The sequence below is a fragment of the Eutrigla gurnardus genome (genome assembly GCF_963514095.1).
Source record: "Eutrigla gurnardus genome assembly, chromosome: 11".
Lineage (NCBI taxonomy): Eukaryota > Metazoa > Chordata > Actinopteri > Perciformes > Triglidae > Eutrigla > Eutrigla gurnardus.
In genome coordinates, this window is record NC_139925.1 from 19,053,968 (window position 1) to 19,126,056 (window position 72,089).

At 41.5% G+C, this 72,089-nt stretch overlaps 2 protein-coding genes across 2 annotated transcripts; both read right to left on the reverse strand.

Moving 5' to 3' along the window:
* Window positions 1-2,417: 2,417 nt before the first annotated feature.
* Window positions 2,418-8,402, reverse strand: crls1 (cardiolipin synthase 1). The gene is made up of 7 exons (XM_084020945.1): window positions 7,820-8,402; window positions 5,496-5,633; window positions 5,027-5,156; window positions 4,810-4,895; window positions 4,592-4,660; window positions 3,738-3,829; window positions 2,418-2,932 (listed from the first exon to the last, which is right to left on the reverse strand). The coding sequence occupies exons 1-7, from the start codon at window positions 8,273-8,275 to the stop codon at window positions 2,839-2,841; spliced, it is 1,065 nt and encodes a 354-aa protein (XP_083877071.1). The 5' UTR covers window positions 8,276-8,402; the 3' UTR covers window positions 2,418-2,838.
* A 234-nt stretch (window positions 8,403-8,636) lies between these two features.
* Window positions 8,637-20,697, reverse strand: mcm8 (minichromosome maintenance 8 homologous recombination repair factor; the record flags this gene model as incomplete). The annotated part of the gene is made up of 20 exons (XM_084020931.1): window positions 8,637-10,267; window positions 11,014-11,203; window positions 13,941-14,017; window positions 14,194-14,403; window positions 14,500-14,713; window positions 14,795-14,990; window positions 15,262-15,342; window positions 15,466-15,526; window positions 15,696-15,833; window positions 16,018-16,048; window positions 16,357-16,492; window positions 16,592-16,666; window positions 17,105-17,250; window positions 17,416-17,501; window positions 17,663-17,861; window positions 17,966-18,063; window positions 19,301-19,450; window positions 19,610-19,692; window positions 19,812-19,877; window positions 20,124-20,697. 20 exons carry the CDS (start codon window positions 20,695-20,697, stop codon window positions 10,175-10,177), a joined length of 2,904 nt encoding a protein of 967 aa, XP_083877057.1. The 3' UTR covers window positions 8,637-10,174.
* Window positions 20,698-72,089: the final 51,392 nt, after the last annotated feature.

The window sequence follows — 72,089 nt, forward strand, 5'->3', positions numbered from 1 at the left end:
TAATACCATGGAAACAGCCATGGTAACAGATATGAGAGTTCTATGGGGTTCTTCCACCTAGTGGTTGAGAATGGCATTACAATGGCTATCTGCAGCTGACCCAAGCAGTGTGAACGGGCACTCTGAAGCAACAAAACTAAATTCAAATTCAGTGTGGAATTCTGATTATTTATCTGCACCAAATTAAAAAGCCCACCACAAACGACATTTTTACATTTAGTGTTTTTTCTGGTCATCTGATAAGTTGTAACATTATTACACTAGACAAAGTGTGGCTTTATTTAATTGATATTAAGTGCTTTTATAGAAAATCTAGGTTTTTATGTTCTGCTCTACAGAGTTAAGCTGCAAATGGTTGTACTGTAAATGCAGCATATGCGTAATGCTGAAATGTAGCGCTGTAATCTTGGACTATTGATTTGTCAGTACAGTTTTAGACCTGCAGATAAAAATCCTTCCATTTCACATTGAAACTACTCAAATATCAAAAGGCGAGTGTGAGTCATTTCCTGAGGCGAGGGCATAAATTCTTGTTGAATAAGGCCAGAAAAGAACACTTACATCTACAGAGCAGTGTTAGGTTATTGGGCAACTAATTATAATAGCTTAATACGGTTTCAGAATGTGCAAGAATGCCTGAGGAATGACTGATGATGACTTTCCAAAGTGACCAGAAGAGCAGAGAAATTAAGTCACAGGTCAAAACTGCACACTTTAAGTTGGTGGCTGCCAAGTCTCCTCTAATGTCCTATAAAAATGAGTGAATCTTACGCAAACTCTGGAATAAATTAGATATGTTCCAGTTTCAATTCATCAACTTTGTTATAGTTTACTTCCCAATAAAATCAATTTACAGGCACTGAAACAAAATGAATCAAAGCTGTCACTATCTGTCAATCATGCATCCACATGCAGCCTGAGAGCTGGAAAAAGTGTGGTGATTTATTTCAAGCTTTCATCTCAGAGGCACTACTAATTAAACAGCTATCCCTAAACACTGCATGAGAAGCCTGTGGGGCATCATCCAGTGCATCCAAATTACACACTTCCAATCTGTTTTCAAATATGGACTTAAGTAACGAACTAATACAATCTAATAAAATAAAAAAAAAGCACCAGAACTCATTTAATGAGCATAGATATCAATTTGTTCCCAGTGATGGATATCTCATTTTCAAATGAGACTCTTTAAATTATTCAGCGAGGAGATAATGAGCAGGCATCCCACACAGGCCACAACAACAACTCGCATGAGCCTGGCAGTCATCGGCACACCGTCAGTAATGAAACCGCATTATCCGAGCGGTGCAGAACGATGCTGGGAAATGAGTGGAAGGGTTGAAAAGGTTAGGCAGCGACGTCTCCCTCATCGCACTGGTTTTCTTGAAGGGGAAATAAACAGCGGAGTAAAAATACAATCACCAAAGGAGTTCAGGGGGGGGGGGGGGGGGAGCTCCAGTAGTAGGTATCACCAAATAACCTCTGGCTTATTGATCTGGAGACTGAAAGATCTGGAGCATTGCTGCATTTGTAGTTCTCTAATTAACCATAACACTGAGCTGAGATAGAGGCATACCGGTATACGGAATTGTACATACTTTAGACTGCAATTTTTAGATGTAACCTTTTACTTAATTTCAGACATAATTATTTATCATCACTAAGTTTATGCAAACAACAGATTAAGTCAAAAAGCCTTTTTTTTATTCCCAGGCAGGTTGATGGGCATGTTTCACTACTTTCTGACAATTAGCCAAAAATAAAATAACGGTTGTAGGCCTTCCCTCCTGGTGTTCCCTGAGATGTAGCGTTTACTGGAATAGGACAGACATGCATAAAGATGGACAACCTGAAAACATAATGCCTCTGGCCACGGCTGTCGCTGATCCATTGGCATAAAGTCAAAATACCAGCTTAATCAATAAAAGGGTTGCAACTAATGATTATTTTTACTATTGATTAATCTGTCATTTATTTTCTTGTTTAGTCTAAAATAATGATCCTGTTTCCCAGAGCCTCTGATGAGGTCTTTAAATGCCAACAGTCCAGAACACAAATGTATTGGATATTTACAGCGAATGCTCACACTGAAGGAGCCGGAACGAGTCAATTCTAGGTATTTCTTGCTCAGATCATTCTAAAAATGAATTCATTGATTGAAATGCATTAACAGCATAATTGTTTCTGCTCTACTAAATGAGGATAATTTGCAGTCCTAGTATTAACATGAGGACTCAGAACCATCACATGGATCCGGACCAAGGGGGCGTGCTGATTGTGTAGCATGTCATTGCATTTTTAGACCCAGTGTTTAATCCTCTGATTGCTGGATGGATAGATTGTCAGATTTGTGTCTCATGAGATTAAACATGCTTCGTCCTCAAAGAAAAAAAAAAAAGAAGCCCTGAAGTCACAGGCATGAAGCAGATTTTCTGTTTTAATCATAAATCATTGGTTTACAAAACTGACAATCGTGTTGACATGATTGAAAAACTAAGAAAAAATAGAAGCTCTTGCCTGATCACTTAACATATACTCGACATGTAGGTTAAAGTGTGTGGATGCTCTATCTCTGTGCATATGTCTCTGGTCCACAATCATTCTAGTGGCAGAGCTGCTGTTAGGCGTTTCCGTAGTGTCGCAGCAAACCATCTGTGGCCTTGGTTGGTTTCCGTGTGTCATTGCCATGGCGACTCATAAATGGTTGTCATAACTACTTGGTTTCAGAGCTCCTGGAGATCATCCATCTGTCCGTCTCACTTTTACCACAGCTAATAAGAGATTCTGCTGCTGTTCGCCGCTTCTGCTCTGCTTTCTGGGCATTTCCTGGTGAGGTTGTCATGGTGATCTGGTGTTTAGCACCTGGACAGTCTTGCGGCCGTAGTGCCAGTAGCTATAGCCTGATGCTGCAGTAGTCACCGCTGTAACATACCTGTAACAAAATACAACACATGAGATATACTCTAACTCAAACACCAGTTTCATTCATCAGACTGCTCAATATATTTTATTTTAAATGCCAACAACATAATGTTACATTGTAACAAATTATTGTCTTATGTGAGGAATTATTAAACATCCTCTCATGGCTAGTCATTCATTATTTTTGTTGTTGTTTATGTATTTAAATGCATTAAAATTATTTGTTTTTTTGTGCAGTGGTAGTATGAACAAAGAAGTGTCAGAAGCAATGCATGTTATTAAATGAAAAAAAAACTATTAACTGTTTTTGAAACATAATTTAACCTTATTATTTATATTTAATTTATTCATCATTTGACTGTTAAGAGTTAGAAGAAAATAGGAAAACAATTTTGACTGGTACATTCAATGATGAATGCATTTGTCTTTTAATACTTCATTATACACTACATCATTTAAAAACAAATGTGTAAATGTATTTTATATAATAATCAATCACTGAAAAGGGCTGTAGTGATTACAATAGCAAACTACTAACATTCGTCTGCTGAACTTGTATTAAAATGTAGGTTACTGTGACACAATCAAATGTTGGGTATGAATCGGCCTTTTACTCCAACACTGATTGAAATGAGTCAGCGCTCTCAACCTGAACGCTCTGCTGGAACAAACAGTATTTATGTGCTTGAAAGAGATGAAACCATTATTTGCACAATTAACTTTTGAGTTGTTGTAACCACTACACTGAAAAGTAAAGGACATTATGATTAAAGTCCATTGGCATGTGTATTTGCAATACAGTGTCTGTGGTTTACCATAAGCAGTGCAGCAGCACGCTGTCCGTATACTGGAAGACTGGAGCAGCCAGAGAGGATGCAACCAGAAGAAGCTGGATGGCTGTGTTCACCTTCCAAAAAGAAAAAAGAAAAAGAAAAAGAAAAACAGACACACACAAACTCAGAATAAAAACATGAAGGTTGCATAATTATTTGTGGGAAAACCTGTTGCAAATGTGACAAGAGTTGTGGCTGGTTGCAAGAACAAAACAATACTGTTGGCAGCTAAAAACATTCCTCCTGCCAGCCACCATTTTTTCCCCAGGTATCAAAATAAATTATACAGAATTCAGAACAAAGAAAGATTTTGACAGTGAATTTAAATGTGTCAGTTTTTGCATAAGTTTAGCATTCCAAGTATTGTGGACTCAAATTTAAAAATGATGGATGAACGGAATTACTTTTCCGTCAACCAGATATAATTTACACCAGCGTTGATCTGTTGGTTTAGTTTCTTTCTTGACTTAAGTGTTGATAAGGCAGCATGCAGTGATTAAATGGGAACATTTGAATTACACTTTTAACAAAAATGTTAAAAAAACAAACAAGCTTTCTACTTATATTACCATCAAATTTTCTGCAAATGAATAAATAATTATTATAATAATTTGGGTAAAATGTGTGCAGGTTCTGTGTGTTTTCAGTCTTTGCATCTGGTCGTGCACAAGTTGTAAAGAGGAAGGAAATCGAATAATAACAGAACAAACACACATGCTCATTATATGCTGCATTTTAAGGTTGCCAAATCTCCACTTCAGAACAGAACAGAAATGTATAAACTGTTCAAAATCCAGTGGACGATGAGAGTGGGTGGTTGTGTGTGTGTGTGTCACCTTGCTGAAGAGTGTGGGCTTGAGCTGTGCTGTAGTGTAGCAGGGGTTAAAAAACCTGCTAAGGGTCACCTGAGGGGGAAAAGAGGGAGAGATTGTAAGTACACTTAAATAGTGGAGGCATTTTAGTGGCCATTGTTATCCAGTGTACATTAATTTTACTTTCTATTTCGACATTTTTGTCAGTGTGTTTGATTAGAGTGAAATGTAACGTGTCTCACCGGCGGAGGAACAGTCTTGTATCTGACCCAGAAGACAGCAGCTATCAAACCAATGTCCCTAGAAATCACTAGAGCCGTCAGTAGAGCTATAACAGAATAAAGGACACAATAAATAACTTTATAATACACTTTGCTGGAACATCAAAAACAACAAAAGCAGAGAAAACAAATCTTAACGCCCAATGTTGTGTGTCTCACACACTGACATTAACAATACCTGGTATGAGTTCAGCATAGGTGAGACTGACGTATAAAAAACTGATGAGAATTTTGTCAGCCAGCGGGTCGAGAGCGCTGCCCAATGCCGACTTTTGAGTGGGCCATGTTCTGGCAATGTAACCATCCAACTGAGGGAGACAGAAAAGTAGATTGAGATGAAGACATTTTCATATAAGTTTTTTCAAGAAATTTGTACAACATAATTGTGACGGCCGTTTCTAGAATGTAGCCGATTAAATGAGCCGGTTTGTCACTTTGAAAGCTTGATAACGTTAAGGTCATTTTCGGACTAAATGTTGTCCAAGAGAACTAAATGTCAGTTTCATGAATATGTTTTTCCATGAATATGTGTCTATTTAGAAATTTCTAATTCTCAAAAGATGAAAATGAACTGCACTAGAGCGTGTCTGTTGTTGTCTAGGTCTGAAGCTCCACGTGACTGTTTTCATGAAAGTGTCAGTCAGTACCATGTCAGTAGCTCCAGCCAGTGTGAACAGAGCCAGACTGAGGTGAAAGTGCTGTTGGATGATTAGATGACCCAAGAACGGAGCCAGCAAAATCCGGCACACACACAAGAAGTTGGGGATTGTCCACGGGTTCTCATACTGCGGAAAAACAGATGAAATGCGGTTACTCTGTAGATCGACACTGGGTTAAGAAGTCAAAGACATAAGAGCATCAACATGGCAGCAAGTCAAACAGTATAAACCTATTTCAGTCATATTTGTAAGCTTGGTATGAAGTTTCTAAATTCCTATATCTTTCACATTTCTGTAGAGCAATGTCTCCTTACTTGAAGTTGGCTAAAATCAGCTGATATATCACCCCACTTAATCAGTCTAGCTGTTTTTACTACTTTACTTGAGCAGATCCATTTGATGCTACTATATACATCTACATCATTATACTTCAGAATCCAATATTGTACTTTTTTTTTTTTTTTTTTTACTTCATCTTTTTGACAGCTACTAGTTACTTATTTAAAATCATATTTTACACACAATTCCACTGGTATTGATAAATATTTTGAGCTGTACCTCTGGCAGCAACAACATTAACATGCTGTTTATTATGCCTCAGTAACAATCCTGTGATATGCTAAAATATACACTGCTCAAAAAATAAAGGGAACACTCAAACAACATAATGTAACTGCAAGTCAATCATATTTCTGAGATATCAGCATGTCCAATTATGAAGCAGCACTGATTAGGAATCAATGTCTCCTGCTGTTGTGTAAATGGAACAGAGGAATAAAGGAATGGTTCTGCAGGTGGTGACCACAGACCATTTCTCTGTTCTCTGCCTTTCTGGCAGATTTTTTTTCTTTTTTTAATTTTAGCAGTGTTTGCACCACTAGAGGTAGCATGAGGCGGTTTGTCCAACCCACAGAAGTTGCCCAGTTAGTGCAACTCATCCAGGATGGCACATCAATGCGCACTGTGGCAAGAAGGTCTGCTGTGTCCCCCAGCACAGTGTAAAGAGCATGGAGGAGATTCCAGGAGACAGGCCAGTACACCAGGAGACGTGGAGGGGGCCGAAGAAGGATAACCACCCAACAGCAGGACCGATATCTGCTCCTTTGTGCACGGAGGAACAGAAGGAGCACTGCCAGAGCCGTAAAATGACCTCCAGCAGGCCACAAGTTTAAACTCAAACGGTCCGAAATCGACTCCATGAGGGTGGTTTGAGGGCCCGACGTCCACGCTTATAACCCAACGCCGTGCAATGCGATTGGCATTTCCTAGAGATCACAGAGATTGGCTGATTCGCCATTGGCGCCCTGTGCTCTTCACGGATGAGAGCAGGTCCACCCTGAGCACATGTGACCGACGTGACAGGGTCTGGCGACGCCACGGAGAACGTTCTGCTGCTGCAAAATCCTCCAGCATGACCGGTTTGGTGGTGGGTCAGTGATGGTCTGGGGAGGCATTTCTTTGGAAGGGCGCACAGCCCTCCATGTGCTTGCCGGAGGTGCCCTGACTGCCATTAGGTACCGGGATGAGGTCCTCAGACCCATTGTGAGACCATCTGCTGGTGCAGTGCTGGTGCTAGGCCTCATGTGGCTGGAGTGTGTCAGCAGTTCCTGCATGATGAAGGCATTGATGTTATAGACTGGCCTGCCCGTTCCCCAGACCTGAATCCTATTGAGCACATCTGGGATCATGTCTCGTTCCATCCACCAACGCCATGTCGCACCACAGACTGTCCAGGAGTTGACTGCTGCTCTGGTCCAGGTCTGGGAGGAGATCCCTCAGGAGACCATCCCTCGTCTCATCAGGAGCATGCCCAGGCGTTGTAGGGAGTGCATACAGGCACGTGGAGGCCACACGCACTACTAAGGATAATTTGGACATGTCTTGAAAAATCTCCACAAAAGTTGGATCAGCCTGCGATCTGATTTTACACTTTGATTTTCGGTATGATTCTGAATCGAGACCTCCATAAGATGAGGATTTTGATTTCATTAATCACCCTGATGCTGTTTTGTTGTCAACGCATTGCACTTTGTAATGAATAAAGTTTTACTGGAATATGTTATTCATTAAGAACTAGCATGTGGTGTTTAGGTGTTCCCTTTATTTTTTTGAGCAGTTTAGTTATATTCCCATGGTAGAACATGCTATAAAATGAGCATATCTGTACATTGTGTAACACTGGTGTTATTACGTTTCTAATTTTCTGATGACTTCTATCTTAACACACTTCAAACAGGTACTTTCCCGACATCTTTTAAAATATTACACACATGACATTCCTACAGTTAACTCACAGGCTGTTCCGTACTCACCAGCTCTTTGAACTTGAAGAGGCCCTCTCCCGGAACCGCATCCCGGGCTTCATTCTGGTCCGCCGCCGGGGAGCTGTCCGGTGTCTCCTTGTTTTTTCCGCTGCAAAGCCCACGAACTTTGGGGTACAACAGAGACCGGAAGCTAGCCACCGACCTCTCGTGACCTCCCCAGTTCCTAAGCACGGTTCCTTGCGCGTGCCAGGGTTTCGCTTTTACCTGCTGGAGGATCCCGCTCCAGCACGCGACACGGCCGTCCGTCCCTTCGACCCTGAAGAGCCACGAGCCGCTAAACGAGGACTGTTTCAACCTTGCGCTGTCGGTGACAGGTGTGTGTCTGTGCCGCCATGACGCAGGCTCGAGCCGACACACACCCGCACTCCGCGCAGACGCAAGCCAGCGAACATTGGCTGCGTTGCGGCACAACGGCGCGGAAATCCTCCGAAAGCACATCATCATAATCCTCACGAGCCCTCCGTTACAGACCTGCTGGCCTCGTAAGGTTCGCCCGCGTTTTCATGATGAAGTTTCAGACTCTGGCTGTCAGAGCCGACGGGATTCCAGCTCCAGCCAGAAGGCTGCCATATTGCCGTAAACTGACACTGCACGCGACGATGACGACGTCGTAAAAAGGTGAATGACGCTTTCGGGGCTTTTATTTTGAAAATAAATGATCTTGTGATCAGACAAATCAAATTTTATATCAGCAAAAGAACGGCAGCAATGAACAATGAAACTACAATTAAACCGTTTGTTTGTAATATTTGTTAATAAAACAAATATTTAACACTGGTATTTTAATGGAAAACTAAAAGCATCTAAGTCCTGTCAATAGCATAAAAACAACAAAAATGCTGAGACTTACAGGAAAATAAAATTATTTATTAACCGATTGTTTAATATGAAGTGCATACCACATGAAAATAAACCATAAATAGGGACAATATAGAACATTTCAGATAAAGATATGAAATATCTAAATATATATATATATATAATAATATAGCATAAAGATAAAAATAAGAAGCAATGTACTCTTGCAGGTTTTAAAATAAAAAATAGCATAGCCCGACCAATACTGGATTCATGAGGCGAACTTCGATGTCAATATTTGAGAACATTTAATAATGTGAATATATTGGCATACCGCAAAAACAGGTCTGCACTATGGGTAGGAAGGTAATATCAGTGTTGTTTCAAAAGTTTAATCTTTGACGAGCTTGTTGTTTCAGCAATTGTTAATTTAAAATGTTCCAATGGGCTGTGATTTTAGATAGTTATATCGTGACATGAAATGTGTTCTCATATCATTCAGTGTTTGAGAGACAGCTACAGTTGATGGACGTTCATTGATTCATCCTTTATCTAGCAGTGTGGTGCTGCTGCTGCTGTTGCAGAGAGGAGTGGAAACAAACAGAGTGATGAAAACCTGCCTCACTGTAAACAACTCTACCACCGTTACCAAGCTCCTAAACACCATGAATTTATACATATATATATATAGATGTCATTTTATGTACATAAAAACAATGACTTCTAAAATATACAAAAGTTGAACTGTAGTAAAGTATTTGTACAACAAAGTCATGTGGAAAACAAAACTTATAAAACAGCTCTCAAGATTGAGAGTATTGTCAACTATTACGTATTTATCAAATGCAAGCACATCTCTGAGATATTCAGCACATTGTCAAAAACCTCCCTGAGTTTGAAATATTGGAAAAACTAAATTTCGCTCCAGCCATACCAGTCACCAAATACTGTAATAACACATGTACACTGAAATTAAAGTATACCTGGCTGGGTAAACTGGACTAAATCCAGACAGTTTTAAAATGTAATGTTTATGAAGATAATGGTATCTTTGACACATGAACATTGAAGAGGTGGGGCACTCAATTACATTTGCTTGAAGTCTCTTGAGTAATGTTTGAATTTCCACTTCACTGTTGCAAGTTCAGTCAAATCACAAGTGGGAAAAGTAATACCATGCTTAGTTTGAAGCTTTGCGTGTGTAAATAACGTGAGTGTACTGGAGTCAGTTGATCTTAATTCCTCCTTTTAGCAGGAAGTTTGTGCTCATTCAGGAAACGATGGTTACTGTAAGGTCCAGCAGAGAGATGCCATTTGTGAGGTTTCAGTAGTGAGAAGATCCATCCTGGTTTGTCAGTTGTTTTTGTTGTTAGAGTTTATTACAAAAAGGCTACACAGTAGTCAGCTGTTGGTGGTTTGGTGAAAGTGGATACGTTTTTCCTGTCTTCTATAAAAAACACTTCAGTTATGCTCAACACTGACCTTGCAGTGAGGTCTGCAGGAAGAAGCAGGTGTGTATTCTGAGTCTGTTGCAGCTGTCAGTGGTCAGATGGTCTGCAGCTGGTAGAGGTTGGCTCCTTTCTTCAGCAGGAATCCCTGTTCATTCAGGGAACTCACAAGACCTTCAAAATCCATCACCTGGAAGGAATCAACCAATGACTGAATAAATCATCCAGCATTTTGAGTGGGAATCACCAGAGGACCCACAATACAATATCATCACGATCCTCAAACAACAAAATGATCTTATTGAAATTTAAAACATTTGAGATATGCCGAGTATTGCTATAACACATGTTGTGACAAATTGGGATGTATTATCTTTTTTTTCAACTGCATATTACACAGTTTTAAACATCTGTTTTATCTAAAGTAATGTTTTCATTCTGTTGATCTCACTTCAATCATTTTTATTGCAGTAAAATGGGTTTGTCAGTGAAGGACACGTGTCGAAAAAATTGCACCATGACCTGGACCAAGTGAATTCTTTCTACTACAGCTTACATAATCCAATCCTGCTGACTTCTGATTTCTCCCCACATCCTTATGCAGTATACATTTAATGATACAACTTTAGTGCAACACAGGTTTTACTGCATGTGTTTAACAGAGTCTTGGCTTGAATTAATGAGAACATTTGTGCTGGGATATATATGTTGTGATCTTGAGTAACTCCTACTGCATTGAGTTTATGTGAAGGCAACTAAATCATTTTTCTCAGTTGGAGTTGACATGTAATCTCGCTATAATGTGGTATATCAACTATTGTTAACCCTCTTCTGGGAAATAACATGGAGAAGTTGCATTTATGTAAATCTGGTCCACCATGTATAATTTGACTGTTGCAAGTGCATGAACATTTCTGTGCGTCTGAGAGCTTTCACCTTGATGTTCATTCTGTTGGCCACCGATCGAAGCGTCTGGAGGTCAAACTGCTTCTGATTGTTCCTCTGAGCATGTAAGTGCAGTGCGTTGACCAGTCGCTTGGCAGCGCTGCGCTGACTCATACCCGTTCCAAGCTGAGAACGCTCAAAGTCCAGATTGCCCAGACCATCTGAATATGTATCAGCCAGACTGAAAACACGAAATCACAAACACAGGGAGAGAGAAACTGAATTCCAAAACAGAACATTTAATGGCCGGATATAATCTTGTTTGTTTTAGTAGATCCTCACAGTTATCAGTATTACTGTTAAGTGGTTTTGTAGGACTTACTATGTGAATAAAATCAAGACTTTTTAAATGATCTTTTGCAGGACAAATTTAATCTAACAGGCAGATTGTACGGATGAACAGCTGTTGCAAAGTAGGGATTCCTCTCCCTACACCTATTAAATGTGCTATTTGAGGTAAGTGACAGAAACATACCAGAGCTGAAACAACAGCCAGTTGTTTGTCTAATATTTTGATTATCAATTAATAATTTGAACATTTTAAAGTAAAATCCTCAAATATTACTAGGTTCAAGCTTCTGAAATGAAAGGATTTCCTTTCCTTTTTTCACTTATATGATAGTAATTGGAGTATATTTAAGTTTTTTATGAGTGGTCTTACAAAACAAGCTATTTGTTACATAATGCATATGTCTGGGGCTGTTATTGTGATAGGTAAGAACCGAAGAAGTGGATCTGGTATGTGCTGCCTTGCTCTAGGTTGAAAAGAGTCATACAATTTGCCATCTTGGTTTGGACCTTTGAGCCTCTGTGTTGTTGTACAGTATTAGTGCACGTTCTGAATATCTGTTCAACACACCTTGAATGGTTGATGCATTTATTTGCTGTGCAAAAGCTCTGATAAATTTACCTTGTTCCAGAGATAAATTACGTCACTTTTTCAAAATGTTACATTTGCTTTCTGTTTGTCAAACTACTGGTGACAAAAACAACAATTCGAAAAAATATATCAACGTGCGACTTTGTTTTAATTACACTCAACAAAAATATAAACGCAACACTTTTGTTTTTGCTCCCATTTTTCATGAGATGGACTTAAAGATCTAAAATTCATTCCAGATACACAATTTTACCATTTCTCTCAAACATTGTTCACAAATCAGTCTAAATGTGTGATAGTGAGCACTTCTGCTTTGCTGAGATAATCCATCCCACCTCACAGGTGTGCCACATCAAGATGCTGATCTGACATCATGATTAGGGCACAGGTGTGCCTTAGACTGTCCACAATAAAAGGCCACCCTGAAATGTGCATTTTTTTGCTTTATTGGGGGTCTGGGGACTCCACCATTTGCCTCATGCAGTGCAACACATCTTCTTCGCATAGAGTTTATCAGATTGTCAATTGTGGCCTGTGGAATGTTGGTCCACTCCTCTTCAATGGCTGTGCGAAGTTACTGGATATTAGTGGGAACTGGTACACGCTGTCGTATACGCCGGTCAAGCACATCCCAAACATGCTCAATGGGTGACATGTCCGGTGAGTATGCTGGCCATGCAAGAACTGGGACATTTTCAGCTTCCAAGAATTGTGTACAGATCCTTGCAACATGGGGCCGTGCATTATCTTGCTGAAACATGAGGTGATGTTCATGGATGTATGGCACAACAATGGGCCTCAGGATCTCATCACGGTATCTCTGTGCATTCAAAATGCCATCAATAAAATGCACCTGTGTTCTTCGTCCATAACAGATGCCTGCCCATACCATAACCCCACCACCACCATGGGCCACTCGATCCATGAACATTGACATCAGCAAAGCGCTCACCCACACGACGCCACACACGCTGTCTGCCATCTGCCCTGAACAATGTAAACCGAGATTCATCCGTGAAGAGAACACCTCTCCAACGTGCCAGACGCCATCGAATGTGAGCATTTGCCCACTCAAGTCTGTTACGGCGACGAGCTGGAGTCAGGTCAAGACCCCGATGAGGACGATGAGCATGCAGTTGAGCTTCCCTGAGACGGTTTCTGACAGTTTGTGCAGAAATTGTTTGGTTATGCAAACGAATTGTTTCAGCAGCTGTCTGAGTGGCTGGTCTCAGACGATCTTGGAGGTGAACCTGCTGGATGTGGAGGTCCTGGGCTGGTGTGGTTACACGTGGTCTGCGGTTGTGAGGCCGGTTGGATGTACTGCCATATTCTCTGAAACGCCTTTGGAGACGGCTTATGGTGGAGAAATGAACATTCAATGCACGAGCAACAGATCTGGTTGACATTCCTGCTGTCAGCATGCCAATTGCACGCTCCCTCAATGCTTGTGGCATCTGTGGCATTTTGCTGTGAGACAAAACTGCACATTTCAGAGTGGCCTTTTATTGTGGGCAGTATAAGGTACACCTGTGCACTAATCATGATGTCAGATCAGCATCTTGATGTGGCACACCTGTGAGGTGGGATGGATTATCTCAGCAAAGCAGAAGTGCTCACTATCACACATTTAGACAGATTTGTGAACAATGTTTGAGAGAAATGGTAATATTGTGTATCTGGAATGAATTTTAGATCTTTAAGTCCATCTCATGAAAAATGGGAGCAAAAACAAAAGTGTTGCGTTTATATTTTTGTTGAGTGTATGTATTATATGCTGCTTAGAGACAGTGTTAGGAAGTGAAATGGGCTGTAAGCGCATTATAATGTTAACGTGGTGATGGATGCATGGAAATTAATTACAATATCATTTAAAGACATCACCTTGGGCTTTTTGTCACAGGACTTTTTCTTTATTTTCTGATATTTTATAAACTAACCAAGTAGTAGATTTGAAATCCTGAAAATAATCAGCATATTAATCTACACAAGGAAAGGTGTTAGTTGCAGCGCTAATACACAGAGACTCTTGTAGTGTCACCTGTGTTTCATGATCTCCACCACATCTTCAGCATCACTGTTGGTAGCCATCTCTCTGAGCTCCAATCTGGCTCTTGCCTGCACAAAAACACAGTCGACCACTTAAGTACTGGGACACAACAAGGGAAATAATTCCTTTTGTTAGACACATAAACGCTGAAACTACAGCAGAAAATACATATCTGAGTTTCTTAATCCATTTCATGTTGTTGCTGGAAGATCACACTAATTACACCAGACATGAAGAAACCTACCTCAGTTAGTCTAATTAAAGACTCTAGTTGTCGTGTGGTGATGGGTGTGGAATCAGCAGAGTGTGCCTGAGATCGCAGTGACAGGTAGAAGTTCTGAAGTGTCTTTGCTGCCTCAGGAGAAAGCGAGGGATGGACATACTGACGAGCGTAGCTGATATACTTCCTTAACAAAGATGCTGGGATGGGGTCTATGGTTTCACCTGCAGGGACCTTGACCCAGATACACACATATTACATAAATGAATTTTAATACATTTTTTTGACAGATATTACTGTAGTCCAAGAGTACAGTTGATTTGATTTTACCTGCAAACGTTCAGACAGCGGCATGTCTGAGTGTTCTAGCAGGATGGAGGTCTCTAATTGACTGTTAGCCCTGGTAACTGTGGCACTGCTGGTTCTGCCTCTTCCTGCCCTGTTTGCCATAATGTATTCAGACAGGTGGCGATCATGTGACTCATCTGGGATGTCCAGGAGGAGGAAGACGACGTCGAATCGAGAGAGAAGTGCTGAGCCCATTCTAAAGACAAGAAACATACAGTAATATCCTCTAGCAGTCACTAAACGCCACAATACATTTTTGCATGTCTTGTGAACTTACTTCAGATTTTCGGAAACGGTCTTGCCTCTGTTGTAATGTCCTCCAATGGGGTTCGCAGCAGCTACGACTGACGTCCTGGCAGGTAGAGAGGAGACTATTCCGGCCTTAGCCAGACTCACAGACTGCTGCTCCATGGCTTCCAGCAGAGCCTGCTGTTGGTTGCCCAACTTATCAAACTCATCAATACAGCACAGGCCTAAACAGAACAGACAGAGAAAGAGAATGAGCTGATGACTACTGATCATATACCAATGTTCAATTCATAAGCTGTATGCCTCACTGTGAGGAAGTGACTGGGATCAGTGTGTAAGGCAACATCAGGTTTTACTTAAACATTTCTTTCCTAACATAAAAAAAAAAAAATCATAAAAATCATACATTTACTGAAATGTTATTTATTATGAAAACAACAAATCTTGCACCAGCAACTTGGTAAAAAAGGAGAACGTTACCACTTTCTTTCTTACCTTGGTCAGCCAGCACCAAGGCTCCGGCCTCTAGAGCAAAATCCCCTGTTCCTGCGTCTCGGGATAAACTCACTGTTAGTCCTAAAAAAAACCCACAATATTTAAATTGAAATTACTAACTTGATCATTTTCAACTGATTTGAAAATGTGAGAGGAATCATCAACTGCATCCTTTGGGGAGAGTAGTACTGAAGGACAATTTACCTGCGGTGCTTGTGCTGTTGCCACAGACGTAGATTCCTCTTGGAGCCACGTTACACACTGCCTATACACAGCACACATGAATATATACAAGTATCACACTCAATCTCTTTCACATAGCAGAGTTTCAGAAAATAACCTCACCTAAAGAGTACCAAAAGTATATTATTGACCGTCTTTATCATTGTCTGCCACATATCACTGCTCTATTCAAAGTGAGTTTTCAGCGTTACCTGCAACATTTGACTCTTGCCCAGTCCAGGGTCTCCCACAATCAGGATATGTGGGTCTCCTCTAACTGGGACGCTGTTCTTGTCTGTGTGTTTCTGTTTGCCTCCAAACAATGTCAAAGCTAGAGCAGCTTTCACCAGCTTGGGACAAACAAGAACACAGGCTGTTAGCCTGAACTTGACAAATTAAGATGACAGAAACTGCCCCTTGTGAATGACAATGGCTGTATTCTACCAAAAACACAAATATCCCTTTGTAATCTCAGATGCTAATGCTGTTGGGGTTCTTAATCTTGTTACAAGTGCAAAGCATCCAACAACTCACCAGGTGGCCGTAGATGACAGGACACAAAGACCTAAGAGAGGTGACAAAATTGGATTATTATATTTGTCCTGAGTAAAATGCAACCATGCATTTTCTGAATTTAAGTTTCTCCTTTACACTGAAAAAACACTGGCTTAATTGCTTTGAACGCATGATAAAAAACACACATCAAAAACCAAACACGTATAGGTTAGACTTCCCACTGTCTACCTCTGTGAATGGAGTATTTATTTTGAGGACAGCAGAGTTGGTGATTGTTGGAACTGGAGAATGAGTTTTATTTTGTTGGGTGTTGTTCGACCTCTCAACATGTCATGCTGTTGGAAATTAATATCTTACTGTACTATGAGTCTCAGAAGGTCCGGCTGTGACTGGATCTCCTGGACGGCATACAACTCCTTTAGACTGAACTCCTCCCGTCCAGAACAATCTTCAAGTGACCCTCCTGACCCCTGACCCGACTTTGACCGTCGACCTACATATAAATAAGAAATAACATATTACTTACTTATTGTTCTGTTAAATAAAAAAACATGCAACTGCTCCGCATAATTCAAATCCAAAGCTTCAGTACCTTTAGTATTGCTGACTGAAGTGGCTTCAATGTAGAGGAGGAACAGACACTGATCCTTATTCCCACGGGAACTACCTGCATACAAATAATAAGAGTGTTATGTGTGTGACTTGTTTGTAACCACTGTGACTGTGGTTAAAAATTCACCAGAGTACTTCTTATTCATTTCATCCATCTCAAGTTATGATACTGAAGTGTGGGCACAGATTTTTACATTAACTACCTACCAGTAAAATGCAAACGCTTTCTCCAGACCAAGGGGCCGTTTACACATTAACGTTTTCAACATAATAATAATAAGTATTTTTACTTTCTTGCTGTTCTTTACACAACAACAACGTTTTTGGGGGGCGGCAAATTAAAAGTTTTGAAACCGGGTTCCAGAGTGAAATCTTTTGAATACGCTTAAAGAGCAAAACCGATCCCCGTGGAAACGGTGACGTCACTGCTCCACTTCCAAAAGTAGCCTTAACCTCCTGGCATGAGTATGTGTGTGTTTCAGTGTGTTTGTACCATCATTGGTAACTCTAACTATCCCAGTCACAGTGACTGTGTCTCCAGGGACGCAGCTGTCACAGAGGTCGGCGGTCAGGTGACACTCCACAGTGCGCGGGATTCGTCCGGTCTCCCTCTGCTCTCCGCCCAGAAACTCCTGCACCCTTAAGTAGCACACATACACACACACAAAAATATAAAAGATGCATTATAGAATATGTTCTGGAAATAGCTGCGACTGTCACAATATTCCACCTTTAAGTGCCACAAGAGCAATTTGTGACACTGGTGATAGAGTATGTTGTGCAAGTCAGACATGATGTTCTTACTTGATGATCTGCCAGTCTACAGTGTGAGTGAGGGGGGAACTCCGGCTGGGGGCGAAGGAACGACTGCGGCAGTCAGGCTGGATACACTAGGAGATAAAATACACATATACACGCATTAAAAGTGCAAAATGGGTAACATAAAAAAATATTTTAAAGACGCTTATGTGTATGCATGTATTCATTATTACTTACTAAACAGAGCACAGAAAACATATTGAAAGAAAAAAGGGTGTGCGTGTGTGCATACCTTAGTAGGTGTAGCGTATTTCCCATGCTGCAGTGGCAGAGACTGTGTGTTCGAGCAGCCCAGACACCTGAAGGCCATCCTGGTACACAGAGGTCTGATATTGCTGACTCTGACCACTGTTCCCCTCACACACACAAGGCGTCCAAACACACTGGCTCGCAACGTCCGCAACGCAGACACCGGCTCATAATTATACAGCCTGTGGGCGATTTACACAAACAAAGTCACGCTCATTCGTGGTCCGCAGTTGTACAGGTGATAAGTCAAGGCAAACAACTCATTGCAATTATCGGTGTGGATAACCTTGCGCTAATGTGAGGGATGTTACTGATTGGTGTAGTGACAGGAAGCTCTTCCCCTTGCAGCTCAGCAGCCTGTTTTTCCAAATCTATAGTCAACACCTGGAAAACACACACACGCTATCAGACGAGTATTTGATCTCTCAGTGGAGCACCTCTATGCTTTGCCTCTTTACAGTCCTCATGGATTCAAGTTTCAGTGGCCAGTTGCACAAATCGCCTAATGTTTTCTCATAATGTATGACGCTTTAGGCTTAGTTTCTCCTTAGCTGAGGGATTTACTTAAGGTGGTTGTACAGAATCCCTTAACATGTTTCCTTAGTTAAGGAGAAACATTAATGTTTTTACTGCATTGAAAGAGATTTTCCAGCCGTAAAATGGAGTTTAGAAACCGTATGCTTGCTTGCACTGTGATAGCTGTTATCCTCTCACAGTCCAAAGACATGCAGGAGAGGTTAATTGATGACTCTAAATGGCCCGTAGGTATGAATGTGGTGCTTGTCTGTCTCTATGTGTCGGGCCTGCGATAGTCTGTCGGCCTGTCCAGCGTGTATCCTGCCTTCGCCCAAGATGGATTGTACTGACATGTCAGTCGCATTTATCACTCCTCACCCAACATTAAATAAGTGAAGGCTATCTCATCAGCCTCTTGTTCCTTTTGTCTTGTTTTATATCAATCATTAATTGTTAACGGGCTGAAAGAGCACAGCTGCAAAGTAATCCGACCCGAGGCGGTTGAAACAATCTCTAATTGACTGCCAGTCAAATCATTGCTCATTGTAAAACATATCCATTTTGTCCTCCAAGTCGTGGATCACTCATCTCCTGAGGATGCATTCATTTTCTTCATTTATCACTAGAAACTCAGCCATGTTGTGGAAAAGCTACAGTCAGAGGCACCCCAAGTTTTTTTTCTCCTTACTTTTCTGAAAAAACAATGCATCAAATGATACAAAATTAATCAATCTGTATCTGCATTTCAAGAAAATGTTGAATGCCGTGATTACAAACAGCAACCGACAATGTGACTACATACTGCACCTTTAAAGACACCGAAACTTTTTCCATAGTTACGGTAGTAACCATAACTAATTTTTTATGGAAAATTTGAACTTGATCTTTTGTGCAACCGGCCACAGTTCTATAGTTATTAGATTTAAAGAGAATTGTTAATAATGATAGATAATGTGAAAAATACATGCCAATAATTCATTTTTAGCTTGCGTTTTCACATTAAATCTTCACTAATTAAGAGGCTTAGAGTAATTAATAAACTATGCACACTGCATATCTGCAACCTGCAGATGACAACATGAGTAACATCTGTGTGTCTGTGTACCTGGTGAATGGCTACTCCCAAACAGTTGAGTATCACCTCTGGCTGTTCCTTCAGCTCTGTGGTCAGATGGGGGAGTGCTTCAAGAACACTTTTGTCTCCGGTCAAGTCTGCATAATCCACTAGAACACTGCCCTGCCGCTCAATTTCATCCTGTGCACAAACACACAACAGGTAGCATTTATAAAGCAGGGCAAAACGCAGAAATATTTCCATCAAAGTAAGTTTCTTCCTGCAAAAGAAATGCATACGTCATAGAGTCAAAAAGCTTATCATTATTTTAACAGAAAGTTACAAAGCAGACAGACTGACCTTGTCATACAGCTGAATCTTGGAAGTGAAATATTTCTCAAACACTTTGATCTTCTCCAAACTAGGTGAGCTCTCTATGAAGCCTGCACATGAAGACATACATATCACACACACAGAAAACGCCACATCATCACGACCAATGTATGTGTCTACAAATGTATGCATTTCATCATGTGAAACAAAGTTGTAAAGACATAAGTACCTTCTGTGAAGTAGAGTGCCCATCCTTTGTATGGACACAATACATCTAGAGTAGCCTGACAAAGTACTGAAGAGGAACACTTTGGATTAAAGATTATGACACATTTCATTGTTTTTCAGTTTCATTAGATAAAATGGTGTAAGAACATCAGCTGCTAATGTTTCATTTAAGAAACTGCCAGTAAACATATGTAATATAGATCCTTTTAAAAATGTTTTATTTTTTATTTTTTAGATTTATTCATACAAAAATGCACTATTATTTAAAAGTTGATTACTGGATATGTACACTGGAAAAGCAAATCAAACTCACCTCTCTGGTTGCTGATGGTATGGTATCCTGATCCTCCTCCCCCAGCACCACCTCTACCTCTCCACCCTCCTCCTCCACCTGCTGAGTTTCCTCTCCATGGTCTACTCCTCCACCCTCCCCCTCCTCCTCCTCCTCTCCATCCACCACTACTGCTGCCGCCTCCTCTTCCTCCTCTCCAACCACCACCACTACCGCCTCCCCCTCCTTCTCCACTACCGCTGCCTCCTCCTCTCCCTCCACTACTACCACTACTACCACCACTACCGCCTCCTCCTCCTCTCCATCCACTACCACCACCACTACCGCTGCCTCCTCCTCTCCCTCCACTACTACCACTACTGCCACCACTACCGCCTCCTCCTCCTCTCCATCCACTACCACCACCACTACCGCTGCCTCCTCCTCTCCCTCCACTACTACCACTACTACCACCTCCTCCTCGTCTCCATCCACTACCACCACCACTACCGCCTCCTCCTCTCCATCCGCTACTACCACCACTACCGCCTCCTCCTCCTCTCCATCCACCACTCCCACCCCTCCATGAGTCTCTCCTGGATTCCTCTCCACTCATTAGGTTACTAAAACAAAGCAAAGAGGAACAGAGTGAGAGAGAGAGACTGTAAAGTACAAAGCAATGTAGTTTATTTGACAAGCATGCAGGTGTACTGAATGAATACCAAACTAGAAATGTCGTATTCATTGTCCACATCATTTTAGCGTTCAATGAAATAAAACCCGTTAGCACGCATTTGTAACGGGCAGAAAGTGGCCAAATCAAACCCAGAGCATTTGTAATATGCGTTTACTCTACACATAGGATATTTACTTTTTTTTTCAAATGTGTCTCATTGTATTGCATGTTGCAACAAACTGTCGAGTAGCTGCATTATAAAAAGTTGGCAACGCAGTTATCAGCCAACACATTAGTTAACACGTTCACTACCTCGTAGACTGAATCAAAGCCTTAAATAACAGAACTTCCTACTTTTAACAAACGCAACCTTCGGCATACAAATAAGCACTATTAGCACATTTCGAACATTTATAATTCAACCTAGCTTAGGGTTGAACGTTACTAGTAAAGTTCGCAACCATTTCTTTTGCTAACACCTATTAAACGGGAAACAAACGTACTATGTTTATTAAAACACAACTGTATCGTTACTGAATTAGCCAGTTAGCTAGCGTAGTGGCGATTTTCCCAACTGATCCAGACACTTTGTAGGATGACTGAAATGTGCGGAGACGTTTTACTAGCTAAATGTTCCGTTGAAACACTATGACAGTGACGGGGACGTGATACAGACCTTACGTTTGGCTTTGTGCAATACTGTGACGACTGAATAATGTCTACATTATGCTACATTAACTCAAAACATGACTTATTTATGGATGTTAAAGACACACCAAGCAGGCTGTAAACTCCCTCCACTGACGTTGAATCTTCTTCTATTGTATCGTGCACCAGAAAAGGTCTTCAGGCCCTTTACTGCCCTCCTGAGGACAGAGACGCTACTACAGATAAGAACACCATGATAAATACTATTATAATAATATCATACAATGTGCTGATTTCGTGTTTATGGAAATTGTTTTAGTAGTTAATTAATAGACCAGCAGTAATATTTAAAATAAATAAAATATTAATAAAATGAACATGTACCTTCACTACCATCCTATCAGGTAAACGTATTTGGAGGAGAGCTTGTTGAAAGCTTAATAGACCCAATAGATAATAGATGCATAACCCAACATTAAAGGATACTAAAACATATTTGCTGTGCTTTATAAAATGACAACAACTTTCACTGAAATAAGAAAGGGTTAGACATTCCTCTGCTGTCATCTTCTGGAAATGTTGTGTCATTGCAGTTGTTTGGTTTATATTTCTATTATTTACAGATTACATGTAATACAAATCATTCCACGCAGATGTGTTGCCACTAAAATGTAAAATGGTTTGTGCCTAACAAATACCTCTTCCCCCTCCATTGATACATTTCAAGCCCATCTAAAGATCCATATCTTTTCTTTAGCTACTTTATTATCTTCATGAAGACATGTCTGACCACACTGTTTTTCTTATTCTCTTATTTATGCCTGTGATTTTTATTCAGTCTTTTTTTATAACAGGTTAGTTCTAAATTCACACAAACTCATAATTAATAAAAGTAAGATTAATATGAATGATTAAATGTGCCATTTGTTTAAGTTGTTGGCAGTTACACAACGCAGGGATAAGGATGCATTAACACATGCACATTTCTACACTTGTGAAGACTCTCTATGTCATAAATGGACCCAAGATTAACTTTATTGTTATTGCACCCGGGTTAAGAGAACAGAAACCACTCTAAAACTGAAATTGGTCTACAGAAAGATAAAATTGGATGAGAGCACAGACACACACAGACACACACAGACACACACACGCACGCACGCACACCAGTCTCAAGGGAGTGGTTTTGAAGGGGACGGAAAGACAGAATGAACAAGAAGAAAAATCAATACCTGAACTACTGTGGCCTGGAGTAGTTAGTGGTAATAGCAGAGGGCTGAGAGGGATGGATGAACACACACACATACACACACACACACACACACACACACACACACATCTGTATATAAACCTCTCGAACCCCGACAGTCCCAGGTCCCATCTCATCAGCTGTCTTTAGGATTTTAGCTTTGGGTGATAATGGGTGTTTTGTGGAGAGAGATGGAGAATCTGGTGGCCTAGCGGAGAGCCTCGGGAGCGATGGGAGTCGAGACAACGAGAAGCTTCGCCACTCAGGGAGGCGTTTAATCTCCACTCGATCAGTCAACAGCAAACGTCCCACACAATCGATGTGAATGAAGACGAACAAAGAGGGATCATTTTTTAATGAGGTTCGTTTTTTTCAGCCAGAGTTAGTGACGTCAAAGCCAAGGTGGAGAGTCACTGCTGCTGAGCTGTGATATATCGATGTTTTAAATCAGTCTGGGTGAGAGACTTCATCGTGTGTGTGTGTGTGTGTGTGTGTGTGTGTGTCTGTATTAGTGAGGGGACACGTTATTTTCACAGCAGCAACCATCTCGTGTGGATGAAGAACTGTGTGGAGATGCTTCCTCTCAATGATTAAATATCAGTTTCTCACCTAGAGTTTGAGTTTTTGTCACAGTGCCGACCTACCGAGTAAGCACATCTTTGCCCCCCTCCACCTTGTCTTATGCACACCTGGCTTAGAGTTTATATTTATATTATTTATAAGACATACAATTCTGTGCAGTTTTGTGCTAAATGTCCCACTGGCTGCAGGCGTCAGCAGCAATAGTGTCTACTCAGTCGCTAGCAGAAAACAAATGGAAGAAGTTGGGGAAGAACTGGCAAAAATTGAGTTTCATCATCTAAACACACATTCAATAGGCCTTTTCTGTAGCATCTTCTGATTACGTCCATTTAGTACATGTACATCCTTTCTGTTACAATAAATTATAGATGAGATTAAAAAAAAAAGGCCTTGTGTGCTCATAATGACTCGCTGCTGTAACATTACACACTATTCTCCACCAAATTTGTGTATATAAATGGTCACTTTTTAGAGGTCCTTATAACTTTACACGGCTCAAATATAGGAATAGTCACAATACGGAAGCGAAAGACACTCTAACTTCTGTTTCACCGGGCCTTCAAGAAGTGCATTTTATCTGAGTTAGTTCCTAACTGGATTTATGGTTGAAAAAAGCACTGAAACACTGAAAGCATTAAAGTGTGTAGTGGCAGTGGGTGCGAGATGCCTCCCCACAAGGTATTGCATTGCACAGTGATCAATTGTGGCTCCAGGGGACTGGGCAGTTGGCCGTCACCTGTTTGCTGCAAAGACAAATTGAGCTGTCAAACCTTTTTCTTCATTGTTTTTAACATCTCTCTCTACAGCAAACAACTGTTGGAGAGGATAAAAATCGTGGAAGATCATTCTCGAGCTGGGAGCTATACAATAATGTGATGCCTGGATGGACACATCTGCAATATGCGTTGGTCTATATTAATATTTGTAGCCTGCAGGCTATTTATCAACACGTTCAAGTGATAACGGTGCTGTATTTTCGTTTTAACAATCTTGGTTTTACGGCCTGAAACTTTACTGTTGTTGTTCATCAGTGGTGTTAAAAAGACATAAAAAAGCAGCAGCCAGCTACCCGCTCAGCACTAAACAACAGACAGACACAGTGAGGAGAGCTGGTGGAAACTGTTGAGTGTTAAGAACCTAAAGATCTGGATATTTCCCTCTGGAGTTAATGGAGAGCAAAGCAGAGTGAACAGCTAGGTAGCCTGAAACTTGTTGTGCTGCCCCCAAGTGGCCAAAAATCAGTTTTAAAGGTATAGGCCTACTGCAGGATTTACCTTAAAGTGATGGTTCGGAGTGAAATGCACCCTAGGTAATTTCCACCATGACATCCAGCCAAATACCCCCTCGGAAGCATTTTTAGCGATGGTCAGCATTGGTCAAGATAGCCGCTATCGGCCCAATGGCTTAGTACTAGCGCTATGGTACAGTGTGATAATCTCGTAAATTACCCCACTAATAATGCATGGAATGTTACCAAACTTCTGCAGTAGTACACATAGGGTCTGTACTCACAAAACGAGGCATTTTAAAGTTTGTACGTACACCAGGAGTTTATTTAATTTAAATTATTTTATTTAAAACAACACAGTGTTGTTTTAAATAAACTCCTGGTGTACGTACAAACTTTAAAATGCCTCGTTTTGTGAGTACAGACCCTATGTGTACTACTGCAGAAGTTTGGTAACATTCCATGCATTATTAGTGGGGTAATTTACGAGATATACACTATGTACTATAGCGCTAGTATTAAGCCATTCGGCTGATCGCCCTATCTTGACCAATGCTGACCATCGCTAAAAATGCTTCCAAGGGGGTATTTGGCTGGATGTCATGGTGGAAATTACCTAGGGTGCATTTAACTCCAAACCATCCCTTTAAATCTAACATGAAAGTATTCCCACTCAGTAATAACTTATGACAACCCAGTCTCATTCCTGATAGCGACGCTCCGAGGCATCATTAAACATCTGTATGCAATACAATCGCATTTCCAATAACTCCAGTGTAAACCCATCTGTGACATCATTGGATAGTCAGAGGAACTGACGTGCAGTTTAAATGTGTGTGTCTTGTGTGAATCAAAGTCAACGTTGACTTATTATACTATAGTTTTGTCATTTAATGTCAACACTTAACTAACACACGTAGACATAATTATTTGAGAAAGAAACTGAATGTAACCAGCAGAAACTGTACATTTCCTGTGAAGACGGAAGGCTATTATAAAAAGATATTATATTGTAACGAGTGGAAACTTCCTCTCTGACACTATACGGGTACCTAGAGCATCCGAGTCTGAAGCTCAGTGAAAGCTGGGAGTGAGAACATGTTGCAGACCCAGTAGAAGTGCGTAGTGGTGTCTGTATTTGCAGATACGCTGCCCCTCTGCCTGGATTTTCTTATTTTCTTCTTAATTTTCTGTGTCCCTAAACAGGGATGAATTCTGCGGTTGGCTCTAAATTTTGCCGTTGTATGTGATGCTGCATGTGGCGCCCTGGGCTGTGTTCTGGCAACCGTGGCCAGGGGACGCCTGAACATGTCGAATTCGGCTTTCTGTTGTACTAATCTCAACCCTCTGGTGTCACTTCTGGCTCCAAAACAACAAGACGGCACCAGACAAAAACCTAGACGGCGACGGCCAAAAACCTAGATGGCGATGGCCAAAATGCCGAATCAAGGCTTCAAATCCATATTCCAGAAACCAATGGATAATGTCATTATGTCCATTTTTGATATACACTCAATAATTGTGATTTTTAACTGCTCTCTTTTAGTTCTTTTTAGTTATATGCCTACAGTAGATAAAAAGACAAGACCCCCACATGTGAATAAAACTTGGTGTGTTTGTTTCTTTAACTTTTGACCAAGCTAAGCGAGCAGATTCCTCCTGTTTGCAGTCTTTGTCCAATGCTAGCCTAAATACACCCTGAACTAATCTCTGCACTGGACATTTCATCTTCTGAAACATCCAAGAAACGTATTTAGGACAACAATTTGGTCCCCAGTTGGACAGCTGTCCCAAATCACCAGAATGAGTCCACTCCCCACCGCTATCTCACACAACAAACACACACACACACACACACACACACACACACACACACACACACACACACACACGCACACACACACACACACACACACACACACCATTAAATGTGAAATAACCCACCAAATAAACCCAAACACACACATGAGTAAAAGTACCAACACGCACAATCTGGAAAAGGCTGCTCTGGCAATTTGCCGTCAAGTCCTGCTGACATTTCTGTCTTCTCTGCAGGCCACCAGACAACAATTACAGATGGAGGCATTCCAGCTGTTATCTGAGAGCAACATATGCATGAAGACACCAGCAGTGACTTGGAAAGACAGAAAGCGAAACCTGCCCTCTACGTGCAGCAGCAGCTCTTCTCTCACTCACACGTTTCCCTCCGGCCCTCTGCAATTTAAACACAAAATTACCCCGATGACGCTCCTTTGCTCTCTGCTTTTCTCTCAATTCCTGTGTTTAAAGGAGAGGACGCATAATCATCTCTCCTTTTGACTCCGAGGAGTGAAAATGAGCAATTAATTACCTCTGTGACCTCTCTGCACCTCCTGTCTGGCTTTCTGGCTCTCGGCAATGCAAAAGGCCAGAGAACATCTGTCAAATTGTTTCCCCTCTCTTATTCTGCATTTCTTTTTTTTTTTACCTTCAGTAGGCTTCACACACACACACACACACACACACACACACACACACACACACACACACACTCTCTCACTTCCACTCTCACTCACTCTCTCTCTCTCTCTCACTCTCTCTCTCTCTCTCATACAGTGTCAATGAAGACATTTAACTGATATATTACTCAGTCTTTGCACAGCAATATTGAACATTCAGTGTTCTTTCACAAGCGCTTCAGCGCTTCTCTCTGTGTGTGTGTGTGTGTGTGTGTGTGTGTTTTATGACTGCATATTAGCTCTGAACCCCAGTGGGTCTGTCTCTTCATCTCAACTAATTTGTGTTTTTACTGCACACTAATGGACTATTATGAAACACAGAGACACGCGTAAAGTCGTTGTAGAACCAGCAGTGTGTGTGTGTGTGTGTGTGTGTGTGTGGGCGGATATAGTAATGTGTGTGTGTGTGTGTGTGTGTGCATGTGTCAACTTAGCTGAAGACTTTCTCTCGAATCACCAGTTTCCAGCGGTGAGGATAGATTGGTTTTTACTGAATATGTGAAATGAGCTCCGGCTAAAGTCTTTCAATTGGTTTTTTACATTTCCCAAGAGGCAACAATTAGCTCACAACAAGTGCCACTTTACAAGACCCAGATTGCAAATGCAGAGCTGAGAATGAAATGTTCAATTAGCATTGCATCGCACAGATTTTGGCGGGAAACATAAACACGTTACACGCTGTAATCGTCGGCCGGTAATGACTTTGATATTCTTTAAATTTAATATATTTGTTGAATGCTTTCCCTGGAGAGCAGCGCCACTCAACGCGGTCGGCTTAATCGTCTGGGGGGGAAAGATGTGGGCGTGTGTTTTTTTGGTTTTAAAGCTCAGTCAACTCTCATCTGTTCGGCATGGAGGCAATTAGCATAGTTAGCATGAAGACGGGAACAACAGCTGGCATCTCTTTCCCACAAGTTTGAAAATACTCACACCAATAAGGCTCACTAATTACTCACTTGGTAATCTGCACACAAACAGTGATGTAACCAAGCCTGCTAACCATACTGTGACAATAAGACTAAAAATAAGTGGTCTGTCTATCTCAGGTTTTTATGGACATAACTGAAGAATCTGTTTGCTAATCATGACATTTACACAAATCGGTTGAATGAAGTGATTTGGACAGACGTGGATTTAAACTGCAACTTGAGTGGTTGGCGGGGGCACACAACCACGATGAGTTAATCCTATTGCATTTATGTTGGCGTACGGATGAAACAACCAAGCTGCTTGTTACTGAGTGAGCTTTAGAAGTGTGTTTTCACTTCAGTCTTTAGCCGGGCTAACGTCCGCCCAGCTCCACCTCTGTTCATGACGGATACGAGAGAAGTATTGATCTTGCCGAAAAGAAAGCAAATAAGCTTTCTCCTCAAATATCCGAAGCACTTGGAAACTAGCACTCAGTCAGTGTTTCTGTTTCTATCTAGATCATTGGTTCCCAAACCTTTTTCTTTTGTGTGAGACCCCCCCACCCAACCACCCACATGAACCCACACAGTCACACTCTCAGACACGTCCTTTTCTTGCAAACTCCCCATTATCAATTGTGTGTGTGACATCCTCATGAGAAGATTAAATAAGGAACTTTGAGTGGAAGCATTAAAAGTGACACTGCAGTATACATCTTCTGAATTGTTACTGTAGCAGCATTCATCGCTTTCAACCGATTGTCACAAAATTGCCTCTGCCTCCATAAAAATGGAAAGTTTACCAACTCCAGGGGAACAAACAGAACACTGAACATTTTCTCTGAAAGAATTACACTTTTAGGGCCAATTATGTCAGGGAAATGTTTATAAAATGATGATCCACAAGAGTATTTGAGCTTGATGAAGAACTTGGATTCTTGGGATTCAGTGGCAGAAAACTAGTGGGTTGTAGTTCAAAAATACAGTGTTAGTAATATGATATGATTAACATTGAAAGGTTAGATTAATTCTTGAATCCATTCATTCATAAACACTGTTAATTGGCCTGGACCGGATAGTCAGACTTTGGAGATGCATCATGTCCCTTCATGTAGTATCTGTGGTTGCCATGGTACCACAGATACAAAAAGTTCAACCATCATCATGTAGCCGATCTGTTGCCACTGAAAACCACACACTGACTGAAAGCACCGTGAAAAGGTATAAAGGAAGCTAAAACACAGAAACAAGTGGATGTAAAGGGTTCAACAATATGAACAAGATTTTCCCTAAAAATATAAACCTCTCTCTCTCTCTCTCTCTCTCTCTCTCTCTCTCTCTCTCTCTCTCTCTCTCTCTCTCTCTCTCTCTCCCTCTCACTGATATGATACTCAACATGGGTATAAGGAAATAATGATGAAACAGAAACTTTGACAAAAAATAAATTAGTACTTCATGTTTGGTTCAATGGATTATTGAGCTCAGGCAAATTTCAATTTGTGGGAGCTGTTTTTTCAGGCTTTACAAGAATAAATGACTTTCTCCTGAAGCAAGGAGAGATGAATGTTTGTTTCTCCAGCAATGACGCACACAGACAACGGCAGGAACAATGTCATTTATGAAAAGGGCGAACTGGACGACTATAGTATAAACATTGACTCAATTGAGTAGAGTGCTTTTGCATCTTAAAATAACGTAGTGCAAGGTCACACACAGTCTTAACGATCAACACATTCTTACTCTCTCACAAATCGTCGACTAGTTGTTAATGTGTGTAAATATAGTGTCCTTTCAAAATGAATCACCGCTTATTGTGTGAAAGAGACGGGGATCAGCAACATCAGGCTTGACTGTGCTTTCCTAACTTGTAAAGCAAAATGCATAGATATAAATGTACTGTACTTATAATAATATCAATACTATTATATAATAATATCAATATTATTATATATCAAAATAATAGTATTTGATACCTGATCGCCCCATTGTCACTGCTACCCAATCCACTGAGTTGGGATTGATCATCTTTTGCAATCTACCAGTAAGGGGCACTTTCACGAGTCTGATCATCATCATCATCATCACAATCTAAATCTAAATTCTCTCAAACCCTTCCAAAAGACCTGCATGCATGACATACCATGTTGTAGTGTGTGTTTGTATACTGTGTATGTGTGTGTGAGAGAAACATGCCATTCCTGCTTGTCATTCCATGGAGTGTATTTGTCTGCACGAATGACTGAATACATTGTGTGCATTTGTGTTGTTATTTCTCGAGCCCCTCTCTTAACTCCTCCTCTCAACTTGTCAGCTCCTCCACTTTGGCGATGAAAGCCTTTGTTAAAGCAAATACCAACTGCAAACTATTTCTGCCTGAGGAACCATGCTGCCTGTTAGTTGAAGGTAAACACACCGTGGGTGTTTTGTACCACAAATAGCAGAATTCTCTGCTCGGGGCCTTGAAAGCAGCTGGGGATGTTTTTTTGTTTGTTTTTTTCATCTTGACAGATTGTAAGTCGAGGAGAATGGCAAACACCAGCAGTGTCACACTCAGTGACGGTGTGATGCTTAACGTTCCTTCCATTAAAACACGTAACTAATGGCCCTCCATCTGTACCAGCTAACCAGGCCATGGAGCCCTCAAGGGATCTGTGCGCGTGTGCAAGTGTGAAAATAGGTGCATCTCTGTGTCTGGGGAGGATATATGCTGGTTAATTAGCTTGTGGTCTGGCACCCAGCCTTTACCCAGAGAATCCTTTGTTTTCATCGGTGCTAACTGGTGAGGGAAAGGACAGCGTGGGGCACTTTTCCAGCACAAATTTCACTGAAAGTAGCGAGCCATTAGTTTGGTAACATGCTGTAACGTGTCTCTTTTGCACTAAATCAGAATTACATAATTTATGAGGCTGAGAAGGTTGGCTGCTTGTGACTTGGTTGCTCGTGGGAAGGAGCAGACATTATTTTTTCGTTGTCTGGAGAACATTTTTTCTGTCAGAAATGAATTTTTTCCACTTGTGGATTGAATGCAGAAGAAATTGCGAGGCTGAAAATGATTTAAACACATCTGAGTTTATGTTGCAGCAAGACCTGAGTTTAAATGAGGACTTTATGATGCCTGATATTTGGATTAAACAGATTTACACCTGGCATGACTTCATGTTGTAATCATAAGCAGAAGTTTAACAAAATACCTGAAAAGAATGATATATGTTGTGATTTCATCCACTTACACCTGAATAAGAGGCAGACAGCTGTTTCACAAGCGTTAACATTAACTTCTGAGTCATGTCTCAACTCTGTGCCATGTTGTCTCATTGGTTTGAATTGTTATAATCTTACTACGCTACCTCTGCAGCCTAATTTAGACAGAAAACTGGATGTTTATGCATACACAATTATAAAATTTGCACTTCAGTTGCATAAAAAGTGTACAAATGAATAAACATTTACACACATGATACATTTTTGAGTGACTGCAGCCATAATGATAGATAGATGCGCTGTTGAAGAGAATTCTGATCTTCTATAACAATACTTTATATTCCAGACTTTGTAGGCAGCGGGTAATTACTCCCCTGAGTTTTTCCTGAACTAACACTGAATCCATAACTCCATCCAAATAATAAATAAACAGCATCATAACTCTGTTTCTTTTGTATGTTGTTTTACACCAATGGCACTTTTAAAGCTCCCGGTTCTTCCCAGCTCACCAATGAGGCTGTGAAACTCTTTTCCTCCAACATATCAACAGTGAAATTTGGGTGACATCCGGGGTTTGAGGGTGCTTGTGCCATGACAGATTAGTGAGTAATAAGTAGGCCTACTGCACATCTACAGTCGGGACCACATTACCAGTGGTGACCCCCTTATGAGTGCAGTGCAGAGCAGCGGCTATGAGCTCGGGAGTGGGGCACGCTATCACGCACAAACATACACTAAAAGCATGTGTGGCCAGCTAAAACACACGGAAGCTGTGATAGCAACACACACAGAGGGACATCGACTTAATTCTCTGCTGAGGTAGATTATAATATATCTTTACGTAGCGTCATAGTTGTTTGCAGCTATATCAAAGCTCTGAATGTCATATTGAGAACATTTAATATCACAGATATGTCGATAACATTTTGAACCCTCATTCTAATGCAGCGCCTGTAAGTCTTAAAACCGTCTCCCTGCTTAGATTCCCGTTTCCCTCTCTTAACATCACAGCGTTAAAATCTGTGAAGCTGTAATCCTCCACCCTTCATCTGTCCCGGTTTTGTTCTGCAGGCTTCCCTCGTCCCTGCTGTGATGGAGCAGAGGCACAGCAGCTTGTTTCCGCCGCGCGGCGAATCATGAATGCTGACTAAGTCTCCTCTTGTTCCACGTACGAGTGTCAGATAAATGCATGAGCTAAATGCTACTTCAGCGTGATCCTAAGTGGTGTGAAGCATAGGAAGTGCGCACAGAGGTGGATAGCAGTATGAATTATCCAAAATAAGTTGTGTGGCTCCCTTCTGTTTGTTTGTGGTTATAGCTTTGAACTGTGCCGGGCTCCTGCGGGTGCTTTCAGATACCACCAGTAATGTATTGTTTATGGCACAGGGCCTCAGGCAGACAGAATGACGGATTGAGCCGTTCTGTTTTCTTCTCACAATCTGTCTTCAAAGAAACAAATCGATCTGGAACAGAGAAGGGGGGAATGGGAAAAATAGACTTTCTTTATAGTGTTTTGATGCTGTGATGTGTTATTTTGTCAGGAGCGTTTTTCGGGTAAAATCAAAGTTTACCCTTCGGAGCAGAAAAGAGCAGGGCTTACGTATGAATTTAAATGTGCGTGAGTCATGTCGGGTTGGTGTATGTGTGTGTATCACAGTGGGTTAGCAGCAGCAGGGAGTTATTACAGTAGCTGCAAGAGCAGCGCTGCATTCAGGGTCCTTTTATGATACTGGAAGTCTATTCAGATTAAAGTTGTTATTAAAGCTTTTATCCAACTTTAACGAGTGACATTGGTTTTGTCGAATGTTTTTTTTTTTTTTCATGCAAGGCGAAATTCCTGTACACCTCACCAGGCTCCTGTCTGCACTTTGACAAGAGTTTGTTTGGGGCTTTATGCACGGAACAAATAGGCTAAGAAGCTGTCAGTGGCACAAAGCCTAGTCTGGGAAATAGTTTATTTATGTATTACAGTGTCTGTGAAATAGGAGTCGTGTAGCTGCCAGCACGAGTGACAGCTGACATGAAACAGATGTTGAACCTTTGCACATTTAAATTTCACAGTAATTATGCATACACACCCTTTGCACATCCCCGTGGTACATTCTCAAAAACACCACAGGGCTGCAAAGGTCTCCGTACATCTGTGATCATCTGTAAAACCAGAACTTAGGTAACATCTGCGGCTCAAAGCAGCTGGATTTTCCCCGCGTAAAGCTTTCCAGAAATCTCATATTATTTTTATCAGCGCAACTGTCATTGATTTTATTTTCTGTCGATAGAGTTTGACTTTATGTAGACGACTCTTTTCTATATCTGTTATTTCAAACTTGCAGGTAAAACACATAATTTACTGTGTGTACAATATATTATATAGAACTGCAGATTGGAAGGTTTTTACAAAAGGAGTATCAGTATTATTCAGATTAAAATACATTTCTCTGATTACGGACCATGACCTAAACTTCAATTTGAATCAATACATTGAGAGGAAGTGTTGCGCCTTGTTTGCCTCCTGATGGATGTGTATCCTAACAAAACAGCAGCACATACATGTCTGCAGTGAGAAAGCATATGCTTTTAACAAATGAATTAATGCACTGAATGTGGTCCATTGTCATGCATGGTTCCAAAAACATAATTTGTGTTGTGCTGCAAACTTTTGATAACAGTGATGGTCCTTTTAAGAAGAAAAATATGGCAAAATAAGACTTTACTGATCTGCTACTGTACTTTGTATTCAGGACTGAGACGACCAGGAAATTGCAATGGGAATTAGAGAACAAACACAAAGGGAGGTTCGAAACATGTATAACTTCAGTATCAGAGAAGTATAATGTATGAATTCAAAACGTCTTTATACACACACACACACACACACACGCACACGCACACGCACACGCACACGCACACGCACACGCACACACACACACACACACTCTCTCTCTCTCTCTCTCTCTCTCTCTCTCTCTCTCTCTCTCTCTCTCTCTCTCTCACATTGTGGTTCATAGCAGAGCTGTTATAACACTCATCACCTCTTGAGGGCAGAATGACTCTGCAGTAAAATAAAAACATTTTAATCTTGTTCTTCACTTCCACTCCTGATTTCTTTCTCTTTCTTTCTTTCTTTCTTTCTTTCTTTCTTTCTTTCTTTCTTTCTTTCTTTCTTTCTTTCGACCTCTCTCCTCTTTCTCTTTCTCTCTCTCTCTGTCTCCCTGCCAGCTAACAGCGTCACAGGCTTCACTGCTTTACCAATTCCATCAAAAAGCTATTTAACAAACCGCAGACCTGGGCAGCCGTGCCTGCAATGCTGCAATCCACTATACCTTAATTTTTCAATCTCTCTTTCTCTTTCTGTCTTTCCGTCCCTCCCTTTTCCCCCATTCTTTTCTCCGGTACCCCCAATATCCCCAGTCTCTTTCCATATTTCTTGATTTCTGTTTTTGTTCTTCCCCTCTTTCTTTCCTTGACCCCCCATCTCCACATCCGTCAGCTCTTCACCTTTTCCACCCTCCTCCCCTGTTTATTTCTCTCTCTCTCTCTCTCTCTCTCTCTCTCTCTCTCTCTCTCTCTCTCTCTCTCTCTCTCTCTCTCTCTCCTCTCTCTCTCAATTCAGTCAAGTTGAAACAGTTGGCTTGACAGGAAAAAGTCCCCATGTTTTCTAATGATTATTTTCCACATAACTTACCACGCCTTGTAATATTTAATGAGCAGCACTGTGAGTGGGACCAAAACTTGCGTTTTATGTCATTTTAAATCAGATTTTCGTGATAACTCACAACATCTCCACAAGGGAATCGTTCCTGGAACCTCAGCACGCTTTGCATTTTAAAAAAATAAGTGAATTTTAAAAAGACATGTCTGTCAGAAATGATAATGTTCAACAGTATTTCCAACTGTGACAGACAGAGCAACTTGCTGTTCAAAAGAAAAATACAAGCAGAAACCCACGAGTAAACACATACTTCAAAATTCAAGGATAGACCTCTTGAGATGAACCATCTTGTTATAAATATTTCAGGATAGGAAATAAATAACAAAGGAAGCTGTCAATGGAATAATTTGTCAGGTTGGGAAATGTGCTCATTTTCCTGTCGAGAGTTGGATGAGAAGATTGATATGACTCTTGTGTCTGTACATTAAGAAAGGAGCTGCAGCCAGTTGGGAATAGCTTAACTTAGCATAGCGACGGTAAGCAGGGGTTAAACAGCTCGTCTGACTCTCTGCAAAGTTAAGAAAATGCAACACAAACTTATCAACACGTACAGTCTTTCTGCTGTAAGAGGTGCTAATTAGCATCAATGCACAGACTTGAGAAATGGTATCAATCTCCTTAATCGAGCTCAAGAGATGAAAGCTTATTTTGTGTTAAACTATTATTATGTAATTCACTGGCATCCTGAAAGATTTAAAAATACCAAGGTTTATCCTTGAATTTTAAAATAAGCATCGGCCTCTTAGTAACCGTCGTTCTCAGTTGACATACATATTGTAATACTACACTGTCTTTTTTTTTAAATTCATTGATATGGACGTAAAGCATCCCAAAGTCTCTTACGGCTTTCTCTGGGTTTATACAGCTTCCTGCTCCACGGTGGCTCATAAAGGAAGATGCGGTTTCCCTGCGTCTCCAGTCCTCCTTCCACCATCTCCCCCTTGACATTTCATGTTCCTTGTACTTTTTTGTTGAACCAGTGATATGTACGAGCTTGGCTTTTCTTCTCACTGCTGACTGCGAGATGCTAACATTTGCTTTCACGTCAGGTTGTGCCGTCAGTGGTTTTCTGGTCCATTCTTCTGGTCCAGAAATGCTAAAGGAAACTCAGCCAGTTGGAGTCCTCCTGATTAGCATTAGCTGCTTTACTTTAAATTGTAAGACAGCAAGGTATTAAAAGCTTATACATTTTTTTTATTTCAGTCACATCTTTTCAAATCTTCTATACCATTATGTTTGTCTCTGGGAGGCTCAGCTCTGCAAACAAATAGTCAATTTTGTTTTCTATTTCCAACTGTTTCCCTATTTTCTTATTGCTTTGGGTGCAGTTTACGTCCACATTAATCTTCGAGTGAGTTGGATGGTGGGGGTGGGGGGTGGGGTCACTCTCTGGGAAGCAGTCATTACTCAGCAGCACTCTGTGGTGTGAACGTTTTACCCCTGATAGCGCCAGGTGACACCACAAACTGTGAGCTCGTTTCTCGAAGCAGCAGAATTAAGAATCACGATGAGTCGTGGATGCCAGGAGGCACCTGCAAAACTTAACATGCAGCTTTTATCACGTGATTTCATGCTGTTTTTAACTTCAGGGATCCATTGAAATAGAATATCTTTACCATTATTGCAACCAAGAGGCTGAATGTTTAGAAGTTTGTTTACTTAAATTGTTTATTTAAGGTTTTTTGTTCAACCTGATCTGAAGTGTGTTTGCTGCTGGTGTATCACATGAAAATGTATCACATGGTAAAACATATCTTACATTTGGAAATAAATATAAATAAAAACGTTTTTTTTACTTTTACACTTCTTTTGGTGGCATTTAGAGCGTCAAGGTCCATGTAGAGGAGGTCAGGGTTTCACTCAGGAGACCGCTGTTTGCATCCTTAGTGAAACCAGAAGTCAAAGTTGACTTATTTGTCGGGTGCTTGGGCAGAAACATTGATTGTTTCGTGTTGCTGTTTTGTTAAAATAATAAAAAAAACACTTTTTGTAAGTTATCATATGAACTGTTGTATGAGGACGAGTAGTCAACACACTCTTTTCATTACTTTAGGACCTCTCGTCCATGTTGGCTTAAAATTTTAACATGACCTTCCTTTCCATATGCCTCAGGCGAGTAAGTGAACCTTGAGTTGATCATGTTAGTTGTTTGCTGTATTTTGCATGTATTATCGCCACCTTATTAGTCTATCTACATGCCCAACACACGTCAGGTACTGTTGGTGCTTCAAGCAGACATGGCCTGTCTCGCCATAACTCAGAGGTCTCGGATGTTTGGCCCTCGGTGTGTAACTCTCCCCATGCTGTGGTGGGAATGTGTTAATTTGTGTGTGGTGGGGAAGAGAGGGTTTTGTTCAGCAGGAGGCCTGGGATTGTGCTGAGACATCTGTACCTCCACCTCCACCATTCCCTCTTTTTTCTCCCCCTCCCCTCTGGTTCTCTCCCCTCTATCTCTCATCTCCTCACCTACAGCACTGGCTTGAACTAAGCAGCACTGGCAGTAATAGACATCGAATTACAATTAATCCCGCCTCGCTCGATTTGCCAACAGTCATTCTGCTGAGAGAAGAGGAGGAAGGGAAGGAGGCAAAGGAGGAGGAGAGGAAGAGCGTTGGAAGAGAGACGAGGGGAGGAAAAGGGAGGAATGAGGGAAAGAGATTAGGGGCGAGAGGAGCGTAAAGAAAATGCAGCAACTTCTGTGATCGTGTTTTCATTCAATATTTCACCATGCTGGATTAGTGTTTGTTTATTGGTTGCAGTCATACCGCTGTAATGCCTATTTGAATTTGATGCAGCGGGGAGAAAAAGAGGAAGAGGGGAAGGAGAGGAGAGCAGGGTATGGGGAAATGACTACAGGACGAATTGGGGGAATTTATTATCATAGTGTTTGTGTGTGTGTCTGTGTGTGTGTGTGTGTGTGTGTGTGTGTTTGTGTGTGTGTGTGTGTAATGGAGCAAAACACAAAAACAGAGAGTTATTTTCTGAGATAATAGAGACAGAGGACATACATTAAAAGGACTGGGAGATTAAGAAAGATAAGGGGGACGTGGGTAAACCCCAAGCAGCTGTGCACAAGCCTGCGAATAGATCTAAAAATAAAAAACACAGCGGTAGTTAGAAGAAGGGGACGAGTGTAATCTGTTTCTGCAGTATGTGAGGCCCAAGAGCTAGTCCTTGGTGGTCAGTCTTTTCCGCTAAGCTAGTGGTTTCCTGTGGCGGGGAGGCTTCGGCTGAGGCAGAGAGGCAGAGCGCTCTGCTTGCCGATGTCGAGTTTGCAGCATTAAACAGGTGGCACATTACTCGCTGGCATTTGGAGAGCAGCGCTGCAGGGCAGCTTTCGCAGGCTTCTGCACTTCCATGCTGCAGGCGTAGTTTCCTGGGACGGTGATGGGCTTTTTCCTGGAAGCCCAGTCACTCTCTTCTGCTCAGCTCTGTTTTGTTCCAGGAAGAGCCCAAACCTACCTCTGTCCTCATTTTATTATCACTAGAGTCTAAAATCATGTTGCCTGTGTTCTGGCCATTTCTTCGGTGGTTCAACCAGTTAAAAATTCAACAACACACAGTTCCAGGCTGTCAGATTCTTTATCACATAATTATTCTGAGCAAAATCCTCATATTGCAAATGACATTACATCATCAGGAGACCACTTTGCCGGGAGGAAGGAGGGAGGTGGTAAGCAGTGGCAACTAGCATCCAGCCAGGAAAAAATAAAGTGCCAGCAGTCACAGCGGGTCGTAGTCAGTAGCCGCTGGGTCTAAATTGGGATTAAGATGGACCTAACCTGGGTCTGAACTAGGTCTAACCTGGGACTAAACTGGGTCTAAACTGGGTCTAACCTGGGTCTATGCTGGGACTTAAACTGGGTCTAACCTGGGTCTAACTTGGAACTAAACTGGATCTAAACTGTGTCTAAACTGGGTCTATGCTGGGACTTAAACTGGGTCTAACCTGGGTCTAACTTGGAACTAAACTGGGTCTAACCTGGGTCTATGCTGGAACTTAAACTGGGTCTAACCTGGGTCTAACTTGGAACTAAACTGGATCTAAACTGGGTCTAAACTGGGTCTATGCTGGGACTAAACTAGGTCTAACCTGGGTCTAACCTGGAACTAAACTGGATCTAAACTGGGTCTAAACTGGGACTAAACTGGGTCTAACCTGGGTCTAACTTGGAACTAAACTGGATCCAAACTGGGTCTAAACTGGGACTAAACTGGGTCTATGCTGGGTCTAAAGGCTGCAACAGACAGTTTGTTGCTCCAGTGGGGAGTCGGAGCAGTCCCCTGGGATCAGACCCCTAATGCTGGGGTTTGCACTGGCTGAATTTAAGTAAAAAAAAAAACAGGTTTGTCTCCCGATGGCTAGCACAAAATAAAAATCAGAGTTAGTTTCACATTTCTGCCACTTTGGATTTAATCAAATAAACAAACTATGAAAACGAACATAGTTAGTGGCAAAGTAAGCACGAAGATGTCTGACTTAAACTAAAGCGTGACACCATGTTTGAAGACAGGATTATTCTATTATTACAGGCTCTCAGAATTGTATTAGTAATTTTGATTATATTCTTGGCTTGTTGTTAGTTAGATCGCTTTTTCAAAGTTGACTCAGAAAGTTTGTAATTATACATAAAACTGTTATTAGTCTCTTGGCGTGGCTGACAAAAAGGCAGTCATGCTTTGTACCATTTGTTCTTTTAATAGATGCAGCAGTCAACTCAAAGCAGCTGCATGAAGCACATCAGCAAAGCGTTTATGTTCCTGTTTGTGTTTTTACCTCGGTAGTTTGAGACATTTGTTTATGCAAACAGGAAATCTAAAGTTACCCTGATGGAGGGACAGAACCACACGAGTGTGCAAGCCAGGTCGGAGGCTGCGTGCGTTGTATGATTGGATGCTGTACGTACAAACAAACAAAACTATGGCACCAGAAGTCATTTAGAGTGGTGGCATGTTTCATTTCTGCTTTCCTCCTCTCAAAGTGAAAACAAACCTGCAGTGTCCTTTCTCTTTCATTGTGGTCATTTATATTTAATTTGCTTTCTCTTGGCAAGTTAATCAATTCCTCTCCACTGAAGAAAAAAGAAAATGGAAATTCATTGTATTTTCTTACATTAAAACCGTCAGAAGTCGGGGAAATTAATATAATGTCAAAAATATCTCAATCACAGCTGGCTATGTCACAGAGATGCAGGTTTTGTACTGGATACTGAATTATACATTTCCATCACTTAAGCTGCTCGTACGCATAGAAGATACTGAGGTCATTTTGCTATGTTTCTTCATTTACCTGCTGTACATCCTTCCTATGTCACATCCCTCAAACCAGGTTTGAATCACAGGCTTACATGCAGCCAAACAATGAGCACTGATTCACCTGATTATCTGATTCGTGTGCGACAGCGGACAAGAAGCTTTTGAAACCAAACCTCTCCTTCCGGCACATCTGCTGTCTGACAGGGTAAACGGGGTGATGGCACTCTTTCTGATTTCACTGATGAAACCTTCTGCAAGGTTACCTCACGTTGAGCATCTACAGCACCTCATTTAAAGCTATTACTTGGAACTTTCATTTTGTGTTGATTTTGGGGCCCCCTGTGGATAAAAGTGATAGTGATGCTGAGCATCAGAGTCCCTTTAGGAAATCTCTGATTTAACTGAAGCAGGATGTGACAGTCTGCACAGAGCCGTGTTGGTCCTGGCTCTCCTGTGCCTCACTTCCTTTTAGTGGGCCGGACATTAATAACAGGAGCATTCAACATGTCTTTTGCCAGCAATTCTTGCTTTCTTAAAACATAATGACGTTTTCAGTAATTTAGTGTGTATTATCATGAAATTAATTTATTACATGCATTATAATACATAATGCCAAATGGTGCCAGTGCACCTTCAAATCCGATTTCGAGGCATAGATTTTAGTTATTAGACAGAATATATTTTAATATAATTAGCTGTTTGTCTCATATAGGCTGTATTATTGTTCTCAAAACATGGACCCTTATATTGTAGCCTACTTGGCTTAAAGAGATAAAACTATACGTAGTTATGGCCATAATAAGAAATAATTTCTTTCAACACAAAAGAACGAAGCCAATAATTTATTTGACCCTAAAAACAACAACATGCTTTGGCCTACAATATCTCCTACTAGATATACCATGTCGTTGGCATACAAACACATAAATACTTCATATCCTTCTTTTTTTTCTTTACATTCTACATTTAGTTGATTTAATTTAAAGAAAAAATGTTAAAACAGGGAAAAGCATCAAATCCAGGAAAAGTTTGACTTTTTTTTTGCTGAATGAATAAGTGAAAAGATGAATTGATAATCAATATGTTGCCTATTATTTGTGTCGTCACCGACTAATTAGTCCGCAGTGAAAGGAGTAATGTCAGCTGTTAACCTGTGACCCCACATCGACCAGCCATCAATCAAAGTGGCTACAAACATCCAACACAGACCATCTTCTCAAGTTCTAATAAGCAACCATTAAAAACTATGTATAGAAAGATATAAAAATAATAACTTTCAATCATAACCTATAAGAAACTAGAAGTGCATGGCGATGCAGAGAGATATCATGTGACCCTGACCAACTTCTACTTGATGAAGAAGACCTTGAGAGGTGGTAGAAATCCCAAAAGTGTTTTTTTTCTTCGTTTCCTTAAGTTTAAAATGTTTCACAATTTCACAAAAACACACTTTGTGCAGGAAGATGCATATAGATTGATTTGATTCAATCATTAAAAAAATAATAATTCAATAGTTGTAGTAATGGATAGAATGATGGAGGCAATAGAAACAAGCAAACAAGTCATTCCTTTTGAATCATTTGCAAAAAGACACAAAATGTCCCCAACTTTGACACATTTTATATATTAAATATGAAATGTCAGCATTCAGAGGAAATCATTAGGCTACGTGTTGCTAAATGCAGTTAAGCTTGAAGCCAATTTTCTGTTTGTCTGCATCCTCACCACAAGGCCACTTGAGTTTTTCCCCTCCCTTTACTGCTGGATTTATACATGCAGATGCTATCTTTTGGCACTTAAATAAAAGTCAAATGGATGGATTTGTGCTGGCCTGGTCGAACGCTGAAAGGCTTTGAAGACCTGGCCCCTCTGATGAACAAAGCAGACAGAGTAAGGAATATAAAGTGTTGATTAAAGCGACATCAAATGAAGCCTTCACTCCTGGTTTTCAGCCAACATTATGCTCCCACAGTCCAAGGTCCTGTTATTTTTCTATTCTCCACTAAAAGGGTTCTTATACTATGGGTCAGTAAACAAAATGGGTTGTGGGCCGATAAATGCAGGAGTGGGACTATTTTGTTCCTTAAATTGCTCTGGGTGTTGGAGAGAAGAAGGTTACACTTGTCATTTAGTTGCTGAGTTTTAAAACGACTGATGCTAAACTGAAAGTTTGGAAACCTTTTTGTGTCTTTCTCTCAGCACAATATAAAACACATGCACTGATTTTAAACTACATCAAAAGTGAATGGACTGTTTTAAATCAATGTTACACTGTTACCCTCTCTTGGACAAACTACAAATTTACAACATAATTACAAAAATCTGCAAAATTAATCTATATTATGAGTACACCACATTTTACATTTTAAAGTAACTACAAGAAACTGTAGAAGAATTGGTTTTGAACAGGCCAATGTGCAATAAACTCATATTGTTTCTTATGACCATCAGGGGGCGACTACTCTGATTGCAATAAGAAGCAGATGCTGTTCGATAAACCCGACAAGCACTTCATTTGAATATTCAAAACGCCTTAAGATTAAGGTGAATTTCCGGGGTAAGATTATAAGTACAACTGATGCCCTCTTCAGTGATAAAAACAAGTTGTGTGAATCAAAGTCTATTTCTGGTGGAACAGCAGGGAAAGAAAGTGACTTTGAAATTGATTTGAACAAACTGGCCTTCAGTCTGGACTCTGGTATCGACATAAATCTTGTTTCGGGATGGAAGGGAGACCCTGCAGGAGATGGCTCTGCCTCCTGCTGTTTCTTCTGACATGTGGTGAATGAAAAGTAGTCCCACAAGCAGCAAGTTGGAGCTCGAGCTGATTTATGCTGGTCAAGTCAAGCGGTGATATATTGTTGAGAATGTAATGCCTTGTTGTAATCAATGCCTGAATTTGTAAGGATCCCCTGAGGGAAGACTAATCTGTGATTATGTTTCATGGCTGCCTGACTTAAAAGTAGATGAAACGCCCAAATCTGGACCACATCTAGGCTGAATGCAGACTTGTGATTTAATGTAATTGTAAAGTAAGTAGTTGGCAGAAACTAATACTCTCTCCCATCAAACTTTACCTTCTCAATGGTATGATTTATGATTACCTGTATCAGCAGAAGCCGAATGATCTCAGGAGACACATTGCACAATCCTCTAAACTTATTTCAGTTTTACTTTTTAAACATAATAATGACACAATTGGACAGATGTGTATCTCAGTATATTCTCTGCAAAGAAATTTCACAGTTCATGAAAAAATTGCAAAAAACACTTTCCTCTCTCAAATGTTGAGAAATCCTGGAACATTTAGGTCTTGGCAGCATTTTTTCAAATATCTGGTTTTTCAAAAAACTGCTAAATAACAAACAACCAAACACATAACCCCATTGATGGGTGTAACAACTGCGACCAGATGAGGTGCCAACATGTATTGTTGCTGGGAAACAAACGGTAAATACAATATAATGTTGCTTTAATCAGTGTAAGCCGAACACTAGCTTCTGGTTCCCGTTCCAAGAAACTGCTCCTGAAACACGATTTAATGATTTGCCCTTCAGCAATTTTGGCCTTTGCAATTCTGTGAAATAGAATATTCAGTAGAAAACAAACACAATTAAACAATCTGCATTAAAAGGTCTGATCTGAGTTTTACCTTGGAAGAGAATCAGCTGGCAGACAAACAAATGGTTTCCAACTTTCAGCTTTCCTGAGCTTGAGGTCCAGCCAGCTCTTTGTTCTACTTCACTGAACCTTTGACTGTTGAACTGTGTGGTGCTGATCTGTTTTAACTGCACCCATTCAGCATCGATTGGGGACCGCGGCGAGTAAACTGCTGCCCTTGCAGAAAACGAGTGAAGATGTAGCCAAAGCGAAGGAAAACCCAGTCCAAATCAAAAGGTCAGAATCAGAAGGATATTGGTGCAGTGCAGTCAAACTGGGACCAACACAGACAGACATGTGGCCTTAAAACCAAAACTACCAATGTGCAGCCGAACGGGTACAAGGAAACAGCAGTGAGAGGTGGAATTGGCATCCAGCGTGGAAGACAAGGTTTCTGATGAGCAGCCAGCTCCTTGCCTGACTACATAGCTCACCAGTGTTTTTAATAACCATCTCCACTGCACTTAGAAAAAGTGAAAAATAATTTGAATATCAAGCCCCCTGGCTAGTGACTACTACAGCACTAGCTGTCCTGAACTAAGTGAAATGGGAATCACATATCGCATACAATTGTTGTAAGGCGCTGAATCTCTGAACATTGTAAGGTTGCTGCAGGATCGTCAAGTAAAAAACAGCTCTGACTTCCACTTGGGCGGTCACTTTTTATTTGAAACTTTTAACTGACATTTAGACCAGAAACAGCTCTGCATTTCACTGCAATTCATGTAATAGTTGTCAAGATATTTCACTTAAACCCCCGAAAAATGTCAACCTGCTTGTGTTGCAAGAGGAAAAAGTCGGAGGGTTGTATACAAGTCATTAGGATCAATCCTCTGGGGATCATGAAAGTCAGTACAAAAGTGTTTTTGGCAATCCATCCAGTAGTTTTTCAGATATCACATCCTGGATCCAAATTGTAGAAAAGTATTTCCATCCCCAGAGTCATGCTGCTAGAATGGTGAGAACATTACTTCAGAAATAAATAAAAAAATGACAACACAGCCATACTAGTTCAATTAATTTGGAAACATATTCCCAAATATTCATCCATCAATTCTTATTTTCGCCTCAACAGTATTATCTCATTCTCATGCTTTAGGATTCGATGGGATAAGTGAAAAGTCCAAAGACAAACGCTCCGATAAATAAGGACTTGCCTGAAAAATGAGACCCAGTAATGACAGATATGAAGTGACATTTCTCTCTTTATACCAGCAGGCTGCATATTAGTGAGAACACAAAGTGGAAGCCGCAGTAGTGCGTGGCTCGAGCTGCCGTTACGACATCAAGTAGAGAGGAAATTTATATTTCGCCTTAAAGGCTCAATAACAGCAGTCAGATGTTTGCTTCTTCCCCAAGAGCCGGGGATCGCTAATGTAGTGATTTATGGCACTTGAGATGTCTAAGGTATACAGGATAAATGTAACGGATCCATGGTGTCCAACAATGCCCTGCAACATCACACGTTCAGGTTCTCAACCTTATCTTTCAATTACTCTAATTCTCTCCCTCTATCACTCCCACACCTTCACTCCTCTTCTCCTCTTCTCCCTCCATTCCACATCCGTCTCTCCCTGCTTCTTGGCCGTCCGTCTGCCTCTGTGCCCGAGGTGCCCGTTGCTATTTGGATGATTTAGTCCGAGTGGGAGAGAGGGATTTCATTAGCTGTTTACCTGAGGCCTTCCGCTACCTGTGGTGCTATAAGGCTGCTTTATTAAAAAAAACGCTGTGGAGGAGTTTGGTGGCTCAGCGGGTTAAGGTTCACCCCGTGCATCTGGCCGTGGGTTGGAGTCCTCGGAGTGGGTGTGCACCTTTGGGCCAGTGACACCCGCAGAGCTATGAGAATGCTTCATTTATAATCCCAACATTTGATGGCGATGAACCAGAGGGGTTCAGCGGGCTTGTTTGCACTGTGTGCTACGGGGTCGAGTCCCCTGAGTGGGCGTATACCGCTGGGCTTCTGATTTCTGTGGCACTAACACAGTGTTTATTAAAAACATCCATGCTACGCAGGGAGGTTGAGGTTACGCTGCACACCGAGTGGTCAGGTTGTGAGTTTGTGTCCATATCAGAAGAAAAGAAGAAAAAAAAAACTTATGAGAAAGGAGCTATTTCATTAACTGTTTCCCCGAGAGACATATGCTGCCTGTGGCACTTCAAGCCTTTTTTTATGAGTTCTGTTGCAGGTTATTAAAGGAAAAATTCTGGTTTATTAGATTACAGCTTGAGTTTTATTTTCACTATTTCATTTGTTCGTGACATTTCTTAATGCCTAATGTTTCTGCAACTCTAGACACGCTGTTCAAACCAGGGAAAGACTGCTCTCTTGGTTAGTATAGACAGAGTCAACCTCGGCATGAGACGGTATCGACAGAAGTTATTTTAATAATGAAAGACTTCACCTGTAAATCCTCTCTCAGCAGGTGATTGATTAAGGTTATTTAAATCTTTTCTTATTTGCTTTGCTCTTATGCACCATTTCCCCACCCACATCTTCCACTCGCACACTACTTTACTGATCTCCAAACCCCACTTTAAAGGAGCAGTGTGCAAGATTTAGTGGCATTCAGTGGTGAGATTGCAGATTGCAAACAACTGAATAATCCTCCTCTGCTCACCCACCCACGTGTTGGAGAACTACGGAGAACCAAGGTAATGTCAAAATCACTAGAGCCAATGTTTAGTTTGCTCATACTTGGCTACTGCAACATGGCAGCTGGCTCCATAGAGTCGATAAAATGTCTCATTCTAAGGTAAGAGGTAAAGTTTCAGGTGATACACTAATGAGAACATAAATATTACATTACATTTTTTACCATAAATTCCCCGTAATCCCCAGACTACTCCTTTAGCGTCTGTATAAGCAGCACCAGCCTTTCAACTAGCTCCAATGTAAATCCATCAGCATTATTATCACAAGGCAAGAACATGACAAGCATATATATTTGAAGTCTAACCATGTTTTTTCTAACCCGAACTAACTGGCTGTGTTGCTTAAACCTAACCGCAACATTAACAGCAACCACACATGAACCTTAAGCGTAAAGATGTGCAAAAGCATGTGGGAGTTTATATAAGAGCATACAAAGTCCATCCTTTTACCTAAAAACATGCAAGAAAACCAATGCTCTCGGTGGCACTTCAAGTCTGAGTTGTTCTGCTCTAGCTTATTAAGAAACTGTTTAAGTTTAAGTTGGTATGATGGATGGGATGCTTTACAAGGGGATTTATTTGATCAGGAATCTGCACCTGCAAAGAAAACAGGAAGCAAAAATTAGGAATCCGTTTTGTTTTCCGAGCAGAATGAATCAAACATGGATCGGCAGCAGAGAGTTCTCTCTTTCTCTCTTTCATAAAGAACCAGCGGTATTTGTTCGGCTGTCAACCTGCAGTTAGTGGCAGAATTAATTAATCAAGCTTATCTTTGAGTCGTCAGCTTTAATCAACACTGCTTGACATGTTCTGTGCCCTTTGACATTGTTGGTATGCAGCAGTAAGCTCTCAGAGACAGTTGTGGTGTGGTGTGTGTGCAGCACATATTCACAAATGCACACATCACAAATGCGTTGCACATGTTTTATATACTTGTGCACACCCACGTGCTGTCGCTAGTGCATCGAGAGAGATTAATCCCCTAAACATACACAGAACCACGTTCCATACAAACAGACATAGCGGAAAAAAGAAAATTACAATGACTCCCTTATGGTGATTTTCATATTCTAAAATTATCAGAGTCACTGTAAGAATGAAAGAATACAAAAAATGATCCATCCAAATATCATTACATATACGTTATCACTTTATCCCTCTAAATGCAACCTGCTCTTTTGATATTATATATTTTTTTACCAGTTTGTTAGTGTTAAAATATTAAGTTTGCCAATAGTGGTATAGCTTGTGGATAACCCCGTTGGACCACTTTGGTCCAGACTGCAAAATCTCAACTGCCAGATCTGAGATGGTTGAAATAATCGATAGGCTGCGTGGTTTGCTTTGATGGGCGCTCCAGAAATAAGACAACAGCAAAACCCTTTTTATAGGCATCATGCTTGCACAATAAAAGGAGCTTGGTATTTCTTTGAGTCTTCCTCTTGTCGTCAGCTGGAAGAGATAACGCTGACTGACAGGCGGCAGGGCGGAAAGGTTTCATTGAAGGCGCATCACTCTGGGAGAGGCCTCGGAGCGCTGCGCTGCCTGAAAACCACCAGCGCTACAGTAGGGCGAGCATCCTGGGAGGCCTTCCTTCCACTCTGATGCTCCCAAACACACCAACACACACACACACACACAAACGTACCTGGCAGCTGGGGGAGAAGCAGGGATCACAGGAGGTGAGCCGTGTCTCAGCTGGAAGCTGGAACATCTTTCTTCTTCCCTTCATCACTTGTCAATGTTTACTGTTTCCCTCTCCTCCCCCACGACCTTTTTCTGTGACCTTCTCGTCTGACCTCCTGTAATCCTCCCACCTGCTACTCGTTCTCCTTCCCTTATAGCCTCCTCCTATGTTGCTACCCCCTGTAGCCCTTTCCTGCCATTTCCTCCCTCCTTCACCCTCAATCCAATCTTGTCACCCCCAAGCTTTCCTGTCACCTTTGCGTCTCCACTCCTCCCTTGCTGCTTTCACCCCTCAAGTCCTTCTCCACCAGCCTCTCCCCTCCTTCCTATAACCTCTCTCTATAGCCGTGAAAACCCCTGCCTGTCACTCATCTTTTACCCTGCTTCCCCATCACCATCGGCACCTGACAACAGTCAGTATGCCTGACCTACATGCACCACTATACCTTAACCTTTTCCTATTAAACATGACTGCTTTACTTACCAAAGCATCTGTTTAGTTTTAGACAGGAAAGTCTCAGTTAAGTTGTGGCTCGTATTGACATTTGGAGCGTCATTCTGGTGCTCGTCGGCAGTGCTACAGTTCTCCCTCATCCCTAACGGTACTGCCAGGAGTGAGAAGCCCTGGAGCAACTACTGTAGGATGTCACAGGTGATCTCCCTTGTTGCTCTAACTCTCTCAATTCCTGCCCAAACTCAACTTCACTATTTTCTGGTTTCTTTTGATGACATGAGAATATGAAACAATGCATTTTTATCTGTTCGTGTACTAAAGCAAATCCGGTATCAGTAAATAAATCTCGCCTGATGTGCCAAACATGAAAAGGCCCATATGGTGGAAGATAGTTGCAATGACGACTGTGGGGACTGTGGGGGACCAAGCAGTTAGGCAAGAATTTCCAAAAAAGGCTTTTTATTTTACCCCCCAAATAATCATTACAATAACAAAATAAGGATAAAGTTTGGGCCCTTAAAAAAGGTCAAACAAACAGACTGAACTTAAGCTCTAAACAAAACCAACTCAAAGATACAACTGACCTCCTATAAGACAAACAAAGGGGACTTATATACTGGCTGATCAGACCAGGTTTGACAAACAGGGGAGACTAACAATAACACGAGTACATAAACTACAAATAACAAAAAAAACAACAACCAAACATTAATTCCCAAAAGAAATATAAACTTAATTAACATAAACCAAATAAATATACTTAATATAATCAAACATTGTCACCCCTTTGACCAGCAGACTGCCTGCATCCTTAAACTAAAAAAGAAACCATTATAGAAAAAAGACAATCCACTAATCCACAACTAAATAAAGTATAAAACAATGCAAGTGTCCTGCATGTTATTTAAAACTAAATAAATATTTGCAACAAAATGTATAATGTGTCTCAAAAGGTATATAAACCACTCTTAAGGGGCGTTCACACCGGACGCGATAGACGCAAATTGAGCGGCGACTCTACATTGAAAATCAATGTAAATGGAGCGATGACACACAATTCAGGCGGCGCGAATGGAGCGTCTTGCGCGATGAGACGCGGCGCGAATGAAGCGAATGGCGCGTCTGAAGTGAATGAAGCGAATGGCGCGTCTGAAGCGACGCGAATAAAGTTGAAAATATCGAACTTTTCAGGCGGCATCGCGCCGCGACATCCAATCAGCGACGAGTTCAAGCCGACAGACAGATGAGCTGAGATGGACGGGCTGCATTCCCAAACAACCCGACTCCGAGAAGACCGGACCCCGGCGCGACGGGGGCCGTTACTGGCCTCACACCGTCCACGGGCTGAGCCTCAATCAGAAGGACTCAGGCCCCCGAGCGACACCGGGCAAGCGGTCTTCCGTACGCCACATTTCCCACGTCCGCCCGCCCGTCGGACGGGGATTCGGCGCTGGGCTCTTCCCTCTTCGCTCGCCGCTACTGAGGGAATCCTGGTTAGTTTATTTTCCTCCGCTTAGTAATATGCTTAAATTCAGCGGGTTGTCTCGTCTGATCTGAGTTCGTAGTCGAATGTGGCCCCGACTCTCCCTGGGGAGAGGTGCGAGGGACGTGGCTCCCGGAGGAGGCTCACGGACTCTGGCATCAGGTACCCCGAGGCGGAGGAGGAGGGTCTGCCGACGTGACCCGCCGGCGCTGCCCTCGTTTCCCCCGCTAGAGCGGCACCGGTTCAAAAATTAGCGCCATGTGCGAATGAAGCGAATGAAGCGAATGAAGCGAATGACACAAATAGTCCAAAATGATCAAGCGGCGCGATACACGCGTCTCACGCGATTGTATTCGCGTCTATCGCGTCCGGTGTAAACGCCGCTTTAAGGAAAAACAGCATGTGTAAGGGTATGAGGTTACCGCTTTTAAGATGGCTGTGTGGCCATGGCTGTTCCATCACAGCATCACCTGTTGTTTAGTAGATAAATACCAACTCATGCAATTTAACTAAATGAATGCTACCTTCCCCCCTCTTTAAAGAGGCAGTGTGTAGGAATTACTCCCATCTAGTGGTGAAATAGTGCTCTCTAGCGCGTCGCTTTGTTACAACTACGGTAGCTGTTATGTACCAAGAAGCTGTGACAACATGTCATCCAATACCACTTCACCAGTAAGTAATTACTCCTGGAGCAAGATAGTGATTTATGTTGCCATGTTGATATTGGTTTAGTTTTGGTAGCCTTCCATTAGTAGCCTATAGCATCGGCTAACAACTAAACACACAACAAACACAAACAAATGTAACTAAAGCGCTTATATTGCTCTACAACACTGACTGTTAAAGGCAAGAGGTCGTCCACCACGGGCGAATAACAAAGCTCGGGAAAAGTCGCTCTCTGGGAGCTCCAGGGCGAACAGCGGGACGTGGGTGCACCAGTATCCGAGATCTGTGCCCCACAGGCGAAAAAAAAAAAGTCAGTCAAAGTCACTGTCCACTCCAGGGGGGAGAGCTCTACGTTTCTGGAAGCGCCTCTCGCTGATGTGATCTCCTTTCATTCACGCTGGCTCTGAACAAAATCGCGTTTAGGTGTTTTGTCCCTCTCCGGCGGTTATAGTCTTCAAAATGGCGGAACGACATGGAAGCCTGCTGAGGACTTACTCGTCCAATGTAAATACAAGTAAGAAATTCTTTGCTTACGAGGATAAATCAGATTATTGGCAGAGGTAATTACACACTTATGAGGACCTATTTATGAATGAATGTTACAACAAATGTTACACACTGTCCCTTTAATACAGGTAGATACAAATTATATTATTGAGCTAGAATTTCTTTACATTTTGGAAACTTTGAGATGTTAAAACTCTATGGCCAATATTAGCGATGATTGATTTAAACCCACCTCATGAAAGCAAAGAAAAAGCTATACGCGACATAAAACTATTGTCCTGTCATGAATTAAGAAAATAAATAAAATATCGAAAACCAGCCAGAGCTGTGATTTCTTTCTCGGGATGACCATCTCAGAGACACAATGCATCTCAAATACTACAAAAGCACTAACATGTTTTTCAATGTGTCTGCTTACTAAAAATCCCAACTGTTGCAGCCCCCATATTGCAGCCGTTTCAGGTGAAAACCTAAAAGCACCTGGCAAGTGCACCAGCCTGCTACTGAGAGCCAGTGCTGCCTGTTTCACAGCCGGATATTCTACTCATTTCAGACCCTCATTCATGTCATATAACCCTATTGTGCTGGTGTGCGGAGAGGAGAAAATAATCGTATTTGAGTGCTTATTCTGTTTCTTCGTCTGATCTTTTGTGCTCAGAGAAAAGGAACAGTTGGAGGGGACTGGGAGAGGTAATTTACGTCTTTCTTTCACTCAAGAGGAATGAAAAGGAGAAAAAATGATGAGGGCTGGTGAATATGTTCCTTCATTCATTTAGGGGTACTGACACCATTACAGAAAGTAGCGAAAAGACCCTCTTCCAATAATACCATCAGAAAGGTACAGATCCAAGTATTTTATGTGGCCTATTAACAGCATCCATTCAGTGCTCCTTGTGTGGCAATTCAGAAACAGAGGTCTTTATTCTATGAATAATGGTGAATAATTAGGTAATTTGCAGATATAGTCCATTCTCTATGTGTTATACATAATTTATATATTTCATTATATGATATTTACTTTTGTAATTGTGTTGAGGAGTTTCTGAGTAGCAGTATTAGTAGTATTTTACAGATAAACTTAATTTGAAAAGATAACGGTAAAGACAAGAACACGTTTTTCTCGTGATCAACTCATTCGTGTTCTATCAATACCAGACGTTACTTTCTGTAAATGTGGAATGACTGGTAGAATTTGACTTTTGTAATAGGCCTACTATACGCATCGACATGTTTATGATGCACAGCAACTTCGCTTGTTGAAGAGTCGTGTAAACATGCGAGACGAGCAAAAGTTCACCTTTCGTAGTTGTTTTGATGCAATCCAGCTAATCAGATTTCCGAATTTAATACGTCACACGGCCGATGAGTCCACAGAAGAGACCACGGCCGCGATGGGGTGCTATCTAAACGCACGCACCGTTTTCGGTGTTACACTATCTAAATACTCCTGTTTGCAGCTTATTTTGACTCGCCTTTCCGCCATTACGGCAGAATCGTCTGTCTAAAAGGGGCTATAGATAGATAATAAGATGCACCTGACAGGACGGTTTATGTACTCTTGCCATAGTTTCATATTTCTGTGTGATTTGTGAAGTGAAAACATCTCAATCAATTTCTGTCACGGTTGATTGCATCTGGGTGCTTCTGTGTTTGTCACAACAACAGGCAGGAAACATCCTATTTGATGTGTAAGACACAATACACTCAGAAAGTCCTTTGATGTAATAACCCAAGTATCTAATGACTGGAACAGAAAAAACTGCCTCTTTGCTGACAACTTTCACGCAACTTTAGTTGCTATTTCAAACATTCTCATCATCATCATTAATATGACGGGTTAAAAATTCAAAACTGAATAAAAACTCTGAGTTCAGATTGGGTTTAATTCAAGCAGAATTTTGAGATGACCATTTTCTTTCTTTTGCAGACCAGCCTCAAACGCTAAAGATTACCATAATGAAAGAGTGCTTTTGGTGTACTTCAGTTGCATCAATATCCCACAGCTGCCTCTTAATTGGTCATCAATATAACTCCAGAATCTGATCCCTTAATGCTTGAGTGAGCTCCTATGAGTCATCAGTTTGTCACCTAATGAACTCACAATGTGTGTAGAGTACCCTATGTATGCATTGCCTCCTCTGTCTGTCTGTCTGTCTGTCTGTCTGTCTGTCTGTCTGTCTGTCTGAAGCCTTATACGAACATGAGCTGATGTGGAATCAATCAATCAAGGAAATGTTTGGATTATTATTTCTTTTATATTGTGTGGCGGTTTCTCCTTACGGCAAATCTCAAAGATCCTCAAGATTTTCTATTTTCTCCACCCATCCACATGTTAAAAATATTGGATGTGCCAGACAGGTGAAAATCTGCCACACAAAACTGCTGCGATGGGCCGTGTCTAAGGGGTGACGCCATTTTGGCTGTGTGGACCCTCATTGATGCAGCAAGCATAAATCACGCTTAAGATACTCTTGCTTTGTGGTAAACAATAAGGATGCTAAACATGCTTTATATGGAACGATGATTTGTAATGGTTGTGTTGATAGAAACATGCCGCATGACATTCCTCTCATTTTTGTCTTTGAAAATTTGAAAGCTAATCTGAAGGTAATGTGAAGTTTGGAGGTCTGTAGCGATTGGCTCTGCAGAAAGTTAGCAACCTCTGTGCACTATAAGGCTCAGCATCCGCTGACCCCGCTTTGTCATTTTACGTGATCTACCACTTCTTGGTTGAGTTGCTGTCGTTCCCAATCGCTTCCACTTTGATATAATCCTACTGACAGTTGAATGTGGAATATTTAGGATTGAGGAAATTTCACGACTGGACTAGTTGCACAGGTGGCATCCTATCACAGTACCACGCTGGAATTCACTGAGCTCCTGAGAGCGACCCATTCTTTCACAGATGTTTGTAGAAACAGTCTGCATGCCTAGGTGCTTGCTTTTATACACCTGTGGCCATGGAAGTGATTGGAAGACCTGGTTTCAGTTATTTGGATGGGTGAGTGAATACTTTTGGCAATATAGTGTACATGCTTTTCTCAAGCTTCCAGAAGCTGTGATATCATAGAAGGAGAAAGCAAATTGACAGGGATTTGAGACACAAGGTGTGCTGAAATTCCCTGCACTGTTTGCTCAAATGGCAGCTTGCTGACTGATGCGGCACTTTAGGCACTGAAACATTGAGTATGTTTATGTAAATGTGCATGTCAGGCGAATTAATGCAAAACTAGCAGAAACAGATGTTTTTAGTTGTTATTACATATCAGATATGTAAGCTAGAGAAAAAAATTAAAAAATAAATAAAGCAACTTCATTTGTGTATGACTTTAAAGCTTATCGGCCCTGTTTTAAAATGAACCCAGTCTCTACTTTCTTTCCTTACTCAGGTTTTTTTTCACTGAGGTTTTGTATTCAGCGCCATGTTCCTGCTCAGTCTGTCCTGCTGTCTGCTGCTCTCTCTGCCTCAGTGACTTTCAGCCCTTCCAGCTATATGTAAACTACTCAGCATATGCGGGCCATTCCCATGCTCTACCCCTGTCTGTCTGTCTCCCTCTCCACCTTTATGTTCATGCATAAGAATGTGCATTTGTGTGAATCCATGTAGACAAACTACTTATGGAAATACCACTGCTCCCCTGTCTCTCATTTTCTCCCTGTTTGCTCTGTATGCACAGTTTTTTTTTTCTATTTGAATGCAACCCTTTAAGTATTTGTGCATTCACATACAATCTTTCTGTCCACATTATTACAGCTACCTGACAGTCCAGAGTCAGAACATTGTATCTTAAAAATGTGAGTGATATCAAGACTAAAATACGCCTTTGTTTCTGTGTTACCCTGTAAATTCTTGAGAAATGTAAGTATTTTAAAAGAAGGATGGCCCAACAATATTCACAATATTGCAACTGTATAGACATTTTTGAAAGTCTCCTTCAGCATATTGATTTTAGATTTACATTACTTTAGGTTTCAGTGGCTCTCATTAAACCTGCACTCTACTAGACTATGGGTAAATCTGTCCTCCAATAATGACCGAAGACTGAAACTTTGCATAAGGATGTGCCTACTCGAATACATGTGGACCCCACAGTAGGCTATTTAAGGCAGTACACCCCATTGTTAAGCTATCCATTTCTCTTCAGCAAATAGGGATGTGTCCACTGGTTGCCAATCTCCAGGAACCTCGTTAGTGCCTGCTGACTTGGCATTGTTTCAGGACCTTAACAACCCCTTCTCCTTCTTGCTTTGCCAAAAACTCAATCCTAACAGTGGTGAGATTATTTTGGATGCTTTGATGCTCCACTGCCATGAGAGTGGGCTTGAGCTTGAGACAGACACCATCAAGGTCCCCGCCCCTGCTGGCAATGTTGCGGTCATCCCTGCTGAGACACACCGGTCAAGCATGCAGATGATGATGATGATGACCATGTGTGGCTGAGATAGTTTCCTGCGAGCCCCCTTCGTCATGGATGGGTTCTTCGGATCAATTTCATCGGTCATTAAGAAATTAAACATCTGGAGGAGGTGAAATCACAGTTCAGATGTCATTTCCTGCTTGCTCAAACTCAAAAGCTGAGGTGAAGCATATTTGGGTAGGCATGTCCTAATTGTGTTGAATTAATTATTTCCATTTCTTTTTGTTATCTGCCTTTGCTTCTGTCTGCGTTGATGTATGTATTCCACTCCTTTTAAAGGTTTCCTATCTCTGCCCACCCCTCCCTCCATCTCTCCCCCTCCCTCCTCTGCTCTCAGGTGTGTTATTTATGAGTCAGCCTGCTGGCCTGTGAATGTCTCTCCCTCCATTTTTTTGCTCAACTCCTTCAGAACTCATTAGACCGTGAAGGGCAATCTACACAGCACTGAAAGAGCGGGAACGCGCCAATTTTTCCTCTTCTTTCCCCCCCCCCCTGCCTTACAGCCATTACATATGGACGTCTGTTTTTAAAGGCAGGCTGTGTTGCAGGGACAGGGAATGGTTGCTGGGACAAAATCAATTTAGCTGAACACTAGGAACCAAATTGACACAAAAAATACTGTTGGGAGTGTAGTTGCTGCTGAGCTAGCTGGCTGAGTTGTTGTTCGTTCTCCTCTTCTCACTTTTTAAATAACAAGACCTTGTATATGGCTGGACCATATGTGGTCAATGGTATCACACTAAGGTGTCAGACATATAAATAAATCTCACACAGCGTTAAGGCGACTATATTTCATGTTTCAGGCGCAGCCAGTGGTTGAGTGTTGGCTAATACTTTTGAAATGCTAAGCCAACCAAGAGTTATCACAGTAAATAGCCTATCTCCAACAACAATATATCCAACGAGCCAATTAATCACCTGAAGGTGTTGATGATGTTTGCAGGCTTCACTTAGAGTTTTGCTGTCTATTAGGGGTGAAGTTAGATTGTTTAGATGCGGGCTGCAGGCTTGCTAATGTTAGCTACAGCTCCTAACGGGGATTTAGCTTTCAGGCTCTGATAAACAGCGAACTCCTTGCTTTTAGATCCACCATATTCTGTGTTTTCTAGACATGTTGACTTCGCCATCTTTACATTTCACCTTACAAACACTGAAGCCAGTGATGTCGTGTCCGTGTCGAGTCTTGAATGCGACTGTTTCTGCTTCTCTGATGACTGTACACACGGCTTCATGAGCAACGGCCCTTGGTGACGTAGTACACTCAACTGACCAATGGTGCAACTTTCATCACTGACTTACTTACTTAAATTAAAAACCAGGAGGATACAGTTTTTTCCCCCCACAGAAGACCAAGTCAGCGATATTAGCAACTTGTTTACTTACTTACTTACTTTTTTTACATAAGTGTACTGAACAAATGCCAGTGTCATAACAAACAGATTGATTTTACATAGCAAACATTCTTACTTTCTTTTACTAAACACAACCAAGTACTTTTGTTGCTTAAGTAAACCTAAAAACTAAGCAAACTACAATGGAAGTTTATTTTGAAAAGAGACTATATTCCTATACCAACTAGAAACTGTACGTTTCTTGTGAACACAAAAGTTTATTTTGACACTATGCGTGTAAAGTGTGTTTTGGTTTTAATAAGGTAATTATTCACACAGGCTTTCATTAGATGTCCACATCGTGTGTGTGTGTGTGTGTGTGTGCGCGCGCGTGTGTGCGCGCGTGTGTGTGTGTGTGTGTTTGTGTGTGTGACAGTAAGTCCACTGTGCTGAGAAAAGGGTCAACTCGAAAGGTGAGATTGAAGCCAGACAGAGGCTGACAGAGAGTAAAACAGGGGGCAACTTTCCTTGTGGCTCTTGCCACAAAGCATTTTGGGATTGGAGATGACCCCGGACCACTGTCAAAGGCCACAGCCTCTCCCACCACACTTTTGTTTTCTTGATGAAACACTGAAGCAGAAAACAACACACATTCTGTACAGTCTCATGTGGGCTTCTGACACCAACATCATTACAAGTTTGTGTATCCCTGTATGCTCACACTATCATACTGAATAATATTATGTAATTAAAGGGATAGTTCGGAATTTTGGACATAAGACCTATTTTTCAACTCAGCCGGTGTGTTCAAGACGTCTGGAGATGTTTTCAAGACATTTCATTCAGTTCTTCTAGTTGCCGAGTTCGCTTGTGTCAATGGTTCTAGTTAGCATGGCATTAAAAACAGTCTTGCCCACTCCACAGTGCACCCGAGGCAAATCCATTCAAACACTAGACTGTCGATGTACATATCTGTGTTGATAGAATAATATTTGAAACAAAACTAACCTTGCATCGCATGAATCATCCATTTTTTGAGGGACTAGTTTCTCAGCAGCAGCGGAATTTTACTTTGCTCCGTCAGACCCAAAACTCTAAAGACGTGCTGCTCGGAATCCAGCCGGTAAATACACACCTGAACACCGCCGATTTATCGGCCCTTAAGCCCCCAAGGCTGTCTGAAAAGCCCTCAGAGCTCACTCAAACACCGGGTAGCACACGGCCCCGCAAACCCACAATTACGCACCGCGAACCCAAACCTCTGCTCCACCCGGAGAACCGTAAACCCTCGGAGGCGTTGCGGGGAATCCATCCGGTAAATACACACCTGAACACCGCCCTTTGAGCATCCCTCTCGCGCAATTCTTCCTCTATATATTCAGGCTCGTACAGGTACGGTTGGGTTCGGGTGGAAAAAAACTCCTCATCAGAGTCTTCAAAAAGTTTCAGTATATTCTACAAAAGTGGCCATTTCTGTGAGATTGAAGAAACTAGCACCGCAGGCTACTCTGCGTCTGTAGCAATGACAGCAGGTAAACAAACTATTATAGAACCGGTAACTTATAAGTGCTAGGTGATATCACTCCGCCGCTGCCATAGCCTACTAGGAAGTATGACACGCTGCTGCTGCTGCTGAGACATAAATCCTTAAAAATGCAAGGTTGGTTTTATTTCAAACATTCTATCAACACAGATATGTACATCGATGGTCTGCCGTTACAATTGATTTGCCTCGGGTGCACTGTGGAGTCGGTATGAGTGTTTTTAATGCCATGCTAGCTAGAACGATTGACTTGCGCTAGCCATAGCACAAGCGAACTCGGCAACTAGAAGAACTGAATGATATTTCTTGAAAACGTCTCAAGACGTCTCGAACACACCGGCTGAGTTTGAAAATAGGTCTTATGTCTAAAATTCCGAACTATCCCTTTAATGTTTTATTCTACATTTAATTTTGTCCAACTGGAAAACCGTAAAAAAAAAAGGGGCAGGACCTGGAAAAATAACACAATACAAAAAAAAAAAAACTATTGGAACTATCTGTTTAATTATGTTCATTATTTCAGACTTTCCTCCAGTATATGCTTTGATCCTGTAAATTACACAATCATTTTATTTTCTACTTTTAAATAATATATTTAAAACAAGAAAAAGAAAGGGGAAAATACTTTTTAATAAACTGGTCACAACAGGCGATGCAACTGTGGCAAAAGCTTGCAAGTAAACTTTATTTCATTTTAAGTGTTCATCAGCCAAACATGTTGGATACCACTGTTAGACCAACATAAACAATGTCTTACACAGTCTCCTGTCCTCTTCCCTCGCTCGGTCCAGAACCACACTAAGAGGAAAAAGCCTCCTCTGTGTGAGTGAACAGTGAGGAGACACCTTGGGGAGTGGAAGGCCCAGTTTGCCTCTGGCTCTTGAGCAGGTGGGAAAGGGGATGAAGGTTTAACGAGTGTTTTTAACTGATGAAACAAAAGTGGAAAGGTGCAGTGGAGACACACTAAATAAAAATGGTAACTGCACAGCCATCGTAGCGGTTTGCTTGTTTATAACTTGGTTGCCTCGACTTGGTGGCGTAGGTTGACAGGACAAAGGGCTTAGTTGGGCATGCAGGGGGACGTGAACCTCTCCCGGTCAGTGCAGCATTGGACAAAGATGGTTGTTCTTGCCTCTGGCTGAAGAACTCAATGACATATTGTATATCCTTAGAAAATGTCTTCAAACTGCCTGCAGACTTCTTCATGGCTGGAGTTGTATCTGATTGAACACTTGTTTTCTCTCAAGGCTGAAAAGGGGGATCTGGATCTTGGCCCTGCAGGCAGAGTCGGTTTTTAATGCCCATAAGAGTGCCCATTGAAATACTAGAGATGTGGCTGCATGAAGGGGCCTCTGTACTCCAACACCTTTGTACCGTGAGGTGTCTGACTCTGACAGTCTGCCGTCTAGCCTGAGGGAGGCAGGCTGTGTGAAGCTGGGTCATCGGACAAAGACGGCCAGGTCACCAGAAGAGACCTCTGTGCTGAGAGCCACAGCAGAGAACAATCTGATCAGTGGAATGATGAGTGAGAGTACAACTTCCCCTCGCTGATTGGCAGCACTGCTTCAATCTTCGCTCTCAGGCTGCGATTCAGGACTGAAGGTTGGCTGTGATTTTTGGTCTAGACCTGACCCTGGTGTTCCCAATACTGCCCATTGCGTTAAATGTGATTATTATTAGTCTTTTATTATGAAGCATTTGGTGACTGATCTGATCTAGAATGGTGTGATAAATAATAGATTTGACTTACACTGATAAATGAGCAGCTTATCTTCAGTGGAGGATAGTATTGGGCGGTAGCCACATAACACACCTTTGATCAAAGGGTGAGTATCCTTTTTGTCCATGGCAGAGACCCTGACGGCATCCATTTGTGAAGAGATTAAATGGGTTGTTTGAGTTATTAAGGGTGTGTGGGTTTTTGGAACAAAGTACTTTGCCGGAAGGGAAAATGTTCATTTGATGATTATTTTTTCATCATGGTCGGCGAAACTGACCATCTGGCTTTTCAGGATGAATGGAGTGCGTGGTGTGGTTTGTGTGGACGCTGAGCTATTGACCAAATGCCTGGTCAGACTGCAGTATGTATTATTGTTTCCTCTCAAGCAGCTATTAGAAGCAATCTTTGCTCTGTATCTCCTAGTACTTCAATAAACACTTTTTTTAAATTCTTCTTCATCTCCCATTTTTGTATCCTCATGCCATCCTCATGCTCTCCGCCACCTCCTCCCATTACCTCCTCATCTCCCTGCTACTCCTTTTGCTATTCTGTCTGTTTACTTTTATCTCCTCTTCTCATATATGTACCTTCATCTCCCCATCTTCTCTCCTGCGATCTCAATACCATGTTTATATATATAAACATAATTCCCCCCAACTCTTATCTTCTGTCAGGCAGGAAAACAGCCATTTGGGGTCCTGCCGACACCAATTTCCACCAGCGACACACAAACACACACACACACACACACACACACACACACACACACACACACACACACACACACACACACACACACACACACACACACACACCAATTTCCCTTGCCATATAGCCAGTCACTGCTGTCTAATGTAGTTCTCAACACAATCTCACATCATCTTCTCAGCCTCTCTACTCTCCTATCGCTACCTTCCTTCCTCCTCCCGTATCCATTTCTCTGTCACTCCCTCCCTTTCATCCTCTCCCTCTTGTTTTTAGTTCCTACCCCCTTCTCCCTCTTCTTCCATCCACCTATCTATCTATAGGGACTGCTCAACTTGCCTGTTTTGTGTGGGTACGTATATGTGTGCGTGTGTTTATAATATTAATTAATCATTTTAAACCTATATCATAAACCGTCGTGCCTGTGGTCTTGAATCGTGGCTCTCAATGACAAAATAGGTAACTATTTACTCACATTTTGTTTATGGGCGACATGTTATTAACTAACGACCTCCACATTTAAGATAACTAGTACACACACATGGACAGAGAAGAACAGGAATGAATACAGAAGTGAAAGCATACTCCGAAAGCATAATTATTATGTCAATATGATCAATGTTCTGCACCCAGTGGCATTGCAGCACCCAGTGGGGATGTCACTGTGTACTGACCACACCTTAGAGTTCACGTCTACATCACTGCAGCAAGGGGGGAAGTGTAACCTCTAGATGTCAGAAATGACAAGATTTTTAAATGAGGTGATGTTAAATTAGTTTTTTTTTGTCCTTGCTGTCATGTTTTTAAACGGGAGTAATTAGGACATGAAACATCAGTGTGAAATTAGGTTGAAAACAATTATTTTTCATTTCATTCAACTGACATCCCAAGAGGAAGAGAGACTGACAGGAGTTTGGAAACAGACTCTTTTGTCTCACTCAATGACGGTTTGAAAGGACAATGCTGTGACCACCATTTTGAAAGCCTTTCAGCTCAGACAAGAGAGGATATCAGGTAATACTATCTGTCCATGAGAATCTCAGTCTGGCACACGTTGACTCATCTCTACTGACCTCTAAAATAAAATGACCATGACACACAGATCTTCTCTTCAAAGGTTTCAATTTTATCAGTGAGATTTATCAACGATGCAGGTAAACATGACACCTTTCTTCTGAGGCTGCTGCAACTAACATGTACAGAAATATCATCCAGAAATGGAATGTGAACGATTATTGTCTGATTGTCTGTCATGAGCTTTGTGCAACAGTTAGCTTGTCCATGTATGTTTTAAAGGAATAATTAGTTCCACCACATAACTTACCCCTAAACACCTCAAACTGTCATTTTTACATTCCTCTTTATGTGCAGTTTATACAAACAATATGTACCATGCTACTGGTTGAACTTTAGAGCTATTGTCCACTTTGGACAGAGCCAGGGTAACTGTTTCCCTCTGCTTCCTGTTGTTATGATAAGCAAGGCTATTCACATCTCCATCTCTCTATGTCCCAACATCTTTTAATGGAATGACTGATGTAGAGTATATGCACATTACTATCGGCCTTATTCACGCTGTTGTTGTGATAGGAGACCAGCATGATGTGGAACTGACAATATAGCAGCTCACAAATACACCATAAATCACATGGAGTGAAGTGGAAAAAGCCGCTGAAAGGAGCTGGAAACCGTCAGTCAGCACAGAGGGGAGCAAAGCTAGAGACTCTGGTTGGATAGGATCTAACTAGAGAAAACAAACACCAGTTTGGGGGTTTGTTTGTCTCGTCTGTTCATTGTCAACTGTAATTGACTTCACTCACTGAAAAGAAAACAAATTGAGGAATGGAGGGAAAGAAGCAGGAAAGAAAGAAAGAAACTCAATTTCTTATAGAACCCCAGAAAAAAAGAAAAAGAAATCCTGTACAAATCACATCTATATAGCATGTGTGAGTGTGACCAGCATTCAGCACGTCAGCCGCCTCTGGCAAATCAATACACACTTACACAGGGATAGATTAATGGAAAGTAATAGTTTGGGGTCTGAGTTGTACTGATAAAGCACAGAGTGAATCCTGCAGGCAGGGATAATTGAAATATGATGATTTACCTCAACACACGGTATTGATGCTGTTTATCACTACAGCATTGTAACATGGACTCACACGTATCGTTTTTAAGTCTAGTTCGTACGTGTAGCTCCTGACAATGAATTAGTGTCTCATGTCGTCTCACGTCAGGCTTCAAAGGATCCTGCCTGGTGTGTCCTTTCACTAGACACAGACACATTTCTACCACATCATCTCACCTTTTTGATCCTGTGATGGCTTGGAACAGCCTTCCGCTGCACATAAAATCTAATATGAGAAGGGCTTGTGAAAGTCAGGTTTGGGCTGTTTTTCCCCATTTGGCTTTGTAAGTTATTTTTGCAGTTTTATTCTAGAAAAGTCTGGTTGCATTTACCCTCAGATATCCTCTCACACAGAAGTATCTGGAGGAAGACATTTCTCAGACACTTTGGGGGTCTTCTTTGAAATGATAAAGACTTTGTTGGACCAGCATGACGCATTTTCATTTTCATGTGGCCAAGACCCAGCAAAAGCATTGTTTGTTATCCACTTGTCTTTTTTCAGAGTAGTGAAAAGAAAACATTCAAAATACATATTTAACTACTTTGTCTATTTTCGTCTGTAGATTTCTCCTCATCTCACCAAAAGTTAGAATTTGAAAATGCCTCATTTGCATATTTAAACAACATTACAGAACACTTATATTCAAATGTAGTATGCAACACATGGAATTTTACAATTCATATCTTAAAAGTCAATTTTCCACAGTATTTTCTCAAATTCTGAGCCAGAACTCTCCACTTCATTAGCACCTACATCCACCAAACTTTCCAGTTGCATTCCTATCTATACTTTATACTATTTATATATATATATATATATATATATATATATTGCACCCTATAGAGCTGGAGTGAATCCCTCACTCAAGACAGTCAGATAACTGTAATGTCAAATAGTTTTTGCTTAGAGGCCACTATCCTGTCTCGACTGTCCAAACCAAAAATACAACTTCTAGAAGGCTGAATTCCAAGAATAAGCAACAAAAGAAGGTCAAACTAGGCAGACAAGCAAGAAAGGAAGGCATGCTAACCAGATGGGAACAAAGAAATCTGTAGGAACGTGTCATCAGGGTCAGGTGATGGCTGAGGCTGCACACAATGAGGAGGCTTGGCTGACAGATGTGGAACAGCAGATGATATTGCGGTTATTGATAAACAAGGCGGGGAATTCTGTGCTCATCACAAAAATCTTGTCATACACAGAATCCCCTCTAACACTGTTGAAATAAGTTTGTTCCTTTCATAGTTTTGCATACATAAACATGCAATCTATTTGACAAGAAATGAGCTTTGGCCAATTATTTTCACAGTCAGATAATATTAATATCCTTTAACCTCACTAACTCAAGGATATTTATCAAAGGATTTCTAAATGAATTTTCTCTGCCTGAGCGCGTTAATGAACCTCATGTGGAGTCAAAACATTTTGCATTTGTGTGTGTATAGCAGCTTTGCTCGTTATCGACATTCCAGCTTGGATGTGTATTCATGAACTCTCACCAGTGCACAAATAGCCTGGCGGAGGATTGTATTACACGTATTCTACAGAAACCTGTGGAATAAGCTCAGACAGGACAAAACATATGACTATATATATATATATATATGTGATATTCAAAGCCTGCACAGAGGTGGCATATGATTTCCAGTGAATCTGCAAGCACCCGTGTACTCTATGTCCATACACAAGTCAAGACGCTGTGTTCCCGAGGAGATGAGGTTTCTGGAGGACAGCGACGATGATGCCAGGCTACATCATCCTTCATTAACGCCGCAAGTGAGCGCTAATTGTTGCCTCATTCTCTTTGAAAGTAATGTCAGCATTTTATCTTGCATCACTTTCCCCATTCAGACTCGCTGTGTGCAAGCCTCGTCGTCCACGAATGCGCGAGAGGGTAGTGGGTCGGTAAAACAAGGCCCATAGTACTCATTAAGTCTGCAGAGTATTAGCGAAAACATGGAGAGGTCTGACAGAGGCAGAGCAAATGAGAGCAGCTGGAGTCTGATCAAAGTCTGACTACACTATACTACGGGGAGATTACCATCACTCAGGGAGATGGGGGCAGGGGGGGGGGGGGGGGGGTTGAGAAAGAGAGGGGGGGAGTTAGAGGGATAAAAAATGAATCAATGTGAGGGAACCAGAAGAAGAGGAGGGGAAAGAAAGAGGTAAGAGACGGAGAGAGAGGGGCAGGCTTTTGATCATGCATAACTATAAAATACCCGCATGTGTAGGGTGGTACATCGTTGCATCACTTTTGCTTCATAAAGGAGTGACTGAAAGATATGAGCTCAATACAAACTGCGAGTATTCCCCAGTCAGATCTCTCTCTCTCTAACACACACGCCAAGATTTTTCTGCAAGTCAAACCGTCGCCCCGCATTCTCAATTCAACGAGCTCTGTCTGCCTGCGTTGATTTAACACCCTCTTACAATGGAAATGTGGCGGCTGTGCAGGCGTGCGCTTTCATGTTCGTGCACAGCGCCACCGCAGTCGAGTGCGAGAGCGGCGCGAGGCACATATCAGCACAGGCAGTGCTCATATGCATTTACCACAACTTTACACGGGCTACACTCCAATGTGGTATTTACATATGTACTGTAATATTTGCTTAATATAAACACTACTGTATGGATGTGTTTATGGGCAGGGTTCTAGCTGCAGGTCAAACTGCACTGACACCGATCAGATCCTGGCTTCACTCTTAAGAGTCATTTTTTATTAGACCTTTCCCACAGTTTTTGACTTTTCTATTATTGCTGAGAGCTGTGTCGGGTTAAGTCATGTCAAACTGTCTGCTCTGAGAAAGGTGAAGCAGTTTGAGGCGGATGAAGTGTGAGTCTAACAGAGGGCATTTGCCACGAAACAGCCTAAGTGTATATTTCTGGTGTATGAATATTGGGGTAACAATGCAGAACCATTTAGACACTCAGGCCAGGATGAAGTGGCTGATGGTAAAATAAAATTAATTGATTGTACCATGCATTAATCAGAGCACTCACATAATAAGTGCAGAGCACTAAATATATATGTATTTTATGAATGGGGGGGTAAAAACACAATTCTCTCTCTCTCTCTCTCTCTCTCTCTCTCTCTCTCTCTCTCTCTCTCTCTCTCTACAAACAAAAAGCAAGCAGGCAAAGAAACTATACTAAGCAACCATGTTCTGTCTCTCTCCTCCACTCTGTTTCAGTACCACGGACAGCGCTGCACATACAGTACACAGGCACCATTTACACCAGGAGGAGACCTCCAATTCTGAAAAGTGTAGCTAAGGTAGAAGTGCCTTTAATTTGCATTTTCTCTACTGCCCATCATGTAAGTCTGTGAGGGGGGAAAAAAAAAACGACTTGATTTATTATCTCAGTGAACATTGTAAACGTGAGTTTACGGCCTCAATCACGACTTCTTCAATACAGCATGATGTTCATTTAGTAAATGAAGGTCCCATGAGCGATACTTTGGTCTTGTAGCTGAAGAGGAGTAAATTCTGAAAATTATTTTATTCTTTGTTCAGCAAACTGTCAACTTTCAGTGATATGACAAAGATCCATCCTGCTGAAGGGTCCTTGAACAGCGCTACAGAAGTAAAAAAGACATTTCTTTGGTAAACAACACACTGTCACAATATTCATTGATGTTTCTACCAAAGACACCATTTTCATATGGCATGAAGATTTCCCCAAAACAGACCTCTATCTACATTCCATATTGTGGCTGGGAATAAATCCACTGATTACAGAGACACAACACGGCGGCAGAAATATGGCTGAAGGGAAGAGATGGGGTATCCACATGGCCACACACAGTGCTTCAAAATGACTGCTGAGCCTCAGAAAAAAAGACCTTTAAGTCGTCTCACGCCTTCAGATGTGTTTTTTCTCTGTCAAGCTGCTGTCGGCTCCCCTTCCCCTCCTGCTCGCTGCCCTCATTCCACCTTCGACGATCACAAACAGACACACAAATATTACCGCCACAATGTCGCTACCTGAACACCGACACACTCTCACACACTCACAAGTGGAGGACAGCGCAATGATGGACAGCAGAGCTAGAGGGTGAAAATTGAGTCCGGGCGTCATGTCAAACCAAGGACTCATAACAGCTCCATACATCAGCCTGTGCGTGTGTGTGTCCTCGCACCGACAACCAGTTTCCATGAGTACGCGCACATACAAACATGTTCACACAGATAAACAATCAAACCCACACACTTCATCGCAGATTGTAACTGACAGATGAGTCACTGCAGACCCATCGAAACGGGGAGCGACGGCACACTCGTCTGCCAATGCCTCTCCATCCATCTCAGAGCTCATGTGTTAGAGACGAGGAGAGAGATGGAAGAGTGACCTCTCGCAGATTGCCTGAACCCATCCTTCCACGCAATCCCTCAATTTTTTTTGTTTTAACTTCTTCACACTCTTACTCCTGCTGTCTTCTCCCAGACTTTCTCCCCCTCTCTTTTTTTTGTTCTCCCCGTCCCCTTTTCCTCCTCATCTCCTTTACCCTCTTCATCGCATCATTGATGCAACACTTCAAACGGAGTGTTTGGCGGCTTTGCTGTGCTGTGTCTCCCGCCTAAGAACCCATAAACACAATAAACAACGCGGAAGCTCCTGCGTCACTTTGAGATAGCGCACAAATAACCCAGAGAAACCCAATACAGCCGGAGAGATCTTAAGCAGCTCAGTGTGATCTCAGGGCAATTTCTAGAAATGTATACAAAAAGCAGCTCAGGCTGGTTTTGTTAGCACTGTATAAAAAATTGAAAAGGAGGGAACAGCTGCAGAATCTCATTATGTGAGATGCCTGTGGGGCTGGTTAGAAGGTTAAAAACAGTGAAGAAGGTCCTAAAGAACGTACCAAAATGTACTCTTCCGATGATATAGCTGCTGAGATAATCTGTGGTCATCAGTGGAGTACACCTCGACATACACAAGACTTTCACTTGGGGAACCGCTGTTCGTGTCTCGTGTGGAACAGAAAGATGAGTGATTTTTTTCTGATGCTCGTGACATAACATTACTCACGAGGCAAATGCCGTTGAATCCATTGAATGTTAAAAGTTCAAGTTCAGATTTATTGTCATGAGAAATTTACTAACATGCTTGTGTTTGAGTGGGCACAACAACAAAGAGGAACATTACACCCAATATATATAGTGTGCAGTGTGTATGAATCTGTCAACTGCTCAGCGACCTGGCGGCTGGAGGACAGACGCTGTTACAGAGACAGGTGGACGTTTTTTGTGCGAACACATGAGTGGGGTGACTGGTGTTTTGGGGTTGGAATGATGGAGTATGACTTTGTCTTATCTTCCTGAAGTCTACAATAATTCATTTTGTCTTATTAACATTTAGAGAAAAACATGAGAGGGCCATGACACCATAGAGTTAGATCTTCCATTTCCCTCCTATAAGCCTTCCCAACCCATTTTCTAACATACTGAGTAGCCCAGCACATCAAAATATGACACTTTCTTAGGTTTAGACAACAAACCCACATAGTTAGGTTAATAAAACACATCATGGTTGGACTTTAAAAAAGTAACTCAGGAAAACACAAAACATAAAAATCTGAAATAAATTTGAAATAATTCTACTGTTTTAAAGTCATTGTTTGTTTAGCCTACAGTCACAGCCTGCCTGTCTGGAAACCAAACAGCCAATCACAGAAAGGGTTCCCCAGACCAAGACCTCTGAGCTTTGACACTAGTTCGGATGGTCCAATTGTACTGAAAGCAGAGCTGTAATCAGTAAACAACATCCTGTCAGAGGTGCTGCTCTTTTTTAAGTGTATTTTTTTTAAAAAGAATCCAAAGAAACCAAATCTAAATGTCACCATTTCAAACTTTGTCCAAAAGATACTCAGTCATGATTTTAGCCTAACTAAACTGGTTACCACTAAGTTTGATAATTGATTTTAAGATTTTACTGATCACTTTTTTTACCACATGCTGCAACGCCAACCTGGATCGTTTCAAAACGCCACGTGTTTCTTTCTAAAAATACTGTGCAAACTCTTCTGACCAAATGGCAATATAAGAAGTAGGGATGAGCTCACATTGCACAGTGAGGTCAGCTCACTGGTTGGCGACCAGTTGGGTAAATTCCTACTCTTTTGAAAAACTCTCTGTTGCAAATTTGCCTCTAGTTTACACTGCTGTAATTAGTTTTTAATAGCATGCTATCAATGCAAAAATAAACAATGAAATAAAAGTTTAGTCTTTAATTCTTTCTTTCATTTCCATCCCATTTCCACATTGTAATGCATCCACCATCGCCTGTATCCCTCTCTTTTTCCTTCCTCCCTCTCTCTCTCAAACCAAATGACAGTCCTCTAATTGAATGATTTATTAGTTGGCTGCTCCAGAATTTATTACTTGGGTGGACATTTAACTCCCTCAAACACACACACTTTCACACTCACTCACTCTGTCCTGAGAAAAAGACAAAGAGAGGTAATAATTGGAGCGGGGAGACACATGTAAGTAAGATTTAGAGGGAAATGGAGTGATAGGGTAGGAGTGATGCAGGAATGAGTCCTTAAACCCGGAAATGAGTCAGCAATTTTGCACTTCCAATTCCAATCTATGGATGGGACAGTATAGGATTTTAACGCGAGTGAGGATAAAAAACACTCGATCGTGATTCATTTCTATTTAAATTGTAAATATTATAAGATGTGACTTGAAAAAGCTGTCTTAAAATCACTTTCTGAAAAATACAATGTTAAGTATCATACATGTTCATACAATGTCACAGAGGTAATTTTCTGCAATAATCCAAAATTCAATGGAACATTCCCATTGGGTTTTTGTTGAACAAGAACAACCTTTTACTTTTGAGACTCTTTTGTGCAATCTGTAGTGTTACTCCTGCCATGAAAAGCAGACCCATGTGAAACCATGTGAGTATACGCAGCATTTCTCTTTACAAATGCAAAATAGTACAACTGACTTAGCATTCTGTGGTTAAAGTAGCACTGACAACTCTAAAACAAATCACCTTCAAGTGACAGCAGCTTTTATCTACCCCTTCAAGAGGAAGAGTGCATTATTTCAAGGACATAACTCTTTGATCAAAACAGAATACATCTGGTGGCGCTAAAGAAAAAGTCACGGGGTCACCAAAGGCATTTGGCGTGACTTTTTATGATGCTCCACTTGGGGCTCTGTAAACACATGCTTAGAAAAACCTCATGGTTGGGCTTCAAATAAGTACATAAATTAAAAAAAAAAAAGGTAGACAACGAAACAAAGCTACGGAAAACACATTTGTTCAACCCTATCTCATGGAAGGGTGCATAAATAGTGCAACATTTCCATGTGTTATTATTATGCATTTGACAGTTAAGCAAGTAATTTTTGCCAATGACTTAAAGCTATGGTCTACGATTTGGAATAAAAAAATCCATTCAGTCTATCAGCCGTAGGCCTGCATAGAAATTGATTGGCTCGTACCCTCCATCCAATCCCCTCGTCTCTCCTGCCCCTCGTCAACCTGCCTCATCCCCTCCCACTCCCGCCTCGTTGAATTAAAAGTTTAAAGTTGCAAAACAACTTTTTACATGTAATTTAATACCATGTCGATTATGTGAAACAGTTGCAGTAATGTTTCGGCAACAAAACTACGCTAGTGGCCGCAATATGGCAAACTTTCAACCTTGGTAAATGCAGCGCAGACCAGAACCATTCCTTCCATTCTTACCTTTCACAATAAAAGCCCAAGACATATACAATGCTGGTTCATACGTTTATTTCAGACAGACTGTCCGATGCTGCTGCGGCCAACAGGAGCCTGGTAGTTGGTCCTTCGCATGCGTGAAGCTATTCAAACCTTTTAAGTGTTGCAGTCGCACATTTGCGTCTCTCTGCTGGTATGAATAGTTTTGATGGGAAATATTTTCAGGCAAGCAACTGTGTCTCAAAAGTCTTTTGCTCCGTCATAAATAAACCAAGAAACCAGCCAGCAAGCTGCGGTGATAGAAGGATGTTTGGTTTGGTTTGTTTTTGCCTTTTACAAACTCATATGCCTGGTGTGCATAGATTCATCTGCTGTGAACACTGTCTGACTGCCTCCATCCCTTTGGGCTTCGGGTGCTCTCACAATCTAAGGTCAGGATGTGATGTATCACAGCATGTATCTCTATTCTGCAAACATTTACAAAACCATTTTCTGTCATTCTCCATCATTTTCTGTTCCCATATTTCTCCCTCCGTCCCATTCTGTCTCTCTCCCTCAGAGTTATCGCTGCATATTTTTCAGACTTTCTCTCATCACCACTGTGTCCCTCTCCCAGCCTCTCTTACACTCTGTGCCTTGATCTATCTTTTAGTCTTTTGTCTCCCCCCTTCCTGGCTCGCTCTTTCCTGCCTCACAGCCTTCCCTCAGGCCTACCTTGTAGTTTTCTGTCCATCAGCACTTTGGGGAAAACGAGAGATGGGAAAGATGAGAAGAAGCGAGTGCAGGGGCCTTGAGGCCTGCCGGCAGAGTAGCGAGGAGGGGTCAGGAGAGACGGGGGGGGGGGGGGGGGGATCTGAAGTGGCCAGAGAGCGAGGCCAGCAGACCTCACACTCCTCGATGTCCGGGCATTGACAAATGGCTGTCTAATGACCTGAGATTAACTGGCTGAGAGGTCAAGATGAAAAAGGACAGAAGTGGAGAAAAAGAGTGAAAAATATCACAGGGCAGAGAGAGAGAGAGAGAGAGAGAGAGAGAGAGAGAGAGAGAGAGAGAGAGAGAGAGAGAGAGAGAGAGAGAGAGTGCCCGAGTGAATGAGAGTGAGATGAATAGACCTCCCTGCTGAGGACAGAGAGTTCCCAGCTATTAGGTGAAGACTGTTAGCAGTCTGAGGAGGGAGCAGATGGCTGGCAGCGTTTGTCTTACATGAGCTTTTCTTGACTTCTGCAGTCAAAGACGGTTGGCTGGTGAAACTGACAGAGAGGTTCTACAGCGAGGTTTAGCACCGAAAAGTAACAACATACAAAGGCACAATCTCAGAAATATAGTGGTGGTGTGTGAGGACAACTCTCCATCCAAAACACTCGTAAAGGTTATGGAACCATCAAACTAAAATCTAGAATTGATCTGTTA

Coding starts and splice junctions, on each gene's coding strand:
- crls1 (XM_084020945.1), bottom strand. CDS start 8,275: ATGATGATGTGCTTTCGGAGGATTTCCGCGCCGTTGTGCCGCAACGCA. Junction 5,157..5,495: donor TGGCTGGAGCTACTGACATG/GTACTGACTGAC, acceptor TGTCTCCCTCAG/TTGGATGGTTACATTGCCAG. Junction 4,661..4,809: donor ACAAGACTGTTCCTCCGCCG/GTGAGACACGTT, acceptor TTTCCCCCTCAG/GTGACCCTTAGCAGGTTTTT.